At 33.2% G+C, this 71,691-nt stretch overlaps 6 protein-coding genes and 1 pseudogene across 10 annotated transcripts; 1 reads left to right on the forward strand and 6 right to left on the reverse strand.

Annotated features, from left to right (window-relative positions):
• Window positions 1-421: 421 nt before the first annotated feature.
• On the reverse strand, window positions 422-2,556 carry LOC107915695 (cytochrome P450 77A3). Its single transcript, XM_016844821.2, has one exon. The coding sequence runs from the start codon at window positions 2,170-2,172 to the stop codon at window positions 655-657; it is 1,518 nt and encodes a 505-aa protein (XP_016700310.1). The 5' UTR covers window positions 2,173-2,556; the 3' UTR covers window positions 422-654.
• A 16,595-nt stretch (window positions 2,557-19,151) lies between these two features.
• LOC107915694 (organelle RRM domain-containing protein 1, chloroplastic) lies at window positions 19,152-22,175 on the reverse strand. Of its 2 annotated transcripts, none has more exons than XM_041103451.1 (8): window positions 21,553-22,175; window positions 21,230-21,351; window positions 21,043-21,140; window positions 20,895-20,960; window positions 20,227-20,298; window positions 19,920-19,988; window positions 19,733-19,839; window positions 19,152-19,628 (listed from the first exon to the last, which is right to left on the reverse strand). In XM_041103451.1, the coding sequence occupies exons 1-8, from the start codon at window positions 21,679-21,681 to the stop codon at window positions 19,533-19,535; spliced, it is 759 nt and encodes a 252-aa protein (XP_040959385.1). In that variant the 5' UTR covers window positions 21,682-22,175; the 3' UTR covers window positions 19,152-19,532. The 2 variants fall into 2 exon arrangements, with proteins under 2 accessions (XP_040959385.1, XP_016700309.1); XM_016844820.2 differs by having other exon boundaries at window positions 21,230-21,458; window positions 21,553-22,143.
• Window positions 22,176-22,354: 179 nt separating this feature from the next.
• On the reverse strand, window positions 22,355-24,703 carry LOC107915693 (putative pentatricopeptide repeat-containing protein At3g08820; annotated as a pseudogene).
• Window positions 24,704-29,900: 5,197 nt separating this feature from the next.
• LOC107915691 (cAMP-regulated phosphoprotein 21) lies at window positions 29,901-35,957 on the forward strand. 2 transcript variants are annotated; one of them, XM_041103452.1, is made up of 6 exons: window positions 29,901-30,421; window positions 32,413-33,121; window positions 33,820-34,189; window positions 34,752-34,822; window positions 35,144-35,501; window positions 35,603-35,957. In XM_041103452.1, the coding sequence occupies exons 1-4, from the start codon at window positions 30,178-30,180 to the stop codon at window positions 34,776-34,778; spliced, it is 1,350 nt and encodes a 449-aa protein (XP_040959386.1). In that variant the 5' UTR covers window positions 29,901-30,177; the 3' UTR covers window positions 34,779-34,822; window positions 35,144-35,501; window positions 35,603-35,957. The 2 variants fall into 2 exon arrangements, with proteins under 2 accessions (XP_040959386.1, XP_016700308.1); XM_016844819.2 differs by lacking the exon at window positions 34,752-34,822.
• Window positions 35,958-39,325: 3,368 nt separating this feature from the next.
• LOC107915690 (40S ribosomal protein S15a-1) lies at window positions 39,326-41,217 on the reverse strand. Of its 3 annotated transcripts, none has more exons than XM_016844818.2 (4): window positions 41,049-41,217; window positions 39,919-40,078; window positions 39,685-39,845; window positions 39,326-39,598 (listed from the first exon to the last, which is right to left on the reverse strand). In XM_016844818.2, the coding sequence occupies exons 2-4, from the start codon at window positions 40,049-40,051 to the stop codon at window positions 39,500-39,502; spliced, it is 393 nt and encodes a 130-aa protein (XP_016700307.2). In that variant the 5' UTR covers window positions 40,052-40,078; window positions 41,049-41,217; the 3' UTR covers window positions 39,326-39,499. The 3 variants fall into 3 exon arrangements, with proteins under 3 accessions (XP_016700307.2, XP_040959387.1, XP_040959388.1); XM_041103453.1 differs by lacking the exon at window positions 41,049-41,217 and adding an exon at window positions 40,255-41,022; XM_041103454.1 differs by lacking the exon at window positions 41,049-41,217 and adding an exon at window positions 40,803-40,821.
• Window positions 41,218-42,832: 1,615 nt separating this feature from the next.
• LOC107915688 (uncharacterized) lies at window positions 42,833-45,724 on the reverse strand. Its single transcript, XM_016844816.2, has 3 exons — window positions 44,288-45,724; window positions 43,498-43,609; window positions 42,833-43,355 (listed from the first exon to the last, which is right to left on the reverse strand). Exons 1-3 carry the CDS (start codon window positions 45,722-45,724, stop codon window positions 43,099-43,101), a joined length of 1,806 nt encoding a protein of 601 aa, XP_016700305.1. The 3' UTR covers window positions 42,833-43,098.
• Window positions 45,725-47,117: 1,393 nt separating this feature from the next.
• LOC107915689 (copper transport protein ATX1) lies at window positions 47,118-49,377 on the reverse strand. Its single transcript, XM_016844817.2, has 3 exons — window positions 48,968-49,377; window positions 48,015-48,090; window positions 47,118-47,411 (listed from the first exon to the last, which is right to left on the reverse strand). The coding sequence occupies exons 1-3, from the start codon at window positions 48,974-48,976 to the stop codon at window positions 47,248-47,250; spliced, it is 249 nt and encodes an 82-aa protein (XP_016700306.1). The 5' UTR covers window positions 48,977-49,377; the 3' UTR covers window positions 47,118-47,247.
• Between the last annotated feature and the right edge of the window lie 22,314 nt (window positions 49,378-71,691).

Raw genomic sequence — 71,691 nt, forward strand, 5'->3', positions numbered from 1 at the left:
AATAAAAAAATTAAATTGTTCAAAACGAAAAAAAATATAAACCAATTGTATAATTTAACCTAAAATTTTCATTTGAAATGATGATTTAATGCTTACTATTACACCGTTAATAACAATTGACGTTCGGTAACTAAAATGTTACAACACAACAACATAAGTGATCAAACATAAATGACTAAAATGAAACCTGATGGAAACAAAAGTGACTATTTTGGTAGTTTACCCTTAAATATATAATATTATAATTATTCAAAATTAAAAAAAATAAATTTAATGAAAATATAGTATTCTTTTAGGATATAGAATATAACTAAATTTGTGTAAGCATGTGTGAGCTGAAGCAATCCGAATCCAGAAAATAAAAATTAAAAACAAAGGAAAATGGAATATTTGTTTAGATTAAACCTGGGATAAAGTAACGTTTTCAAAAGAAAATTATTTATTTTAGATTTAAATGATAATAAAATTTAAAGCAAATTTATGAAATAAAAATTAAATATTAAAAAAAATACAAATATCCAGCACAAGAATTGAGAACAGCCACTAAACTAGAAAGAGAAACCAAAACTATATGCTTACCATTACCAAATACCAAGTCCAAGAGGTAATTATTTCACTAAATCTCAACTCCAAATATATGAATATATGTATATATCACCCTGAATCCCTTGGCTTGATCGTTGCCTTCAAGGCGTTCTTCATTACCACCGTGAACTCCAATTTCCCAGTAAAATCCACCTTGCTATTTGCTGGATATGCACTCCATTCAAATTCCTGAACCATCCTCGCTAACATCAGGTGAACATGCACCGTCGCCATCCCTAAACCAGGGCAAATCCTCCTCCCTACCCCAAACGGCATCATCTTCACCCCTTTCACCCCCATTATATCACCATCCTCTTTCCCTAAGTAGAATCTATCGGGGTCGAACTTTTCTGGGTCGGACCATATTTTCGGATCGTCGCCGATTCCCGGCAGGTAAATCTCCAGGTTCGCATCCGTCGGGATGTCGTATCCCCCCAATGTTGCTGCCTCCTCAGTAGCTGCGTGTGTGAGCGAAAAGTACGTCGGTGGGTGCCTACGTAAGAGCTCTTTCACTACTGCTTGCAAGTACTTGAGCTTTTCGATATCTGTTTCGTCTACTCTTCGATCCCCGACCGTGGATTTGATTTCGTCCAACAGTTTGGATTGGATGTCTTGGTTTTCAATTAGCTGTGCGATGCCCCATTCGAGTGCGGTTGCGGTGGTATCGGTGCCGCCGTTGAGGAACTCAGAGCAGAGTGTGACCAGCTCGGAATTGGACGGTGCTGATTTTCTTCCTTCAACTTTGAGATCAAAAAGGGTGTCGAGGTATGAAAACGACATGGCGGATCGATCCGATCCCGGGTTTAAAAGAGCTTCTCGACGCTTTTCGATGAACGGGACGATGTAATCTATTTGATGTTTACGAACTTGGAGCGCTTGCTTGCGTTGCTTGGAGAAAAAAGGGCTTAAAATGGGGAGATAATCGTCGATTCTTGGATCAAGTGTGATCAAAACAGTTTTCATTACTTCATCCATTTTCTCCACTGTTTCTTCATCCATTTCAACCCCAAAACACATGGCTAAGAGTATACAAAAAACGGCGAAACGAGCGTTTTTCAGCACCGAGACAACACCGTCATTGGCGGCGGCTTCGGCTTTGAGACGGTCAATGAGTTTATCCATTGCATGCTCTCTAGCAGTGCGAAACTCTTTAAGCCTAGTCGAACTCAACATGTTTTGAACCATGTTTCGCCTCAGAGACCTCCACACAGGACCGTAAACGGCGGCGTTTACGGTGAACTTGTTGCAGCTAAAGATATTCCGAGTGGGGTTTTCCCTCGGCCGGCTAGCGAAAACAACACCTTTTTCGATAAACGCTTCATGGCAGAGTTTGGCGTCGCTAAGTATAATCATGGTTCGAGTCCCCATCTTGAGAGTGAAAATGGGTCCATATTGATGACGAAGTTCATCAACGTATTCAAAGAATGGTTTCCCAGAGCGAGCAACCTGGAAAAGATTACCAACAACAGGCCAACCAGGAGGCCCTGGAGGGAGATTGAAGCGTCGTTTGGCTTTTGATTTGCATGAAAAAAACAAAATCAAGCATGAAATGAAGAAAGCGAGGACATGGTAAAATGAAACAGCCATATCTGTGATAGAAAAAAAATTTAGCAGATAGATGATTATTTAGGGAAGTGGCGGTATAAAAATAAGCAGTGCATGAAATTACAGGTGGGCTGCCATTAAAGCTGATAAGGGAAGGTTTCTACTTTTTACTGCTGGGTGTTAAATGCCGAAAAACAAACCCATGGGCTACGAAGAAACCAGCTAAAAAGCAAAAGGAGTATAGATAAAGGGTATTTGTCAAAAACGAATTAATTGCATGCAACTACTCAGTCTCATGGAATCTAATATGAAGATCGGAAATGCAAGGGTGTTGGATGTCTACACCTGTTTGACTTCATTTATGTCTACTCGGTACTTAAACTGTGAGCCCACACGGGTTATTTTTGTTTTTCCCTTTGAACTGTCACTCTCAGCTGTTTCTATGGTGCAGTATTCAACCAGCTCTTTAAAACCTCACCTTCCTAGAACCAGTTTTACAATATTCTATCATATTTAATGAGCCAATTCATAAAAAGAGTGAAATGAATATAAATGAGTTTATTTAAGAATATAAATAATCTAACAAGATTAAACAACTCTTAAAATCTTATTTAAGCCAACATCTTTTAATCTATATTCGAAAAACCTAACACGATTCCATTAGGTTTGTAAAAAAACATTGTTTTGTTAGTTCATTTATAATTTAAGTTCAATTTATTATAAGGTCGTGCCGTTACAAAAAAATTTAGTTGATTCTGTCAATAAACCACTTAAAACCTCGTTTTACCGTTACGCAACGGAAAAGTGTTGCATTTGATTTTTGTATAAAAATTAGTATTTTAGATCATATTTGGCCGGTTATTAAATTTGTTCCGTTTTCATCTGCAAAATCCCAAATAAAAACACTCAACCACAATTCATGCTTAATAAAATTTGCAGCCCCAAAATAAATGAATTAAAATTTAAAAATACTTAATTATGAGAAAATCTGAGACGAGACCTTTATATGTCGAGTCCGAGCCTAATTCTAAGGGTTATTTGTAAAGAGTAAACTAGGGGGTGAACTTAAAAAGCTCAGTGTGGGTCCAAGCAAAAATAAGCAAACATTCAATCAATGAGACATTTAATTATTATAATAGTTCATACAATCATGGCATATCAAACTTATGTATATGGCATGCTCAATGATACAGTGTAACAGTTCGATTTTCAGTGGTGTCGAAAATAGTGGTTCGAGGCCACCAAATTCAGCAAGTAAGTTCATAAATATTATTATTTAATATTTACAAGTCAAATATGGTTTTTAAAAAGGTTTTTGAATTAGTAATTTGTGTATTATAATGATTTATTAAGTCAAGTGGTTTTAGAAAGTGAGGTATCGGGACCTCGTTTCTATAAACCGAGCCGTAGATATTTTTATAAATATTTACGGAGTGTTGTTAAGATGGTATTAAACTTTCGTTGAAAAATTTTAACGTTTCGATAGTTAATTAATTAAAAAGAACTAAATTGAAAAAGATACAAAACTTGCTAATTAAAATATTTAAGTGATTAAATGGCTTGATTAATAAATGAGGGAGGACTTAAATAGTAAATATACCTAAATGAATAGGATGAGGCGGCATAACAAGAAAAGAATAATAAAAAAAGGCCATTTAATGGCAAAATAGTAATTATTATGAAATTAAAAGTACAAATTGAATTTCTAAGAGATTTCTAGGCAATTCTTCTCCCATTTTTGGTTCAAACAGACATAGGGAGAGCTCCTTGAGCTAGTTTTGCACATTTGCTTCACGAGTGGAAAATCGAGAAAAATGAAAAATTTTCAAAATGCCCCTGAATATTGGTATTTCTATAATTTAATCAGGTAAGTTCGTATGAACTGATTCTGTATAATTTTGATTAAAGTGAATGTTAATTGGTGATTGGTAATATATATGTTCTATTGTTGGAATTGAATTATTGTTGGAAAAATATTATCAAATTTAATACTCAGTTTGGATTGAACGCGAGATTTAAGTACATTCGTGATTTGGTGAATTGACAGTATTGGAGAAAGATATTGGCAAATTACCCAAGTAAATTGGGGTTCAGCATTTGTTGCGAACCCTCGTGTTTTACTTTCTCTTTAGCTCTTGTGAGCTTCTGTTTAGCTCTTACGAGCTTCTGTTCAACTCTTATGAGTTTCCGTTCAGCTCTTACGAGCTTCTATTTAACTCTTGTGAGTTTCTGTTCAGCTCTTACGAGCTTTTGTTCAGCTCTTACAAGCTTCTGTTAACGATGTACTCAAATCTGTAAATCGTTCTTCAAATGGTAAAATATCAGGAGTTGTCTTGGATGATAAATGTATATGAAGAAATGGTAAGAGAATAATATGTATCATGATATGTATATATTCAATATCTTGATATGTTGATACATGGAAATTATGTAATTAGACACGAGTAATAAACTCAAGTGTAACATGTTGAGATGATAAGATTATCGATGTTGAAATTATATGAAATATGTTCAAGTACGCTAACAAGTGTTGTTGTTTGATGTTTAGGCAAGTGCCAAGCTATTGGTTGAATGGTAATGTGTTTAATTATAAGATGCATTGAAATGGTAAGTGCTCAAATGAAAATATACTTGTGCTCATGAAAGAGTGGTAAGTTTTAAGTTATACAATTTCTTATGAAATGACTTATTATGTGATTAGTTTGAAAATGGCTATGTTTGCATGCACTAGCTTGTGCTTATGGTGGTATGAGATGCTTATGACTTGTGTTATGCATATGGAATGGGTGTGATAAGTAAAGAAATGCAAATGAGAATAAAGAAATTTGAAAGAGTATGAAGTTGTTTAAAACTCTACTATACATGGGATAATATGTATAAGAGATGCTATGGATTTACTCATTTTGTGAATTGTTGAATATGGTTTCTTGAATCGTGTGACATCAATAAATGTTTATTGTTGATAAGTGTAAATTTCATAATGAAATGGATTGAGATGATTAAAGTTTATACGAGCTTATTAAGCATTCATTGCTTACGTATTTGTTTTTCTTTACTTTTCAAATTTCATAATGAAATTTTGGCTTGTTTTGGATGCCTAATTATGGCTTGTTGATATGTATAATGTTGATTGTAAGTTGACACAAAAAATGAGTGAGAAATATAGTTTGTAAAATGGCTTATTTTCGTCTACATAGGCAGAGACACGGGCGTGTGTCTCAACTGTGTGTGACACATGGCCAGATGACACGGCCATGTGTCCCTTTTATCTTAAATTTGCACAAAAAAAAATGCTCACATGGCCTAGCACACGGGCGTGTGACTTGGCCGTGTGACCCAAGTCAGTATACTCACACGGGTACGGGCACAGACACGAGCTGAGGCACGACCGTGTGTCCCTATTTCGAATGCCCACACAACTTAAGACACTGGCGTGTCTCCTAACCGTGTGAGTCACATGGCCTGGCCACACGGTCGTGTGATCCTTGTAGTGTTGAAAATTTTAAATATTTCTGAAAAACTTTTTGAGTTTTCGATTTAGTCCCGATTTGTTTCTGATGCGTAATTTGGGCCTCGAGGGCTCGTATTAAAGGACAATATGTATAATTTTGATTGGTTTTTGACATAAATGCTATATGATATGAAATGTTTGTACTTTCTGTCTATTTGATTTGTAAACTCTAGTAATGTTTCGTAACCTTGTTTCGGTGACGGATTCGGGTTAGGGGTGTTACATACAGTGCAATAGTCCCACCCATCCATACATTACATACCACAAGTTCCCCAGAACCCATCATCCAAACACCAAAACAATAAGAGTTGAAGTTCAATATGATTAAACCACTAGTAACAATATGCAGTTAAAAGTGCTAATAATATGCAAACAAGCTGTCAGTAAGTTGCAATAAGTCACTAGTACTCCACAATACTCTGGGGCGCAGATATACTGCTAAACAATAATTTTGCGGATAAACTGCCAGTACTCCACGGAACAATTCTGGCACCTAATCAATACTCAAGCCCATGTAATGCCATATCACCAATCAATAACATAGCATATCATGCTGATCAAGGACGGTATCAATAACAGTGACATGCTTAATTATGCATTCAATAATCAATATCATGTTATACCATACAGAAAACATACAATCAGTGGTTTCTTTACATATTTGCTTAATCACAATAGAGTCTGTAGACAATCAGCCATAACCATTAGTGCTTATCTTAATCGGCAACTTTGAATCCAACTCATGACCATTCGACCATGCACAAATCAACATATATAATTGATTAACATGCACATAACATTATTTTCAATAAACAATAAAACACCCAAAGGTAATACCCACACCTGATTACGCTAATCCGAACACTATTGCCTTTTCGCAACTCTTATGCTTTAGATTTAACTAGTTCCAACTCAGATCTGTACTCAACAGAGATCAAATGTTAAAAAAAAGCCCATTAACACCTATATAGGGTTCGGCTAAAGCAATGCTGCTAACCAAAAATTTCAGATTTGAAGTTAAAAATTAACACTTACTCTATTTGGCTTATGACAGAGCTGGGAATAGATTTCTCAATGTTATGGTTGATCCGTAAGGTTTGGATCTAGATCTTGAATCAATCAAACACAAAAATAAAAGAACTTGTGAGATTTGATCATGCCATGAATCATTCAACCATTGCAGAATATGAAAAATGATAAAAACACTTATATCTGTTAGGAATAAAATAAAAATTCTGCATTTACAGTACTTGCTTAGATCCGTGATGACAGAAAAACAAAGAGTAGAAGAAGTGAAACAAAAGGGCAACAGCAATGACAAAAAAAATAACAGCAAAAATTTGGCTATAAGGGTAAAAGATGAGATGAGAAGAAAATAAAATAGGAAACAATATAAGTTGATGATCAATGATGTGGCCTAATAGTAGAGTTTTGGGGTATTATGGGCAGTATAGAGGGGAAGAAAATAGAGAAAATTGAGAGAAATAGAGAGGAATAAGGGAGGGGGACAACAATAGGGAAAGAAAAATGAAAAAAGAAGAGGCTGAGTAGAAAATTTTAACATTTATACCTAGGTTACAATTAAGGGGGGCAACACTAACAATAGGAGTTGATGATCAATGAGGTGGCACAATAGTAGAGTTTTGGGGTATTATGGGCAGTATAGAGGGGAAGAAAATAGAGAAAATTGAGAGAAACAGAGAGGAAGAAGGGAGGGGGACAACAATAGGAAAAGAAAAAATGAGAAAAGAAGAGGCTGAGTAGAAAATTTTAACATTTATACCTAGGTTACAATTAAGGGGGGCAACACTAACAATAGGAGTTGATGATCAATGAAGTGGCACAATAGTAGAGTTTTGGGGTATTATGGGCGGTATAGAGGGGAAGAAAATAGAGAAAATTGAAGGAAACGGAGAGGAAGAATGGAGGGGGACAACAATAGGAAAAGAAAATGAGAAAAGAAGAGGCTGAGTAGAAAATTTTAACATTTATACCTAGGTTACAATTAAGGGGGGCAACACTACTAGGGTTTCTGGGCAAAAATTCAATAAACTATACAGGAGAGAGGAATCAAACTGGAGTCTCAATGACAACTTCATTAACTCTTAACCATCAAGCCAATTACTCAATCTTTGTTATAACTTTACAACATTATTAATTAGAAATTCAGGATGTGACACATCCAATTTGGTTAAAGTTAAGCTTTCATTCCCATCATCACATAATGTTTTAGGAATAGTTTATGAGTCAAATTAATTATTAATCTTTTAAATTAATGTGTCAAAAGTTAACAAAAAAAGTAATCTCAATGTAACAATTCAATGATGTTAGTGATTATTACATAATGTTAGAAAGTTAAGTGATTAAATAGTATTTTTAAATGAAGTTTAGGGATTGTTGGTATAGTTTACCCTAAATATTATTGTAGTTACATTTATTATTATAATATTGTTAAAAAATTATTTCTTAAAAATATGTATCAAGAACCAACAAATGGTTGGAAGAATTGGCAATGGATTTTTTTTTTCAAGCATTTGGACTAAATTTGAATCTTGAAGTCATCATTGTTAAGAGAGCTTTACCTGAATACAAAATGGACATGGACTAAGGAATATTTAGGTATTTCAATTCTCAAACTCTAATGAATATAAAAGATTTAAACATTTATGTATTATATCATTTACAATACTACATTATGCAAAATGGACATAAGTTAAAGAATAACCAACATCCTAAGACTATACTATGGAAATACTAGAAAGTATGGAGCACTAAGCTCAATGAGTACAAACATAACATGGAATACACAAAATTAAATTCTTCCCAGAATTCATCATATAGAAAAAGAAAAAACCAACATCCTTGAATTACATATCCTAAGAAAATTAAATAAGTATTTTGTGTACGAAGGAGATAACTAACATCCTAGAATTGATACACTAGATTTTCACACTCGATAAGCAATAAACATGAATACCATTAAAATGAAAAATAATATGGAAAACATTGTGATAGCTTTCAAGGCTAAATAGGTTGGGGCTATGTTACATATTGATTGGTCGAAGCATATTGCAAGAATTGCAAGCGATATTTGAGGAGCAGTCTATATCTGATTATGGGTCGGGCCAAAATGGGCAAAAATATAGGCCCAAAAATAGGCTTGAACAAAAAAAAAGACCCATTTTCTAAACAAGTCAGGTCTTAGGTAGGAATTTTTTACTCGGGCCCAGCCTGACCCGAATAGCCTAGACTTTCTTTGTTGTTGTTTTGCTATCATTTCGCTATTATATTGCTAGTATTTTATTGTTATTGTTTGGATATTATATAACTCTTCTTTTATTGTTAAATTTGCTACTAGTTTAAAGGCATTTGCTTTCCAAGTTGCAACTATCTTAGTGTCATTTAAGCATAAAGACTTTTTTAAATAAACTTTGAATTGGTTAGGAAACATTTATTTTAATGTTTTTAGTGTATTTGATGTTTTATATTTTTTAAAATTGTTTTTATATTAAAAAATTTAATACAAACGGTCGAGTCGAACTCGAGTTTAGCATTTTTAATTTAGACCAAGCTTGGGTAAAATTTTAGGCCTATTTTTGGGCTGGATCAGGCTCAAAGCCTAAAAAGTAAACCTAAAATTTTTCATTAGCCTAACCCGACCCATGATCTAGTCTAGTGCAGTCTTGAAACCACAGGGAAAAGATTTAAGGAGAGCTAGTGTTAGGAAAAATGCTACAAGGTATTAGGAAATGAAAGCATTGTTGCAACATAGTTGGTAATTCAGCAGAGTGACAGTTGAAGCAGTTGCAACTGGTAGCAGTTAGGTAATTATGTTATAGTCAGTTGTTAGTTAAGGTAGTTAATCAAGGTTAGTTTATTCAATGTAATTAGCTAGTATTCAACTAAGTTAGTTAGGAGTTGTTAAACTAATTCTTGTTGATTATTATAGTCAGTTTAATAAAACAAGTAGACTCATTTATGTTATTCTCTTTTTGTTCTTATTTTTTCTTTATGTTTCTTGTTGTTCATTGGTAGACTTCAACATGGTATTTGAGCCAAGGTTTTTCTTGGTGTGCGAGTTATTTTCGGTGTAAAGGTTTTGTTTTGTTTCTTTTTGGCACCTGAAGTTATCTTAGGGAACGAGGGCAGTCAACACTACTCTTCCAATGTTGATGAACAGATGAATTGTCCTCCTTTAGAGCCTGGATCAATCTCTTTTGCAGCTGGTAGGAAGATTCAATAGTTTCTAAAGCATGAAACCGTCAAACTAGGTGAGAACAATTTTCTCTTGTGGAAGCACCAGGTTATGCTAATTTTTGAAGGTTATGAATTGCAAGGTTTTTTCTTAGGCACTGTTAGTGTTCCTTCTTAGTTTGTAGTTGATTAGAATGGAAAGCTTGTTGATAATCCTGAGTTATTGTTGTATAGGCAGCAGGATAAGTTGTTGGCATCTTGGTTGTTGTCCACTGTCTGTGATGAAATCTTGACGTATCTCACCAATGTTCACACTAGTTTTGATGTTTGGGAAACTATTGAAAGAAGGTTTGCAACTAAGTCAAAATTTGAGGCATGCTTTGTATTCTCAAAAGAAAGGTCAGATGTAACACCCTTCATTCGACCCGATCACTGGGTCTGAGCTACAGTGTCGCAAATGTTGCCGAAGCAACTATGAATAAATTTCAACTAAATTATACAATTAATGTGACTAAAATCAAACAAATATAAACAAATATACATTCCTTAAACATACTTTAAAAATTTTTTTGTTTATATATGCAACTAATAACATACAACCGATCAACCATATATTTATATATATTAGTACTAGAATATAAAGATCAAAGTCTAATTGTAATGTTATTTAATACCGTGGAACCTAACTTACTAAGTACATGCCAACTATAATTAACGGTGGAATAATCAACATTTCTGAGACCGGGATTGTGAATGGGATGCTGAGGTCGATGCTCAGAAAATCACCAAGTAAACCTAACCTGCGCATAGATAAAACAAACCACACACTGAAAAAAGTACTCGGTGGTATTTCCAAACTTAAGCATGTAATATTAGTTTAACCAATATTATCCTTAGTAAAAAGGATATATCTACATAAATATATCTACCGCATACTTAATACTCGAAGTTACTACGCTATACATATTCAACTTGAACATTTTAAGCACCCAAAACTAATAACAATTCTTCCCCACTTCAATGCGAATTATATACGCATATCATTATATATATAATAGTAACATTCAATCATACGCTCATTTCTTTCTTTGACTACATGTCACTAGTACCCGGTAAAACTTAATAAGCATACGTTCACCTTCGCACGCACCTAAGCTATCTAGGACAACAATTAAAGTGACAGATGTATTTGCTTAATACCCTTATCAAACACACATGGATTTGTTCTAGGCTTGGGTAGCAATTCAATACAATTTCCACATGAAACAGCTTAAATCACTTGCTTATAACAACATCAAGCTCATCATTAGCAACATACAAATTACATTTCTAAAATAACATTTTATTCAGCAATTAAAAACTCAATTCATGCATTAACGTCAACCTCTTTTGTATCATTCCCAAAATTATACATTTTACTCATGACACCATAACAAAATAAATTATAGACATACTCTCCTCTCAAATCCACGCTTGAAGATATCAAATTTTCATTATTAATGCAATTCAATTTATAGTATTTAACCCACCTCAGATTATGTTTTAAGACAACAAAATTAATTACATTCTATTCTAATTAACAACAGTAAGACAACATAATTATAGTCATTAAATTCTTTTAATTTCAGCTTAAGACATCATAATCTTCAGCATTTAAATTAGCACAATATACATTATTATTTGGACAATATTAGTTAACTATGCTAACTCCCAACTTCAATACTTTAATGCCATTTTAATGAAAGATTAATTTGTTATTTTTAACTTAATCTCTGGACAGCCACGTCCCAAATATCTCAACTCATAACAATAAACTAGATTTGTACAACCTAAAAATGAACATTTAAAACCATTAAGACACTAATTCAGACAGCAGCCAAGCATGTAATTAGATTAACAATTAAACACATTAATTTGGTTGTTTCCTAGTGATGCACTTTCAAGCAACAACTTAATATTGATTCAATAATTAAACATGCAAATTTCGAACCACACTTTAATACATTTATTAGAACCATCCTATTATGCACAAAATGGTCATCCATGTTTATACATATTGGACAACATTATTATGTCCCAAGCAAACATCATTTCAAACAACCTTATTATGCACTAAATTTTCAGCCTTAAAATTTCCAATTTGATTTTATTACACACATCACATGATCAACATTAAACCTCATATAGACATCAAAAATTACACCAACAGACTGCATTCTTATGCTAATTCGGATAGCCTCATTACTCCCACAAATTGGACAACATTTGACACCATACGGGCAGTACAAAAATTGCATCAAACAACCTCATTGTTCGCACAATATAGACAACATATCACAACAAGAAATATATGACTTTTTTAACCATAGTAGTACATTCATTTTGTCCAAGATAGGACAACATAAATACAACAAATAAACCTTAAACAGCCTAATAGATTCAAATACACTTGGCATTTATGCTTGCTAGAGTTGTGTGACCCGAATTCTAAAAGATTACTTGCATGTCAAGTTAAAAAATCTAAAAGATTGCTTGCAAGTCAAGTTAAACAAAATATATTTTCTTTCTAGAATATTTAGTAGTATAATATAATTGGCATTTATTAGTATAATATATTTGACCTACGAATTTAACCAATAAATAGGTTTTTTTACAACCTTAGAAAATACACCCATTAGAGATTAGAACTCATAATACTTTTGGAGAATTTTGTGTTTACGTTTTGAGGGTTCTTTATTTTTTGGGTTTCAGGGTTTAGTTTTTGTCTCCATCTTTGTACTCTTCGTTATTTTTCCATTATAGTAAAATTATCTTTGCCTGTGGTTTTTTATTCTCTTTGGAAGGGTTTTTCCATGTTAAATTTGTATATTTAATTTCTTAATTTCTTCCGTTATTTTTATTTGTTCGTTGTTTAATCAATCAATTCCCCAACAAGTGGTATCAGAGCTAGTTCAATTTTTGCATATCAGCCCATTCAAAGATGGAAACAACGAGGTTTGACATTGAGAAATTTGATGGTGTCACAAATTTCAATTTGTGGCGAGTTTGGATGATGGCAATTCTAGTTCAGACTAGCCTGAAAATAGTTGTTATCGTGAAAAAGCCCGAGAATCTAGATCGGTCGAAATGGGAAAGGCTAGATGAAAAGACCCTGTCTGCAATCCAGTTGTACCTCGCTAATAGGGTATTGTAGGAGGTATTGATGGAGAAAACCTTATTCGACTTGTGGAAAAGGTTATAAACCCTTTATGCGACTAAGTCTCCGACTAACCATTTAGTGTTGAAATATCTATTTACGTTTCGCATGAATGAATGTGAGCTTCTTAGAGATCACATCAGTCAATTCATTACCCTTTAAATGATTTAAATAATGTTGAGGTTCAGATTGATAATGAAGATCAGGCTATGCTATTATTGTGTTCTTTAACCTCTTCATACAAATCTTTCAGGGAAACCCTAATTTATGGCAGAGACTAACTCTCGTTTGAGGATATAAATGGTCATTTTTTGAGTAAAGACAAACTCAAAAATGAGTTTGGTTCAGATAGCAAGGCAAATACGTAAGTTTCTATTTTGGTAGCATCAAAGAAGCAAGACAAAAGGTGTCGCTATTGTAAGAAGTTAGGTTACGTTAAAGTAGATTATTATAAACTGCAAAATAAAAGGGATGCTGAGAGTAATGAGGAAGATGTAGCTAGTGTTAATTTGACTGACGAAAGCGGTGATGATTTCTTATTAGTGTCAACAAGCGAATGCTCTGAGCTTACGTCTGAATGGATCCTAGATTTTGAATGTTCTTTCCACATGTGTCCCAATAGAGAATGGTTCTCCACATACAGTCTGGTTGAATGTGGAGTTGTGTGCATAGGAAACGATTCATCTAGTAAGGTAATTGGTATTGGTATTGTTAAAATTAGGATGCATGATGGGATGATTAGGGCACTCTCAGATATTAGGTATGTACTTGATTTACAAAAGAATCTCATCTCTTTGAGTATTTTAGACTCGAAAGGTTGTAGAATCAACATCGAGTTGAGCGGTATTAAGGTGTCTCATGGGGCTTTAGTTTTGTTAAAATGTGAAAGGATTGGCAACCTTTATATTCTGGAAGGTTCTACAATGACCAGTGAAATCGAACATCTCTAGTCCGTTACGGAGTTGAAGTCAACTCATTTGGAGCGAAGGCAACTTAGTCATAGGAGGAAAAATGTATGATCGTTTCGTTGAAGAAAGGTTATCTTTTGGATGCAAGTTTTGAAAAATGAGGGCACTGTGTTTGTAAAAATTAGACCTGAGTTAGTTTTGATTTGGAAGCGCAAAAGTCGAAGGCTAGAAGTCTTCTAGCTTCTAAGCACAGATTCACTCAGTTAATTCCCTGCATAGTTTAAGATAGGCTCGTCGCGAGCTTTGGCAAAGATGTCGTTTTGAGAATTCGTTTTAAGGTGGAGATTGTTAGTGTTATTATATGACACAAATTCTAAGAGATTGCTTGTAAGTCAAGTTAAATAAAATATATTTTCTTTCTAGAAGATTTAGTAGTATAATATATTTAACATTTATTAGCATAATATATTTGACCTACGAATTTATCCTATAAATAAGCTATTTTACAACCTTAGAAAATACACCTATTAGAGATTAAAACTCATAACACTTTTGGATAATTTTGTGTTTACGTTTTTTGGGTTCTTTGTTTTTCGGGTTTCAAGTGATGCGATCCTAGCGCGAAAAGTTACCACCGAACCCATTGAGCTGCCACAAGGACCTATAACTCGGTCACGAGCTAAGAGGTTTCAAGATGTGTTAGTAAGCTATGTTGATCGAGCTTGGGGAGAGCAAGTAGCCGAATCCATCAAACATGCTTAGACCAGCTCAATAGGCGTCCCTTGCAATTTATTGCAAGCTGAACTTTAATTTTAATAAACTCATTTTAGTTAATAATTGAGTTGTTGGACTATATTAAACTCATCTTAGTTAATAATTGAGTTGTTTGACTTTATTTTCATTAAACTAAGTTTTAGTTAATTAATTATTCGAATAAATGTTTATCTTAGTTTATTTAGTTGCTGGAATATCTTATTAAGTGTTAAATGTGTTTATTTACAGTTTATTAATTAAGCTTATTAAGTTTAATATGTGGTTTAATGTGTTTAATATGTTTTTAATGTGCTTTGATTGTAGGTGACTAATCAGCTGGAAACAATTATGAACAAAGGCTATTACAAAGTGTTAAATGTGACTAATCAGTTGGAATCGGTTACATATAAGGGGTTGTTACATCAATTAAATGAGAGCATTATACATCATTCAAAGGAGCTGTTACATTATTTAAAGGAAAGCATTATACATCCTTTAAATTCAGAAGTCTATTCTTCTTCTCCATAGTGTCTATTTGGCTGTCCAAGGGAGAATTTAAAGCTCTTCCTAAACTCTCTGGCTACTCAATAATGAAACCCAAGCATTCAAGATCATTTAATCAGCTGAATTGGAATATTAAAGTTGTTGTTACTTAGGCCTGGAATTTCAAGAGTTTGTGCTTAATGATTAAGTTAATTTCAGCTCATTATTAGCTCATTTAAGCTGAATAATTGTAACTTTTCAGCTAGGCCTTATTTAGCATTATAAATACTTGTAATCAGCTCATTGTAAGGGACTTTTTTCAGAATTTATGTTAAAATTGAAACTTGTGAGATTTTCAATTCTCCTTGTTCTTTTCGGGACTGAATTGACTTATCAAGTTATCTTGTGGCGTCATTCCTTCCTTTGCTAAACCGAACTTATCACTTTTGGTGTGGCGTTCATTATACATTTGGTTCCTATCACATTTGATAGCGGGTCAAGGTTCTTTGTTGGTTTCCCAAACCGACATTTACCTAAGAGCTACTTTGAGATTCGGGTCAACAATCTCAATTGTTGGTTCATTCTCTACCCTTAGCCGAACTTTCCATTCATTGTTAAACCTTCTTCCTTTTAAAACCTTTGTTTGGAGCCTTTCATCTATTCTGTTGAAACGAACTTTTGGACAATTTTGTGTTTACGTTTTTTGGGTTCTTTGTTTTTCGGGTTTCAGGGTTTAGTTTTTATCTCCATCTTTGTACTCTTCGTTATTTTTCCATTAAAGTAAAATTATCTTTGCCTGTGGTTTTTTATCCTCTTTGGAGGGTTTTTCCACGTTAAATTTGTTTGTTCAATTTCTCAATTTCTTTCACTGTTTTTCTTGTTCGTTGCTTAATCGGGTCAATCCCTAACAATGCCATAATTTGCACTTACAGTGGTTGTCTCGATCAGCAATGAAAGGCAGAAATTTAGAATACTCACAAGCAAATTTCACATTCAAATCGTTCCTAAACGGACAACACACAATGTTAAAAATCGGACAAAATAATAGTGCAAGTTTACATGTTCAGGGGTTGTTTCAAATAGCTATACCAAGACATTCAAAACTCCTGTAGCAATGCTATGTTTTAATATGTATAAGGTTGATCAGACAACAAGATTTTTACAAATTAAATATGAGATTCAATCATGCAACTTCCATTACAATTTGTCCAAATTGGACAACAATTCATCCTGGTAAAAATCCTGAAGTTTAACATGTAAATTCATCATCAATTTGGACAGTATAAATGCCTGTCACACACCACTGAATAACAACCATTTTAACAATAAAATTGTCAAATTTCAGACATGTTTGAATGCTCCCAAACGAAAATTTAACAGCAACCAATTTAACAATTAAATCATAAAAATTTAGACATCTTAAATGAGGTCAACAACTAGTTCAATTTAACTCGAAAATTAATTAAACAAGATAGAGTGTACAATTTAAGGGAAGTTTACCAAAATTTCCACTCCAATGGCCAGTTCCACCTACTCGGGATTTGCTTTCTCCTTCCCCATACACAATCCAAAATAATCAAGATGATAAACATTACATGCATGACAAAATTTAACATAAAGATGAATCTTTTGTTGAAAATTTAAAGAGAATATTTCTCTTCTCCAACTCACGGTTGGGGAACCACCACATTCGTCCACCCCCTTGCTTACTAACAATTTAAGCTACGGCAAAAGGGAAGAGGTTTAGAAAGTTTACCAATTACATCTCCCCCAATCCCTTAACATGCAACCAACCATCCCCACTCTGTTATCATTTTATGATTTTTAAATCAAATGACACTCCAACTTAATTCCATTCTCATCGAAATTCCTGGCTAGGCCCTAATGTAGTTAGCCACTAAGGTTTTGTTGTCCAATATTACAATTCTTTACAAATTAACACGAGAGTTGTCCACAAAGCTTACTACTCAGTAAGAGCTAAAATTTTCTAGGGCTTGGAGACACCCAATATTTGCGGGTCTAAAAGTTTGGATGTGACATACATTTTCACTCGTAGAAAATAGGGTTGCCAAACCACCGTTTTTTGACACTACTAAAAATCAGGTTGTTACAATTTTTCCCACCTTAAGAAATTTCGTCCACGAAATTTACCTAAAAAGTGATAAAGATATTGGGATTTCACTTCTGAATAAAAATAAATTCATTTTCTATCTTTCCTTATCGATCCTCAAACTCCTTTAATTGTACCTCATAATCTTTCGCATACCATCTATATTCATATATCGCAATTTATATTCGAATTATCAAATCATGATATCAATCCAATTCATATTTCTAATTTCATTATATGTTTAATTCACATCCTACCAATCTCAATCCTTCGTTAATTTACTATTCTAATACAGTACGTAATATATTAACACCCAGTACCACATAATACTCTCTATTTATCACATAGGTAATTGAAGTTAACAAGCGATAAAAAGACCCCCCCCCAAAAAAAAAAAGACAAAATGTATTTATTTGGTCTTGTTTTTTGAGGTTTCGCCATTACTGAATTTACTGTGGGTTCTTTTTTTGTTGTTGTTGTGAATGTTGTATATTTCTTATTTTATCCAAATGGTCGCTAGAGTGTAAACAACGAAGCCACCTAGATAAGAAAATAATATTTCATATTTTTTTTGTTAAATTAAAATTAGTGAAAAGCTTTATTTTAAGTCATTTTTACACTTTTCTAAAAAAAATTAAATAATTGGAATATCATTCTAGTATTTGTTACGTAAAACTGGTTTACTTTTCTTAAAACCTAACATTCTCTACAAAAAATCAATTTTTGATTAATGCTAATTGGTTTAAATTTATCATCTCCACTATTGTGGTTTTCTCACTACATAATTACTACAATTCTCACTATAAAGTTAAGTCTTTGAATTCTATTAAAATATCTAGTATTTTTGGCGTAAAATCAAATTTAGCTTTTAATGTTTACATATTTTTTAGTCAATTTAGCCTTTAATCTATTTTTTAGCTAAGTTTAGCTCTTAATCTTTTATAAAAGAGTCGGATTTGACTATTAACTTTTCGAAAGAGTCATTATTTTTTTAATAAAAATAATAACTAAAACGTTAAATTTTTAAACATGATAGTTTGCAAGGCAATCTATATGTACTTCCATACTTCCTTTTTTTTTTTGAACTTTTTATAATTTTTTTAAGTTTGAATTTTTTTAAAATATTTTTATAATTTGTAAAGTATTTTTTGATGTGATATATAAGACAACTAATGTCATGTCAGGATGAAGAACACTTGGCCCGTCATGCAAGTTGTCACGCCAACATCGTTAAAAAGTTAATATTTTTAATTAGCATTTTCATTAAAAAATTTTGACTAATTTTTAAAAGATTAATGATCATATTTAGTTAAAAAAATAAGAACTAAATTAAATATATATATATAAATGTTAGAAGCTTCTCAGCTGCATGAAGAACATTTGTAACCACATCAAGCAAATCCAATCCAAGATTAAATATTGTTGATTGTCACTCATGTTTTACAGCATTAAATCACATTGCAGCATTAAATCCAAGATTAAGTATGCTGCTTCAAGTTTACTACAAACTTCCGCTTACTTTTAGCTGTTATGTTCGTATGTACTTGTTCTTCGATTAGTCCAACTATGTACCACGTTTATATATATATATAAAGACGATTGTGAATGTCGTTTATATCAAGGTTGAGAAGTGCTTTGATCAACTGGTTTTAGTTGGCTAAATTTGTTTTATTCAAATTAAAAGAATGCCTTTGATATGGTTAATAGACAACATTTTGAACCAGCTGTCCACCAGCAGTATAAACTACTACTAAGTCACCTTGATAAGAAAATAATATGCCATGTTTATAAATCATACACTCTCTGCCGTAACTAAAATCCAATCAAAATCACATAAAACAAATGCTGAATAGAGGAAACAGGGACTAAGACCAGCATTATCTTTGATTATTTTTACTCCCAAGGGGTTGCAAATATACATTGTAACATTCTAACATTCCATGGCAATGAAATCAATTAACGAAAATCCAAAAATCTCCATCTTGATAATGCTTTTACTTGTATTTTTTTACCAGATATTTTAGACAGCCACGGCCGTGTCGGAAAGGATGGAAGAATTAGACTTAATTAGAAAATAATGGACGAATTACGGTAGCTAACAAGGTTGAACATGGATTTACCATTTACCAAGTCAATTATATATATACATATTGATCATTTCTAGTAATTTTAATGTACCAAATTTTGGTAGTCCTTTCTGCAAAATTGTTGCCGATTCCCAAAAGGGTATTTGCTTCAACTTCCTTCTCATTCTCGTTGGACTGTCGCTCTTGGCCGACTTCCGCTGAAGTTCTGCGGTTTAGTCTTGGCAACGTCAACAACTATCATCCACCCATTTATGATCTACAAAAGCAAACAAGAAAGCACTCAGCCTCAGTTTATATTTTCAGTCATAAGCCAGATATGAAAAAGTACATGAATAAAAAGGGGTATTCGCAATTATATACCTTGCCATTCATCTCCTTGAGTGCAGCACTGGCAGCCTCCTCTGTGGTGTATTCCACGAATGCATACCCTTTAGATCTTTTAGAGATCTTGTCCATTATGATTTTAACTGTTGAGAATAGAAGCACTATTAGCAACTAAATCTACATTTTTTGCATGAAACTTGTTTCATGGAACGTGCAAAGATACCTTCAACAAGCTCACCAAAACCTTCAAAATGTGAACGTAATGTTTTCTCAGAAGTGTAAAATGATAGGCCTGTTCGAGAAATACAACAGATCACCAGAGACCATCCATTAGCAAATAAGAAACAAAGGTATAAAATGAATCCACAATGCCTCAAAGTTTTGAATCCCATGAAAGAATATACAAAGACTAGTAGAGGCAATGATGCAACAAGACTTTTCCGGTTTACATGATCCAAAGATATCAAATCAACAAAGACAGTATTCATATAGGGGAAAGAGAATAAAATTAGATTAGCAGCAACAATTACCTGTTATGAAAAGTTTCTTAGTTCTTATGGAGGTCGTTTCACTAGCACTCGTAGAATTTTGTAGATTATTACCTAGAAATCAAGAATTGTTACTCTGTATTGGAAGGAAAGAGAGATAAAAATGAAAAAGACAGATACTTTGATAGCCATGTATGTTTGACCAAAATAAGAATGAAATGTTTGAATGTTAATATAGAGGGAAAAATAATTGTAAGCTAACAAAAGCTAAGAGGGGAAAGTAATACATATCAAAATTTTAAATCTTACAATGAAGATTATCTTACTTGCAGGCTAAACATGATAAGAAATTATATATCATCTCATATAAGAATATGAGCATTTCCTTCAAACTAAGAGATCATTTATCCATCTAGTCGCCCACACGAATTTTGTCCACATGAAACTAATCCTTCAAATTATTATATTTCCTTCTTGTAACCTTCGAATTCTTATACCCTTTCCAAATTCTCATCAAGCCAACAAATCCAAAACCGAAACTAATTTATTGGGATTTGGAAAACCATCTATATACAAGGATCTCCTCCTAGTTCTTATTATAAAATATTCCCACCCAGTGATGGTGAAGGATAGTCAATGAAGAGGTCTATATCAGAACAATGAAAAAAGTTTTTTAAATGAGAGAAAACGATGTGAGACGAGGGGAAAACCTCCATAGTCTTTATTCTCTGACTCAAAATTCTTATCTAGTTCAACAGATAAAACTCCAGGCACACCTGTGGTAAAAGGAAGCATTCAGTCCAAAACCGCAAATGCACTATAACCTTACAAATACAGATTACAAGAACACATACGGACCGGCTAATTCATTTGCACTTTCCTCATCAAGTTCACAACAGAAACCAAATTGGGATTGCCAAGATACATGATATATACACATTTGAGCATCCTTCTCACTGCAACAAACAATCATTTCACCCCAAAGTTAATAAACTCTATGATACAAAACCCAGATTTCTTTCGTGCTTAATGAGGAAATGCTTACTTTCCCAAAACTTTGGTCAGTATTTGAGTATAATAATCAACCATTTGTGCTTTTGTGACAACCCCAATTCCAGGCTTGTCCATTCGAACAAGCCAGTGTTTGGTGTTCCCAGCAGGAAACAACTGCAAATTCCCTATGTTAGCAATAAATTCAATGTTTGAAGCAGTGTAATCTTTTTGCTTAGAATTGTAATTTGGGTCTGGCTTAACCAATAAAACCTCAGGTAAACCTACAAATGTAGAGATGCAAAATAAGTAAGCACCCTTTTCAAAATAAGCAGAGATAAAGAAAACAAACTGGAGAATGAAGAAGAAAACACTAACGAGAAAGTTCACGGGAGGCTTGTTCATCAATATGGCAGCAGAAGCCAAAGTGGGTATCACAAGAGGCGTCGTATATACACATCTGAGCATCTTTTTCAGAGCCCAAAACTGTTCCCAAAGTATTGACATAGTAATCAATGATTTGGGGTTTGGAAGTGAACCCTTCTGGTGGCTTAGCCATTAGCACCACCCAGTAGTTGCCCTTAGCTGTTGAAGAAGAAACAAAGGAAGCTAAGGTTGCAATTTCAGTTTTAGATGAAGAAATACAATAATTGGATAAGGAAAGGTTGAAGTGGTTCTGAACAGCAATGGGAAATCTGATTTTAGTGTTTAGGGAAGCAAGATGGGGCAGTGATTTGTGAGAGTTGTTGATTCCAAAAGAAATGGTGGGCACTGCCAGTGAGGGACGAAGAGCTTCCATAGGCATAGCTGTTGCTTCTCCCGACCCTGCTGAATGCTTATGCTTCGCGCTTATCAACTTCTGGTACTCGGCTTCGGTTGGTTGGGTTGGGCCACGTTTGCCGTTCCCAGCCCATGTAAACAAATGTCCTGAGGATTTTGGAAATAGTCTAGTATACATCTTGTTAGGCTTCGAAAAGTCAGACTGGATTTTTATAATTTTAAGATAATATACCCTCTTAAAATAATAAAATTTTAATTTAGCCCTTCTAAAATCTATAAAGATGTTTGTTAATACAGTGAAATTACATTTTAATTTTTATAAAATTAAACTTAACTTCGACCACTCACTCACCAAAAAATTTCTAACTTCGCCTTACTTATAGTTCCTATCTAGGCAATATTACATATAAACAACATTCGATATTGAGATACTACAGCAAAACTGAGAAAGTTTCAAGTTGCTTTATCTCTCAGCTGTTATACATCTGCCTATAATTTCACCAATAGTCTCCACAGGAACATGACCCATTAATGAAATGATGAAATCTGTTATTATCCCTAACAACTATCTCTCTTCCTGTAATCCTTGAAATAAGCTTTATGGCTTCGTGACAATCACCACATACACGAAGGTTTTTAACAACTCGAATCACGTCTAACGGAGCGGTACTGATTAAACCAAAGGCAATAGCCAGCTTCTCACTGTGGCAACCAAGGAAATGCTCTTTTCTTCCTCTTCTATGTCAAACAACACATAATCCGTCGTTGGAATGTAACCAGCTGCTTTAAGTTCCTTGGCCAATCCACCAAGTTTTTTATATATCATTTCGGACATGGGGTGAGACTTGTCACCCACAAGGAATTCATGAACAGTCCCATTTACTTCAATCCAACTATACCCTGGTACTTTTTGTATTCCTCTTTCATTCATGATTGACCTAATTTTTGCAGCAGCATCCCACTTATGACTCGCTGAATATATATTTGATAGGAGAACATAATTTCCTGAATTCCATGGTTCTAATTCAATGAGTTTCTTTAGTACATATTCTGCTAACTGGGTATCCTTGTGCAGTCGACATCCACCCAACAAGGCCCCCCAAACAATACAATTGGCTTCCATTGGCATATTTTTTATCAATTGATGAGCGTCACCTAGTAAGCCAGCACGGGCTAGAAGATCCACCATGCACCCATAATGCTCAATAGTAGGAGTCAAAGAAAAGACACGATTCATGCTGTCAAAATACCGTCGACCGTCGTTAACCAGACCAACATGAGTACATCCACAAAGCAAGCCCATGAAAGTGTTCGCATTAGGTAGAATACCTGATTTTTCCATTTGGCCGAAAAGACCAAATGCGGGTTTAACATGTCCATTCATTGCAAGCCCAGATATTGCAGCATTCCAAACTACTACATCTTTCTCTTTCATCCTCTTGAAGATTTCCCAAGCTTGAGTCATACTCCCACATTTTGCATACATGTCAATCAATGCTGTACCTAGAACAGGGTTAGACAGAAACTCCTCTATGTCCATTAACTTACTAGCCCAGTCCCCTAGCTCTAGAGCTCCTAACCTGGCACAAGCGGAAAGCACGCCGACCATAGAGTAACGATCAGGTGCCAACTTCTCTTTCTGCATTTGGAAGAAGAGGTCTAGTGCTTCTTTTGGGAGTCCATTAGATGCATAGCCTTGAATCATAGTGCTCCAAGTAATTATGTCCTTCACAGGCACCCCATCAAAAGCGTAACGTGCTTTCTCCATGTTCCCACACTTGGCATACATATCAACCAAAGCGGTTGCCACAAACACATTTCTGCTCAACCCAAACTGTGTTATGCATCTGTCAATCCACTCCCCACGATTCAAATCCCCTAAGTGAGCACAAGCTGACAGAACTCTAACAACACTGAAACTATCAGGCCTCAAACCCATATCTATTAGCTTACGAAACAAATCAACCGCTTCTCTATACCGTTCAACATCTATGTACCCACTAATCATTGCTGTCCAAGAAATAACATTTTTATCAGGAATATCGTCAAACACCTTACGTGCATAATCCAAATATCCACATTTGGAATACAAATACAGCAAACTTGTCTTGATAAAGACATCACGATCGAATCCTAGTTTTATAACGAGGGCATGGATTCTTATTCCTAAATGGAAATCCAAAAGCCTGGAACAGGCCTTGAGAACGAAAGGGAAAGTGAAATTGTCGGGCCAGAAGCCTTGGGTACGCATTGAAGCGTAAAACTGGGTAGCATCGAGGAAACAATCGGTGGAAACAAGGCCCTGAATCATCGTGTTCCAGAGAAAAACGTTGGGATCTTTGGCTTGATGGAAGATGAAGCGAGTGTAGTTGGTTTGATCGAAATTGAAGGAAGCTTTCAAGACGACGTTCAGGAGATAGCTGTCTTGGTGAAGGCCAAAGCGGAAAAGCGCGGCGTGAACATGCTTGAGGTGTTTGATGGAGGTAAAGCCTTCGAGAATGCATTTCTTGATTTCAATGAATTTCGAAAATGATGAAGTTGCAGGGCTGAGGCTCGTGATCATGGCCATTGCCATGGATGTCTAGGCTTTGCCACACTGGTTCACACCAGTCAACCGCCAGACGTAATTGTAAATACAAGTTAAAATATGAGCGGAGATTTTGGTGGAAACCGGTAAGGTGCACTTACAGCCATAATAAACGCTATCAAAATTTTTAAAAAAAAAAATTCAGCGCTTCATTTCTTTACTGCTCTTGATATTGAAAACAAACAAAAAAAAGCATTTTTAGATTTTTTACCCTTTTTTTTAATTTTTATAATTGTTAAAATATTGTATATTATTTTCTTAATTTCTTAAAATTTAAGCAATTGTGCATTTTCATAGCTGCATTTGTTTTTTTCTTTTGACTAGATAGCTTTTAACATTGCTTCAATTGCATTTATTTGCTTCATTCATTTTAGTGCTGGACAGACTAAATTGTATGGTGGAAAAGTCTCTTCTGTAAATATATTGTAAAAATAAAGGTGAAAAAAAGTGATTGGAGATAAGAAGATAATATATTATTGATGGCTTCATCCTTGCTAACCACAAAATCTCACTCACATTATGGTGGAATTGGATTCTTTACCAATTACTGCTTTTGATCCTATCAGCTTAAATTTGATGAATTTTATATGTACTAGAGTATTGTATCGATGTATGTATAATTTTTTTTATTGATATTAGTCTATTCCAGTGTATCACTTTGGATCTATTGTTATTTTTAAAAAATAATAAAAATATTTATTAATATCAAATAATGAGATTAAATCAATCTCAAATATAAAATACTCATCAATCATATAAAATATTCTCTCTCTCTCTTTTGTAGAAAAACACAGCTTAAAGCGAAAAAACTCAAAATATTACACTAATTCCTCAAAGAAATCACATAATCCACCTCAATTAAACTTCTAGCTGATTGCGGGGGTTCTTCAAACCAATGAACTTCTGTGAAATTTATCGTCATACACTTGATCATATGATTAGCTATTGTATTTTGGAATCTCAGAATATAACGAATAAGAACCTTCCAGCTTCGACTCAATAAATAATGGATAAGACACATTTCAGTCAAATAACTATCTGCAACTCCGCTATAACTCAAAATAAACAAACTCAAAAAAAATTATTCCATAGATTAAATACTAAGACAATCTCATACTATACATATAAGAATGCATAATTAACAGATCTAAAATAAACAATAAAAATTTAAAATTTAAATTCGAATTTAAAAGTATATTTTGAAAAAAAAATTTCTTGTATCGGTTAGTACACTATATTTTAGTTGATACAAACAAAATCAATTTATATACATTAGTACAATCGGTATTAATTAAAATTTACACTGAAATAGAATCTAGATTTTATTATTCCGATAATAAAATCGGAATGAAGCATTCCCACTATTATGAATGGTACTAAAATAGAATCGGTTAACTTAGGGTGGGTTTGGATGAGCGATTGGGTGTGGTGCGTTTAGCTTACTTTTTGTCTCACGCTACAGTGTCGCTATAATATCTAATCTCACCGCCACTACTGTTTTTACACTAACCGTAAGTAAACGCACTGCTCATCCAAACTCACCCTTAAGCTGGATAAATAGATAAGGAAATCGCATTGTAAATACTCAAGAGAAGCGACTTAAATAAGCTTAGGAGTTTACATTTTATGAATTCTACTATATATGTAGATTTTAAAAAAAAAAAAAATATTTTCTGGTGTTTAAATGATTCTGCGTAAAATATTCTCTATTGTTTGACAAAAAAAACTTAAATCACTTTTCAAACTTATTTTAAGTGAACTAAACATATCATAAATTATATTTGTTATAAAATATTGTAGAAGGATTTTCCTTTGATAATCAAAATATGTTTTATTATAATATAATATTTTATATAGACTTAATAATAAAAAATATCTAATTAAAATTTAATTTGAAGTTAAGTATATATATGCCAGCTGAGTCTTAGCTCGATTGACATCGGCATTATTGCCAATGTAGGAGGACGTGGGTTCAAGTGCACTGAAGCATATTATCCTCTTATTTAAGGGTGGGGAGAGGTTATGGGTAGTTTAGACATTATATAAAAAAGAGCATATATGACAATAACCTATAATAATAAGATTAATGTTATCAGGTAGATGTTGCACCCTAAGCTAATTACTTTTAGAGTAAAAAAATGTATTCTGTTTTTATATATGTTGTAGATATGGCTCAAAAAGTCAATTATCCGATGTATCCTACTATTAATAAAGGTATGGAATGTTGTCTTTTTAACCAATAATATATTATTTATTAAAACATAAATGTATAAAATGGTTCTTCAATATCTACAACCATAAGTAGGGGTGTGTAAAATTTGGGTAAAACCGAAAAAATTCGATTAACCGACCGATTAATAATATATTATTTATTAAAACATAAATGTATAAAATGATTCTTCAATATCTACAGCCATAAGTAGGGTGTGCAAAATTCGGGTAAAACCGAAAAAATTTGGTTAACCGACTGAATTCGGTTAATCGATCTATTAATCGAATTTTTTCGGTCGGTGGTCGGTTAATTATTTTTTGATTTTTCGGTTAACGGTTAATTCGGTTCGAAATCGGTCAATTAACCGAATTTTTTCGATTTAACCAAAAAATTAATAAATAAAATTATAATATATAAATAAGCCCACTATTCACTTAAAACCAATCCAAACCCAAGTATTCAACCCAACCCAATTACCCAACTCAACCCAATCACAAAAATTACAAATAATTTAATAAATAAAAATAAAATTCTAAAACTAAAACTAAAACTAAAACTAAAACTAAAGTCTAAAAGTCTAAAAATAATTTAATTATGTAGTGATTCAATTTGGTTAATTCGGGTAATCCGGTTAATTCGGATAATTCGGTTAATTTTTAACCAAAAATAAAAACTATATAATTTTCGGTTAATTCGGTTAACCAACCGAATTAACCGAAAAAATTTCGGTTCGGTTAATTTTTTCTGAAAAAATTTCGGTTCGATTAACGGTTAAAAATTTTGAAAGGTCAGTTAATTCGGTTAATGTTATTTCGGGTTGATTAACCGAATGAACACCCCTAGCCATAAGATGTCTGATCTTAATGGACATCTATATATTTAATCAAAACCTACGTTATATCAATTGAAAATTTAGAGGGCAAAGGTAGAAAATTATGTTTATATATATATGGTAAAATTATAGTTTGATTCTTTAATAAATGATAATATTTTGTTTTAATTATTCTAAAAACTATAAAGATATATTAGAAATTCTATAGCGTACGCGTATGCATCACGTATTTAGAATACAAAGGTGTGTTTAAAAATAACATATAATAAATAATAATAATAGCACATTAAATATGTACGATATTAAAATGAGAAATATAGATTAAATTAGGAGTAAAATAAGATTTAAACACAAAACACATAAAATTAAGAATACTAAGTGAAAAAAATTATTTATCATTGTTTGTCATCAATCTTCAGTTAAATAGTTTCCCAAGAAATGATATTTAAGCTAGAGATGATGGCTAAACGTTAAACGGTCGTTGGTTTGTTTGAAGTCTTGAGAATTAAGATTCATAAACCGATTGGATGTAATTCATGTTCTTGCTAGTTAATTATAGGACTCCAAGGCGACATGATTGATGGGTGTGAGAATGATCATAGCAGTGGAAAAATATTTTCCAAGGTTTTAATACAAGACGCATGCATCATATTGCATTCTTGATATGTTGCTGAAATGAAAATATTTACTTAATACAAAGATAGTAATTAGTGAATCTTTATCTTTTGAGGTGCTGTGAGGGTGTCACACCTGTGATGGCACCACCAAACACGACAGTGCCTACGGTTGCGACAACGACAATCCGGTGGCCGGCGGATGGTCGGCCGCGACGGTTCTTTGATGGTTAAGTAGTGGAAGACTTACTGAAACTCTACCAGAGAATTTGATTTCGGATTAATTATTTCAAAATTATTATTATTTTCATATATTTAATATTTAATATTTAATTTAATACTTATCTTAAAAATATTTTATTAATTTAATATTAAAGTGATTATATTAATATTAAATTAAATTTAATATTTATCTTGTAGATAAATATTCTATTAATTTAATAAGATTTAATATTAAAATAATTAAGTTTAATCATAGTTGGACTATCTAAACTCTCTTATTATATAAACACCTCTTATATAAAACAGAGCACTAGGTCATTATTTTTCACACAATTAAATTCAAGAGAAAGTTGTAGAGAGAAAATTCTCTAAGGAAAATTATTTTAGAAAATTTTTAGAGATATTTTTCTTATTTACAACTTGATCCCAAAGTTTAGAGAAATTATAAAATTACCACATTAGTAATTTTGTGAAAATTTTATGTTTCGAAGTGAGTCCAAACTCGACAAACTTGAGCTTGAGGAAAGCAGAGAATACTACTTGATTGAAGCGTTCATCTTAGGTATTAATTATTTTAGATATCATAATCAAGTTCTAATTTTGGAAAAAAAATTAAAATTATAGTTTTTCCCTAAACTTATTTTTTGTTGTATTTAGAAACCTAATTTCCCAACATGAAGAAGATAACGAAGAGAGGAAAATGAAATAGAATGGAGTTGAATCCTCTGTGGGAAGTCATTTCTCATCTATTAATAGCCTTTTAAACGCGATCTTCCATTGTAACCAATCATCCATAATCATTTTGTTTTCCACTAAGAAAACTACTTGTTCTAATCCAATCAAACAAAATTTGGACATCAAACTTATCCAATTTTAGTTGCTATTTTTTCCTGATTTTCCGATAGAAGCCACCAACTTATGGTTTCTTTCAATTTAACCTCTAATTGTTCCAAATCATTGAGTTTCAAGAGAAACCAGGTGTGACATAAAATATGTTATTGATTCCTATACTTTGATCAAAATTGAGATTTAGTCCAGATAACTAAAAATTTAAAAATTAAGTATTTTACTTTTTTGATTTAAAAATATTAGTCTAGTCAATAAAATTGGGAATTGCCAAAATTTGTTAACATGACATATGATTAATCGAAAATAAACATGTTAAATTGATAAAATTTGACAGAAACTACTGACGACATAAATGATTGGACAAGTATTTTTAAATTGAAAAAGTAAAATGATTGAATTTTTAACTTTTAATGTACAGGGACCAAATATCAAAATTTATACAAGTACAGGGACTAATCTTAGAAATATATTTCCAATTAAAACTTAAAGGAGATATTGGTCTGTGCGGTGGGACACAATGTTTCACGCGTAACCTATCAAATCAAAGTCACAGTAATAAAATTCCAAACCCTATCCCCTATCCCCTCTTCCTCTTTTTATTATTATTGTCCACCATAATAATAAAGGAATAATAAATAATTATTTATTATATAAATATAGAAGTAATAATTGGGATATATGGCATCGGTTCCGTCCTTCTCTCCGACTTTTTCCCAATCCCAAAATCTCCAAACCCTAACCCTATCGAATCATTAATTTCTCATGAAATTTACTCTCCTTTTTTGCTTCCCTCTCTCCCTTTTAGATTCTCCTCTCCTCAAACCCTAGCTCCTATTTCCCCCCCTTCTTTCGATTGGTATAGCCCCCGCGAAAAGCAACTTCCGCTATTCTTTTTTTTTTTCCCACCATGGAAGGCTCTGTGGTGGAGGATCTCGGGGCGCCGGACTCGTGGGAGGTGGCCGATTTGGACGCTACAATGAGCCGCTTGATGCTCTCTTCTAACAAAGAATCCAAGCCGGAATTTCCCGATGCTACTTCTTCAGCTTCTGCTTCTGGTTCTCCGGACGAGAAGGTGGTTTCGGAGGATGCCATTAACGAGGTTGATCAGTTTCTCCGCGAGGCAATTCAAAACCCCCGTGAGCGCCTTTCCAGTAAGTCTCTCTCTCTCTCTCTCTCTCTCTCTCTCTCTCTCTCTTCTGTTTGCAGAAAATTCATTAGGGTTCTTGGATTTAGGGATTTCTGTTTGGAACAAGAATGGTAGATAATAGGATTATTGGACATTCAAGCTGTTTGTTAACCCTTTTTTTTTTATCTTTTGTTGTTTTCTCTCCCTATGTCTAACCAGTGTGTTTCTTCACTGGACCTTATCCTAGTAGCTTCTGAACACCTTTGATTGAAAAACAAAATTGGGTATTGAATTCTTCTTGGAACTAATCATGTCGTTGGTGCATATGCGGTATTTAATAATTAATATCCTAAATTGCAACATTCTAATCAGGCTTTATTTGTAATGTTCGATTACAAATGAGTACTTAACTTTGAATTTGTACATTTGATATGCTAAGGTTGTTAAATTGTAATAGTGAATTTGATATGCTAACATGGCTGGTGACCCTTGCATAACTCATTATGTTCCAATGACTAGAATGAAGCTCGTGAACTTAGTCAGGTAACAAAGATATGATGAAGGGTCTCTTAGAAGATTCTTAGCATTTTATAGTAGCACAAATAAATTGTCTGCCTTTCAAAATTTGGCTATTTAAGAATGCATTTGGAGGGGTAATAAAGAATGCGTTGATAGCACAAGTTGAAAGTGGATCATATTTGAAATTGGATCATCAAAAAAGAAAATTAGGATGCAAGGCTAGTTCACTATTCTGATGCGAAAAAAGATGAATATGGAAGGTCTCTAACGCATTGCTGGAATAAGAGTCATAAGTCTACGAGAGTTCCATGACTTCTGGGCTTTGTTATGCAGTTGTTTCTTTTTTTATCTGGAATTTGTTTTAATTAATTAAAACTGAGAGTTGGAAGTGATGAACATCATCTTGAAATCAAGGCGTTATAGATTATTTGCTAAATATTCCTTCTGTATAGTTGAGGGGAAATTATTTTAGTTCGTTTCCCACTTTTGTTCAAAAATACACAGCTTTATAGATTATTTGCTAAATATTCCTTCTGTATAGTTGAGGGGAAATTATTTTAGTTCGTTTCCCACTTTTGTTCAAAAATACACAGCTTTTGCTTCAGTTGGTAAGGCCAGTTTGATCATATACCTTCTCTGGAAGGAAAAGCCATTTTTTTTTGAAAGACTAGATTCTTGTTGATAAATCTAACTCCATTAAATACTTCTCTTGGGATTCGGTAAATCTGAATTGCCAGAAAGGGTAAAAATTGTAAAATTAATAACTAAAATCTGCTAAAAATTGTCTTATTACTGCAGCCTTCAATGATTTCTTTTGAGCTGCCTGGTACTATTTGTTTCAAAAGTACATTTTCATGAGCAAGGATTCTAGAAAATCATCCTTTAAAAGCTTCTCTTGCTGAAGCCTTCTGCAAGTTTTATCTTTTTAACTTCCATATAGGGACTTTTAGGTTGGCTAACAAGAGAGATATGTTAGGGCTGCATGATGCGAGAAAGTGTCTGAAGTCTTTTTTTTTGGGGGAAAGAAAAGAGTCTAAAGTTTGAATATGATTGATTGGGGATGATAACCAGTATAGTGGCTTTTAAGTAAGAATGACTCCTTTACTAGGTAGTTAATATCACATTGATACTTTAGCTATTCATTCCTTGATAAGCTTTAAGTTCTTCATCGAATCTGCTACATGCCTTCTGCAAAGGAAGCTTTTTGGTTTCTTTTATGTGCTTTTTCTAGCATTAAAAAGTATGCCCTTTTGATTTTAATATTCACTTGTGAACTTGATTATTATCATTTTTTGATTCATTCTTTTAAGAGGAAAATATAGTCTTTCTTTACAGCTGTGGCTTTCATTCTTTTTATTTTAAAGCATCATATTCTGGCACTTAATCTTTTGACTGCTATAGTATCTTTGAAGAATGAGTGTGCTGTCTGTTTCAATATTTGAGCAAGAGTGCTTTTCTCTACTTGTGAACTGAGAATTCTTAATTTCTTTTGTTCAGTCCTGAGGATGGAACAAGATGTTGAAAAATTTATCCGTGATCCTAATCAGCAGCAATTTGAGTTCCAGCAGCTGCCTACATCATATTTAAGGTTGGCTGCGCATCGTATCGCACAGCATTATTCATTGCAGTCGATGGTTTTATTAGACAATAATTTACCCGATGGTTCTGGTTCTAGAATCATTGTCTGCAAGACTTCTGAATGTAGGCTTCCTCGTATACGACTGGCTGACATCCCTGTAAATTTACCATCAGAAGACCCTGGTGTTGTTAAGGTGGCAATTAAACAGAGGCCACAGAAAAGGTCTCAGCTTGTAAGCAATTCAAATTCAAATTCTATGAAGTCAAACAGCTCCAAAAGTGTGGAAGAGAGAAAAGAGGAGTATAACCGAGCTCGAGCAAGAATATTTAACTCTAGTAGTTCTAGCAGTGGTTCTGGTGGAAAACCACCAAGTGAACCAAGGTTTCAGGATGTTAACTACTATGGTTCCTCAGGGATGCCAAATATGGAAGAGAAATCTGTTTCAGTGGTTGCTGATGTAAATTCTGGTAGTGGTTTGATTGAATACTCTTCAAGTAGTAGTAGGTCGGCTAGAAGTAGGACAGAGAAGGAGCCAATTGGTAGGAGCAAACCACATAATAGGGTGGCCATCTTTCGGGATCGCGAGACTGACCGCAAGGACCCTGATTATGACAGGAACTATGATAGGTATATCCCTCTGTTTAAGTATTTTGTTTCCTGCAGGGTATTATGTTTTCTGATTTATTGCAGGGGTTTCAAACTTAGCAAGATTTATTGAAGTTAATATTGAAAGTTATATTGTAACTTGAGAGGGAGTTTTGCTCTCATAGAACAAGGCTTTAGAACAATTTTTCTTTACTTTTGAATTATGAGTGAATGAGTCTTGATTGATGAGTCCCCATTTATATCTTTTGTTCTGTCTGATCTAATCTTATTATTGCCAATCTTTATTCTTTAAATATCTTCTTTTTTCCCTCTATCCTTTTATAAATTCTCTTTATATGTTCCATTTCAAAACATTAGCATCCTTATATTTTTCTGATACGATTTTATTTATGAATAGCAAGTTTGATAGAGCTACTGATAATTTAGGACCCTTAATAAGGTTTCTAACAATAAAAAGATCTGCGGTTTTTGTTTTCTGTTGTCTTGCATGGTGGGAATATTTTGTTCCATCTCAAATTGAGGGAGAAAAAGTGAGATTTGGATAAAAATCTTAATGATATCAAATATACATTTAAATTCACATGCTGCTAAGATCAATGCTGGATTGACCTATTTCATTTGTATTTCCTTTCTACTTCTTGTTGTATATGCTACTTAGGTATTGCAAAGCCCTTTTTTCCTTCATGAGACAATTTTATGTAGTGATTGTTTTTCTTCAGGTACATGCAAAGATTTGATCCTGGGTTTGGGTTCAATAGTGGTCCATACACAATGCAACCTATGTACACCCCTGCAATTAACTACAACACCGAATTTCCACAACTTGGATCCACTCATCGGCCTCAAATAGCTACTGAACACCAACCTCGGCCTCTCCCACAACATATACCTGGGCCCTGGGTGGCTCCACCAACTGCTACAGGAATCAGTTATGGTCATCCTGAAACAATGATGCCTCCTTTTAATCCAAATCATGTTGGAGCACGCTCCACATCTGCCATATATCTGCATTCTTCTCAGTATCCTCTTCAGCGTCCTGGAATGCCTTTTATCCACCCTCATGAGCATGTTCACCAGCCTTTTTCGCAGGTATAGCAACTTCACAACTCTCATTACCAATGTCAGTAAATACACCCCTTTGGTTCGTTCTGATGCATATTTTTAGTCGCTATTTGTTAGTTAACCCTTCATTTTAAGGGGTTCAAGCGACATTCAGTTTTTCATCATCACTTGCAGCATATGCAGTGAACATTGTTTCGTCCACTATTTTTAATTTGGATCTTGAAAGTTGAATAACTTAGGATAGGCAATAGGTCAGTCTATGTAGAATTTACAATCATGGTTAAGTATGAATAATCGTTGTTCTCCCACCTAGAGACCCCTTCTCTTTGTCATTTCTCTTCCTCATTTCCATTCTGTCTTCTATATCTTAATTGCACATTCATTGATTACTCAAGAGATATAAGGTAGACCAATTAAAGGAAACGGTAAAGTCTATCATAAGCCAGATGCTTTCTTTAATTATGTCTAGAGGAATTGGCGTTATGTATTTGAGGGTGTATCAGATATTATGGGGTAATTAGATCTATCCCTAGGTTTCTTTTGCTACTCTGGCTCTAAGATGCCACAAATTCCTGCATATAACAATCAGTTTTGGAGACAGCAAGAGCACCATTGAAAAAGCAGTGAAGATTAGAAGCACATGAAAGAGAAGGGGAATGAGTAAGACTTGTTTTCGATTAAAAACAGAATTTACACATTAGTGAAATGAAATAGTTGTCCCGACTTTAAATTGTTAACTTTTTAAAATGTAAATATGCAGTATAGGTTTTTACAGAGAATATAGTTGTAGTTAGATGCACAAAAATTAAGTTGTAATTCTCAAACTAGGGGGGCTTGTATTTATTTGGGTGGACTGGTTTCTTGCATTATGTCTTGTAAAAAGGTGGGCGGGAGGGATAGGAAGGGACAAAAATTGAAAACAAAGTTTGTCTCATTAGTTTGCAGTTCTGATTTTGGTATTTGAATCATTGAATTATACAGCCTCATCAACATCAGCCTGATGCTAGTTTTGGATTAGCCCGGCCCCAGTGAGGGGCTTGGGCCATGCCTGCACCCTGCCAGTGAAACAATGATTTGAAATGTGATGAAGCAATGCAGTCTCGAGTTATGTAAACTGGCAGGAGTGCAGGCATAGAGGACCGGGGTGAACTGGACCATAATAATGAAGGATACATGGATCGATCCACTCCCCCGCAGTCGGTTTATGTTGGAGCTTCTATAACTCTGGTGAAGGTTGGAGTGTTGGAGAAGCTCATTTGGTTTGGGCATATTCACTGCCGTTGATGATGATGATGAAAAATACAGGAGCTAAGAATGTAATCAGTCATCAATGATGAAGGTATTTCTCACCATACTCCAAAGCAAACATGATATTAGGCACAGCATTTATTTTCTTTTGTAGGTTATTGATCCATATAAAAGTATGTTTTTACCTTACAGCTATACGAGGAGCCAAAGAGAAATGGGAAGATCTTGTTTCGGAGTCGACAAATTGCTTGTGTCCTATTGCCTATGGGTAAAAGCGTTTTGCCGTGAAATAATATGCCTTTACTGGAATAATAAAGTGGACCACATTATGTACCATATTACTATTTGACCCAGGTGTATTTTGAACCTTTTGATTACCATCTCAGCTAGTCTATTGATTTACTTGCATACACACTTTTGTTTTCTGGATATTTAGCTGCACAAGCAATGATTGGCTTCTTGTGTATGACAGAATGCTATATGTTGCTCTGTTTGAGAGCACAATTTGGCAGCAGCTTGTGAAATGGCTTTCTGGCTTTTGACTTAATACCATCAACTGTGCCCATTAAATATTCTACAGCTTAAATACTCTTTACAACTTTGGACGATAAGTATAAAATTTTGAAGTTAAATTCCTTTGTTTAGATTATTCAGTAGAAAATAGATCTCAAAATTACATGCTATTTGTTCTTTGCTGCCGCCAACAATGGATGGAGCAGTGGGTCAATGTTCCCTGCTCGTAGCAACGGAAAAGAAAAACTAATGAAAAAGTTGTGTGGCTCCACGCTAACATATCTTAACTTCAATTTGACCAGTTGTCTGTCCTTACAACTCTTTCTAGTAGTAATTGAACATGGATGAGGTTTTCTTTAAAAAGAAATTTGTTTGGTTTATAGCATGGAGTAGGTTTTGCTGGTGGTGTTATACGTATTATTTTTTTCTAGTTGGTACTTGAACTTGTATTCCATCATTAGATTGGTACTTTGATATTAACATTGTTAGTTTGTGCTGATGTGGTATTTCTTATAGTGACACGTTGTAACTTCTTAGTATACCATGTGGCATATATTAATTTTAAAAAATAAAACATCTTTTTAAAATCTAAACCAATTTTAAGAAGTATAATTTTTTTGGACCAGTTTAGGGGGCAAATTGTATATTAAGCTTTAAAAGATTAATATTGTTAACAAATTAAGGGTAATATATGTGAGGAAAATACAAAATCAAGTACCAATATATTTGGACAAATGCACATATTAATCCTTTATTTTAGTCCATTATTGGAAGAAAGTAGATGTATTCTTGGGTACTTTCCTAATGTTTTTAAACCCTTGAATTGCTGCAAGTATATTTTGTGAAGAAAGCGAAAGGGTGTTGGGCATGCCAAGGTTCATCCACGTCGGAGGAGGACCTAACCTTTCAAGATCCTTTTTTTCCATATTTCCAATAGTATCTTATTTTGAAATTGTTGCCTTTATTGGTCCTTGGGAAATCTTTGTTTTGCTGTAGTTGTGTAACATGGACCAGCTTTTAGTGAGGAATTTTAATAATCCGAGAATAGTTAAACATAAATAGTTTGTACAAATTTGAAGAATTTCTTATAAAATATAAAACTTCTTCAAAATAAACAAAAAGAATTCTTTTTTCTTTTTCAAAACAATTAATGTGAGTAGCAAAAAGTTATTAATTAAAATTCATTTATATTAAACTATGCGTAAAAAATAATACTCCTACCAAGTATAGCATAAGTGAACTGTAAAGGGTTTCCAGTTGAGCTAATAGGACTAGAGGGGTTTAGTTTAACCACAAAAACTAAAGAGCTTTATAAAATACAAAGATTATAAATGTTACACATTGTCCAAAACGTATTTTATCATAAGAGTTAAAATGAAACCCAAAATAATAAGAGAAAATTTACGCAGTGTAAAAGTTTTATACATTTTCATCATTTTTGTACAATTAACATTTTGATAATTAAATCATTAAGTTTGTCAATATAATTGTATTTGTCATACATGTATTTTTTTAATAAATATGATATTTGTACATACCAATCTAAATTATTGTCTATATTTAAGATCAAATTCTATTATAAATTATTGTACTTTGCATAAGTTGTGAATTTAGTCTATATATTTTAATTTGGTTAATTTTAATCCTTTTAATTTTCAAAAATGGTCAGTTTTAGTTATTGTATATTTCAAATATTGAAATTTCAATACTGACCAGTTAAAGTTTGCTATTAGTATTGTACTATGCCTAAAGTCTTGCATTTTTCGAATTATAAAATTTCAGTCTTGACGCAATCAACGTTCTTTAAATTCATAATTGATTTTTTTGTGAGTAATATGTGAAAATAACAAATTGGCATGACATTATATATGTGATAATATGTTTGCCACATCAAGTATTAAAAATATAAAACTTAATAAATTTAATAGTTACGGTTTGATCAAGTTTGATTTTAAAATTCATAAAGTATATGGACTAAAAATGACTAAATCTACAACTTATACATAGTACATGAACTAAATGCAAAACTTAAACTATAGTTAATGTTGAATTTTTTTACATAAAACAAATATTTTTTCACTTTAGTAGTTGAATTATCATTTTTGTTTCGCACAACAAAAAATTACCAATATAATAAATTTTTATTTGAGGTTGATAATTATTAAGTATAATGATTTATGTAGTCCTCTAATTTTACAAAAAAAATAGCCTTCCATTTAATATTTTATCTCTTTTAGCCCTTAAACTTATATTGTTTGTCAAATTACTTCAAAATGGATAGAAAAATTAACATCTATTAACTTTGTTGGCATGACAATCTAGGTGTCTGCTATATTAGCAATTAATTTATTTTTAAAAAAATTTTAAAAAATATATTTTTAAATTTTTATACTTTTAAAATAATTTTAATGGCTTATAGATTTTTAGGGTAAACTACATAAATATTCACCAAATTATAAATAAAAAAAATCATTTTAGGCAACCAAATAAAGAAGCTTACAATTTAAGCACCTACATTACATATTTCGATCATTTTGATCGCTCCAGGATAGAGAAAAATCTGACATGAATTTCTAAAAAAATTAAATCTAATATTTAAATTTCCATGTCAGCTTTAGTTTTTAAACCAAAACCAACAAAATTTAAACACTTATCTTCGGGGTTTTTTCTTCATCACCATCCTTCTTCAGTTGAAACCACCACCATCGGCGTCTTCTTTTCCAACATCAGCCTCCAAGATCTCTCTGACAATTATGCTTCTCCAATCGTTTCTCTGCCGTCAACTGCCATCTTCACCGCTTGAATCTTCTCCAACTTCCTCTCTTTCTGCTTCTCCAGCGATGGCTGGCTTCATCTCCTATGAATCCTCCAAGTGTTGCGGCTTTGAAAACTGTCAGTCACTCTCGGTAGCGATTGGGAATGCTCTGTTTTCTCTTATTGTTCATCATTACGGCCCCAAATCCCTCCTAGTAATTCCGTCGAACAGCTTCAAGACCAACCCACCAATACCATGTTCTGGACTCTATAATCCTTTTCAGCTTCTCTCTCACTATATTCCTATCATTTAATTTCATTTTTCGTTAATTCTTTATTTCTCTTTTTTCTTTGGCGGGGATGTTTTAGAGCATTCTCATGAACCTTCCTCGGGACTCTGAACTTGTCAGGCATCTCAAAGGCATTATTAAGTTTAGTTAAAACAGTCTGTCTGAAGTATTATCTTCAATTCAATGCATTGAAACCACTAAGACTATCACAAGGACAATCGTTAACGAAAACCCACGAGCTTATACTCTTAACGACTCCTTTTAGTACTTGAAACTGTGCCTTGTATGCTTTGAAACAACTGGAGTCTCATATTATTATAAGAAAAAAGGGGGATTTTTTGGGGGAAAAGAGCAATGCTAATGGTATTGGAGTCTCATATTAGGATGAATATTCAGCAATTCAAAATCTCCAAACATCATAAGCAAAATACATATAGATGAGTACCAAAATTTAGAAAATAGGCATTGCTAACTAAGAGGTTTAAAGGAAAAAAACATAATTCATAAAAGTTTTAATTCTAATGAAATCCCCTCAATAGAAGAACCCAAGTACTTTCCCACCTACATTCTTTCTTCTGGCTTCTTCATGGTCCATTATTCCAGCTGATGTTGTCAGCACTATGTACCCAAACTGCAAATCCATTATACAACTCAGTAGAATAGGGTAAAACAATCTTATGAAAGCATAAAATTATGAAGTTCAGTTTTCCGGCTAACCTGTCTTGATGGAAGCAGCCTGGCAGTCCAACCCTCGATCTCCTTCACTCCTACGTCGAAGCGAGGACTGATCACCCCGCACTTGTTCAGCCTTCCGTTCAGTTCAACTACAATTTTACCAGATCTGTGATCATCAACGTACTCAAACTCTCCAATGTAACCTGCAAATCCCAATGTTAGCATATCGATGGAACAAATATAAAGGTAGAGATTAGATTGAATGTTGAAACAAACCGTGCTTCTGCATGACCAAAAGGAACTTGATGATCACTTTTGAGGATGGCCTGATCATGACCTGCCGTTTGCCCCTCTTTTCTGCATTGTACATGCTCTTCAGTGCATCGTTCAAAACGCTGACCCTCACCATCCTTCTAAATACAAGCTGCTGCTGATTCTGCATCAAATTAAGCAATTATTTATAGTTTCTTTTAGTCTTTAGAAACTCAGTAAAACAACTTGAACATATCATTCTTCTAAACATCATTCTCCTATAATAACAACAGTATTTCCAGTGATCCAATATCTTATTCAAATGAAGAACCAACAAACCATCTTCTAATCCGAGCTTACATAGTGATAGAGGCAAGTGGAGGAAAATAGGCAACAACCCTAAACCAACACGACCCAACTCGAAATGATCTGAGTAAGGGTGGGTTTAGATGGGCGATTGGGTGCGGTGCGGTACGTTTAGCTTACTTTTTGACGATTGGGTGCGGTGCGGTACGTTTAGCTTACTTTTTGTCTCACGCTACAGTATCGCTACAGTATCTAATCTCACCGCCACCATTGTTTTTACACTAACCGCAGGTAAACGTACCACCTATCCAAACTCAACCTAAGTAAACAGAAATGACCCTATCCTGAAGTGAACAGAACCCACATTGACCTCACCGGACCCAAAATCCCGAGAATCTTGAAACCCAAAACTACCTAAACCTAAAATGATCGATCCAAAATAAACCGAGAATTTTAAAACCCGACCCAAAACCAACCCGAGTCGCTCAGTTGAAAGTTTGACGGGTCTAGTTCCAACCAATAAACCCAACTTCTAATCTAAGCTTACGTCGTATTAGAAACAAGCGAAGTAAAATAGGTTAAGGGCACCAAAAACTTTGTACCAGACGAGACAATAGATTCTTAACTTGCCCAGAGAACCCAAAATCCTTTCAGTTTCATATTGTGTAAAAGGATTGAAACATTAATGACGTAAAAAGAACGAAGATAAGTAAGATCTAAACCCTAATCGAATAGGTAAAATAGATCTTGCTATCTATATTCCATGACAGAACTGATACTCAAGAGGATAAAAAACAGCCCCAAGATCTTAAATCATGGAAAGAAAAGAGTGTGAAAGTGCCGATTACCTGAAAACAAAACCCGGCGGCCGCGTTTGGGTTAGTTTGAAAGAGTGTGCCCAATGAAAATGGCAGAGAGGTCGGCTGAGTGCTAGGTTTTCGGCTTTAAATTGAATTTTCAGATTTATGGGCTTGGGATTTACGTCGGCCTTTGATATACAAAGGCCCAAAATATAGCACTAAATTCTACTGTTTTAGGGTGTATATATAATTTTGATTTAATTTAATTTTTTAAGATTATTAATAATATTAATGATATTGATATGAAAATAAATGTAGTAATTAAAATTGAATTCGAGGCATAAATATGGGCAAAATACTAATTTTTTTTTTTAATTTACCGAAATAGACCCAGTATTTTATTATTTATCAGAATGGGCCTTTTCCCCGAAAATGTGTCCCGATTAGTGTGATATCAGGGGACGTGTTAGCAAAGCGCGCCCCCAGGGACGCGTTTTTCTGCCACGTAGCGCGCCCCTGAGGACGCATTTTCTCCCCGCGTGAACAGTGCAACGGTCATTTTTTTGACCGTTGCCCCCCCAACGGTAAAAAAAAACCTATAAAACCCCCCACCTTTTTATTTTTTTCATAAACTAATCATCTCTCAATTATTTTCTCAATTTTCTCTCAATTTCCTTCGAAATTTCTCTCAAATCCATATTTAATTTTAATTTGCTCTCAATTTTCTCTTAAATTTCTCTTAAATCCCTATTTTTAATTATTTTTAAAAAAAATTAATTTTTTTTAAATTTTTTAAATCGTAAAAATTTATACGAACTTAGCAATGGCCAGAGAATTGATTCGTCTTGATAACCAGCACATATCCGTCGAACAAATGAAAATGGTAAGTGTTAAATTTATTTTTTAAATATTATTTAAGATTTTTTATTTATGCATTTTTAGATAATTATTAATTTATTATTTGTTATAAAAGTCAGTAGATCGGATATTGGAATGCTATATCCGAAATATGCATGGTCCTCCATTACCGTTGTTAGAGAATTACCTGCGGAAAGCGGGTTTTTGGCATGTGGCGACGGTAGGCTGGGGATGCTAGCTGGACTTGAAACTGATAAAGCATCCTGCTTGAAGCGTTTTTATACTATTCGCTCAGAAACATAAACTCGAAATTATTTTTTCAGAACCTATTGTAACAAAAGCGCGTCCACGTGGGCACGATTTCAGAAATTCTTCTGATAAAGCATCCTGCTTTAATTTTATCTTAAAAACCTATAAACACGAAACCTAATATAATTTAAAAAAAATTATAATTAATTTAATTAAGAAACCCTAATCCCTTATTTGTTTAATTATTTCTTTAGAACCCTAAAAACAACCCTAACCCTAAAAACCCAAAACCTAACATAGGAGAAACGGCAAAAACGCGTCCCTAGGGGCGCGCTACGTGGCAACAAAATACGTTCCTGGGGGCGCGCTTTGCTTACGTGGCAACAAAGCGCGTCCTCGTAAGCGCGCTTTGTGTCCATGTAAGCAAAGCGCGCCCCTAGGAACGCATTTTGCTGATACATCTCCTGACATCGCGCTGACGGAAACTCGTTTTCAAAAAAAAGAGACTATTCCGGTAAATAATAAAATACCGGCCTCATTTCAATAAATTTAAAAAAAAACAGACCTTTAATGGTATTTTTCCCCATAAATACGGCTTAATTTAACAATTTTTTTAAAATTCTAATATTTAAAAAAGAGAAACATTTATAGAATCATAAAAATTTGAACCAGTGGGTATCATTTATAAACTTGGCCACCAAGAAATCCGGAAGGACGTCATGATATGAAGTCAATCAAACCTAAATTAAAATCAATATTATATTTTAAGAAATTAAGAATAACTTAGTTCAAACCCCAAAGAGTAGTATGATCATACCAGAGGGCTCAAAATTTCCTGTAATTCCTCGCCTTTTTCAGATCTGGGCGAAAATTTTCTTTTTTGGGTATGATATCAAGTTATAATAATACACAATGTACATTCCAATTCAATTAAAAAAACCTTTACATTATTACACTACTCTTGTCCTCCCGATGATGCCAAAATCAACCATTAGCTGATTACCGGCATCTCATCCACAAAAAGTTCACCAACTGCACCTTCTGAGGATTCACCAATGCTAGCGGCTTCAGCAATTCTAAGTGCCATCACGGCTTTGTATGTAGCCATATCCGCATTTTGAAGTAGCATCTGTGCCTGTTCGCGTTTCAGGATGGCCGATTCAACCGCTCTGGTTGCTGCACCTCTAGCTTCTTCGACTCTAACCATCACAATCTCTTCTTCCACTGCATCATGTTGGGCTGCCATGGCTGCACGTATCACAAAACATGAAACAAGGTTCTATTAACACTTAAACATTCACACAAAACATGAAAAACCATTCACACATTAAAATCAGAACAGAGCCTGTATAGTTGAGCATGACTGATATGGTCAGAGAATATAATGTACCCTGCAACAAACTCGGTAGCTTGCCTCTCCCATGGCTAGCTTGACGCTTAAATGACCTCCTTTTACGTAGAAGAGGCTGTGGAACTACGGGAGCCTTCTTGACCTGATGACCCTGTTACAATCCAACATTCATTTTGATCATATATCTACCAAAACACCAGAAAGAAGAGGTAGGGGACTGAACAGTAATGACGGATGGGATGCATATTTCAAATTTCAAGATATGCCAGGGAACAAAAAGGTATATAGCATGATAAGTTGATGACAATACTTCGTTCCCAATCACTAAAACGATATCTTCCCATTGCAGCAGAACAGAAATTCCAAATTCTCAACAAATAGAAAACAGAATATAAAACAAAGTTCAGAGAAAGAATATTTGGGTGCTCTGTATTAATCCTATCTGCAATATGGTTGATTCACAATCTGTTATTTTTTCCCTCTAAATTGTGTCACTATAGCATGGCATCATTGCATGCAACTGTTATGGCAAAAGATCATTTGACCAATAAGATACAATTCTATGAACTCATTGCATGACAAATTGTGGGAATCAGAACAAGAAATAGGACAATAAACCCTTTCAAAAGAAGTGCACTTTTCCATGCTAAACTTCCCTGAAAATTTCAACAAACAAATACACATACTAGGGACACAAGCTAGAATTTTCTTCATTTACAAAATGACAGTATAGTACAATGATGATATGATACATCGAAGGAGAGTTCAGTTTCCCAAATGAATCTACAATTATATTTATGTCCATAGAAAAATTCTCCATAAAGATTACCTGGAAGACTCTAAGCAATGGTGACCGTCTTTGCTCCTTTTTTTTCAACCAGTAAGCATGAACAGCTTCCACCACTCCTTTAATACCCAGATCAACACACAAATGAGCAGCAGCAGCAGATATATCATTTGAGTGATCATCTGGACTACAAAAATAGGCCTTCTCAAAAGCATCAATCATCAACTCGAAACAATCCTCCGATAGATGCTGGAGATGCCCATTTCCACGAAAAAACTCATAATTGAACTTCTTTAACCACTCCTCATCTTCTAAATCCATGTCATAGTTTGCAATCCTCTTTGCCAAGGCTCTTGATACCTCGTCACCATCAATAGAGATATATGAATCCGGTCTTCGAAACTGCACACTGGGTTTACCTGCATACCCTGAAACTTCACGAACACCAGGCACAGGGATCACCCTACAAACTGAAGCAGGCACATTGCGCTCACAACATTCCTTGTAAAGATCCTTGAAAACAACCCAGTCTTGACGGTTCGGGAACTCGAGCTTCCAGTTATCATCCCCAGGCCAAATTACAGCACGAGTGAAACGGTTGACTGAGCTTGGCCTCATAAATTTATCTGCCTTGAGAGAATACTTGTTTGACCTTTTTGTTTTAATTACAACAAGCCATTCTTTTGATGGAGAGAGCTCTAAAGACACAACTGCTCCTTCTTCCCTGTAACATCTATCTGGTTCGATGATCAATACATTGGCAGAGCATTGCGATGAATCCGATTCTACCTTGGGCACTAAATCTGATACGGAAGAGCTCATGTCGCTTAAGCTCGACGCTGAACCGTTGCGGGTTGAACTCCTAAGCTTGTTTTTCGAAACTACTGAGGAAAAAGGAATCCCATTTCTCCTACTAGTAATCAAATCAGACATGAGAGCTCCATTAGAGAAAGTGTTTCTAGCCCTCATTCTCCTAAGCGAACTCCTCCTCTTCTGAATGCTGCTTCGAACTGACTTCGAAGCTTTAAAACATGGACTCGAAACAATTTTGCAGCTGACTTTATCGATTTCAAGTGCAGTGGACTTGATTGTAGTCTTTGACTCTGAATTTTCAGAAAGAAGGCACTTTTGGACCCCATTTCTCTTCTTTTTTCTAGTATAAACAATCCCAAACATCTTATCTACAGTGGTGCCATTGTTTAGAGCTTCAGCTTTCATTTTCTTGGCCCGTTTCTTTGGAGTCTCTTCGTGGCCTAATCTTTTAGGCTTCCCATTTAGCTCGGCGACAGAGGATTTATTTACTTCACTCTTTGGGTTTTTTTTCACCGAGTTGTTGAATTCAACGCCATCGTTACTGCGCCTCTTGGGCTTCACTTCGCCGGAATCAGGCCGGAGTTGCCGCCCGGAACGAAGAACCCGGGCTTCCGAGCTCTTCATCCTGCAAACCCTTGTGGTCCGTTTCATCCCCACCGAAGGCATCGCCGTCCAGTGCTGCTGCTTCTGCTTGTAACCGAACTCCTCGGACGATCTTTTCCTACACCAACTCCACGTGTTGACTCAGTAACCGACTCGACTCAGACGAGTCCCGAAAAAAAACAAAAGCCAACCCCGAAAAAGCCCCCACTCCACCAACCACCTCGTGAAACCCAACAGAACGTTAACACATATTCAGCCAACAGATGACCCCCCATTTACGAAACGGACCCATACCCATAACTCAACTAGTTCACACACAAAAAAAGAAAAGAAAAAACAAATCGACAACTCGGGGAAACTCAGATCGTTTTGACTCAGCTACAAGGGAAAAAAAAGCTTTCTTTTTTCTTACGAAAGAAGGAAACTAGTAAAAGATAACTACAACAGAGTAGTGAGTGACTAACAATACCATACTAACAGAGATCGTTCAACTCCAGATAAAAAATTTTAAAAAAAACCCATAAATTAGACAAAAGAAAAAAAAACCAAAGATCTTTGAAGAGAAAAAGGGAAAAACTTAAAAAAATAGTCTCTCTCACTAAAAATTGAAGAGAGAGAAAGAGGGAAGAGAGAGTTATGGAGTTTCACGTAAATCTTGTCTTTTTTTTTAGAAGAGAGAGATGGAGGCTGCTAGGGTTTATGATGAAATGATAAAAAAAACCACTGAAGAGGGAAAATCTAGAGTGTCCAAAGGGGAAAAAGAATAATTTGGAAATGGAAATTAATTTGCCGAGTGATGGGAACCCTTGAATTTATGAAATGGACGGTTGAGATTATTGGGTGGATTCAATGACTGGGCCGTTTTTAGCCCTTTACTTTCCTCTTTTTCTTTATTTTTTGTCTACTGGTATTAAAGGGATATTTCGCTTCGGGTTGAGTGATGTGAAACGACTAAAAGAGCCTTGGGTGTGGTAGGATGCGGAAGGGTTCTGGCACAGCAGCAAGTCGAGGGCAAAACGGGAAGTTAATAATAATATGGGAATGGTGCAGAAAGAACTGAATTCTCAACATCTGCCATTGATTTAACACTAAAACTGAAAAGCCTCGTAAAGTGTATGACCAGAAGTAGCTATGTTTCGTTAAGCTTAAATCCATTTTTTTTTTATAATATTTGTATCTTAAATTTATAATTTTACCATATATCCAATGTCTTAATTATTATTATTATTTGTTTACAGTTAAATTAGATAAAATATCAAAAAAAAATTATGGACAATGTATGTCGTTTTCCTGAATTGTTGTATCAAGTTTTGAAGACCATTCAATTCCATTACCGTCTACGGACAAACAAAATATCAAGTGGAATTTTCAGCTAATAATTCTTTAAAATCCACCATCTATTTCACCCTGATAACTCACACGGACCTTTGTTTGTTTAAAAAGTAGGGAAATATCATAAGAAATCATCTTCCGTTTTTAGTTACCAACACAGGAAGTAAATCACAATCATCCAAGAATTCTACAGTTCATAGGAATAGGATAGTTTGAAATGTTCAATCAATCAATCAATAAGGGCTTAAGACATTTTAAGCCGTGGCCGGCTTTGTCTCGGCTTCTGCCGGAGCTTCTCCTTCCCAGAAGGTAGTCTTCTTTCCGGTCTTTGACACAGTTTGTAGAACCGCATCGGGTTGGACGTTGCCCTTCACAGTCACTTTCTGCTCCTTCAAATCTACTTCATATGATTCCACACCTGAATATGAATATTAGTCATTATTATGATTCTAATTCTTCAGCCAATATATGTGTAACTATGCATGTCTGGTTTGAGAGAAGAATTTCCCACCTGAATGCAAGAAAGAAGCTAATCCTTCACAAATCTACTAAATAAACGGGGGTATAAATATTATAGTTTTCTACTATAAAAAGGGTCAATCCGTACACTTGAGAGATCAGTCTCTAGCTTCAATTCTTAGGAATCGGTCCCTATAAGTACATAAGAGATCAGTTCTTTTCTGTTTTGCTTCAAGAACAGGTTGGTAGGATCAATCTTTCGGAAAATGCAACGCTTTTCAAGGGTACAAGGCATTTTCAAAAAAATGGGTAAGTTTTTTGGGACCAAACTATTATTTGTGATGAAGAATGCAAGAAAACAAATTCAAAAGCCACTTTTCTGCAAAACAATCGGATCTTAAATTAACCGGCTCCTCTAGTCCGACATAATATGCTTGCCTAGGAAGTAATTCTCAGGGAGACCAGTGGAAAACCACGGCAGCAACAGTTGTTGAAATTGATTTCACATTATGATCAGCAGAAACGAACAAGACGTTAAACAAAAGCAAGATCTACAACACACCTTGCATTTTCCCCAAAACTCTCTTCACGGCTCCAACGCAGCCCTCACATGACATACCAACCTTGAGAACAACAGTCTGCAATCAACCAAAAACAATACACAGTTTATAACATTATCGGAAAGGGAACCTTACAAAGCTGTGTTCAACGACCATGAACCAAACAAAACCAGGCCAAAACATATGATTAGATGTTTTTGAAAATTGATATAGATTATGGAAGCCAATCATGACCACTTATATTCTTTCCCTCTTTTGGCTAAGTGTTCATAAGAATGTGGTCGTTCAACCAACACAAGCAGAATTTCCACAAAAACCACCCACTCCGCCAGGGGCTTAGCAAAGGGTAGGCAGGGCCTTGGTCCCATTGGCTAAATGGGAAATTTTCTTTTTAGCCGCTCTAAAAAATCAAAACATTTAATTAAGCTTTTTTAGTATTAGATTACATGGAAAACTTACATTTTTAGCCCTTTTTAACAAAAAGAAATTTAACTTTGGCTCTCCAAAATTTTATAATTTTATCTAAACAAAATTCCCTGTACACATCAATAGAAGGTCAACTCAACCCTAAACCAGAAAGAAAGCCCTAATTCAATGAACAAAGCTAACAGATACTAATTACCACCATTTAGAGATTTCTAAACGCAATAGCTTACCTTATTTTCTCCCAAAACCCTTGAAACCCCAAAAATACCAAATCTATCAAAATTTGATATAACGATCGGAACTTGAATTAGGGAGAACCCCAAAAGACGGCCTAAAGTTTTAGTCTTTCCTCTTCTATTTTCAATCCAAAAATCAAACAGATAAAGACCCAGAAACCAGAAAGCAAGGATAAAATTCTCCCAACATACAGAAAACCAATTACAGATTTCGAAAAATTCAGCCAAAAGGAACGAAAAGAAACATGAGATAATTTGAATAAGAAAAAACAAAAAAGAAAAAGAAAAGTTACCTGAGACATAGCTTTTTAAGTTTGGAAATTCAAAGAGCGGGAGAGAAAAGGAGAAGAAGATAATTGTTGAGAATAAGGTATGAAGAAGCGAATATGGAAAGGGTAGAAATTTATAGAAGAACCATTGGAGGGCGGTGGACCATTTCTTCCATATTCAACGTAGCGTGATGTTCAAAGCTCAAACCACCAGCTGTTCCAACCATTTTCTACTACTTTTTTTTTATTTTGCTTTAGTCGTTGTACATTTTCTTTCAAAAAATTATAAAATTATCATCAAATTTTGAATATGAAAATTTTTAAATATTTTAATAATTATTTAAAATTAAATAAATAAAATATGTGTAATTTATCTTAAATATAAACAAATAATTTAATGTGTAAGCTTATAAAATATTTTCTCAAATCAATCCACTTAGCACTGGATAAGATGCGAGGTAAAAAACTGCTTAAAACAAACTTTTCACTTCTATTGAATTTTATATTAATTTCCTAGTTATTTGTATTTTTTATATTTATAGTAATTTATCATAATAATTATTAAATATTTAAATAAATTTTAACTCGATCATAATTAATTTCTAACTCAAATACTTATTGCAATTTTAAATATTTGTATAAAATCTTAATAATTTCAATAATTTCTTATAATTCTTAAATAATTTTCTACAATTTTTTTTTATAATTTTTAGATACTTGCTAACATGACAGTATAAATACCATGTCAACATGAGGTACATGTGACAACTTGCTTTGTCTGCCACATCATCACTTAACAATAGAAATGGATAAAAATTTTAAGAAAATGACCAGTTTGCTCTTTGATCTAACATATAAGGGTTAATTTGCTCGTTTTTTAATAGATGTGGCAAAATACAATCCGACTTCTAGTACAAGAGCCTCCTTAATACTTTAACCTTTAATCTTTGTATTTCAAATTGACATAATTTAACCCTTTACTTTTATAATGATATTAGCTGGTCCAAATAATTATTATCCTCAACTATTTCGGTTAAAATGCCGGGCGGAATTTAAAAAAAAATACACATTTAAACTTACCATGTTCTTATAGATTTTTATGTTAAGAATGTAATTTTAAGGAAAAAAAATATGTACCTATACATAAAAGGAATACCTTATAAGATTACGGGTAGAATGTAAGATTACATTATTTGGTTCATTTGACTAGAATGTAAGATTTATGTGTTTGGTTGACGGAATGTAAGATTATATACAAACTCATTTTAGTCAATTGTCCTTGTTATAAAATTTATTTTTTTAACAAGTTTAGTTCATTGAATATTTTTTTGTCTCATTTTCCATAAAATTATGATAAATTATTATAACTTTCACTTTTTATTACAATTTATATATTAATAAGTAAATATATGATATTGAAATAAATTTACAAACCATAGTTATAATAATTTATAAAAAGTGATACAACACCAATCATAATTATAATTATAATTATAAAAATAATTAATATAATAATAAATAAATTATTAAATAAAGTATAATAATTATAATCGTAGTTAATGACATCTACTGATTCACTATTAAGAAAAAAATATTTTGTTTTTAATTAGTCTTAAACTTTATTTAAGAGAAAAGCCTAAATTGATTAAATAATAAAAACAAAGGGCAAATTGGTCCAAAATTTAAGATTATGCCCGTAATCTAAGATAACCTAATGAAGAGGCTGTAACGAGATTACATCCTATATTATAGCATCTTAACACTATTTCGTAATGTGAGGTTACAGATGACTAGAATGTTGACAATCAAAACACTAAAATCTCATTCTGGAATGTTACCCTATACAAATGGTCGTAATATTACATTTGAAGAACCAAACGCCCGTTAAGAGTTTCTTTGCATGACGCATGTACAACTATTATGTTTTTCTGTTTTATATATAATGGTCAAATTATGTTCATATTTGGAATTTAGTATTTATATTTTAATTTGACACAATTTAATTATCTACTTTTACAATGACATTAGTTGGTCCAAATTGTTAACATTTTTAATGATTCTAGTTAAAATGTTGATGTGATTTTTTTTTTAAAAAAAGAGCATATTTTAACACACACCAAAAATCTATTTCGGCATGATAAGTTGAAATGAGTATTTTTAAGAAAAAATTTGACATAAGCATTTTAACTGAAATAATTAAGAGCGTCAATTATTTAGACTAACTAATGATATTATAAAAGGACAATTATGTTAAATTAAAGTATAATACTAAATCCTAAAATTTAAATATAGTAGTGGGAACAATGCTTAGCACAATCATTTGTTATTTGATATTATAAAAAAGTTTGATATTTAAAAAAAAATAACTGTGTCAATAGCTAGTAATCTAAAAAGTATAGAGATTAAATTTCTGAAAAAAAGTATGAGGACCAAATTCCAAATATACTAAGAGTACTGAGATTTGAAACTTATTTAATATTTAAAATTTTACTCTATAGTTTGATCCAAAAAAATAAATAACCCAACTCAAATAAATATAGGGGTGAGCAAAACTTGATTTGATTAAAAAAATATTTTTTTTCTTCAAATTTCGAGTTAATTGAATTAAGTTATTCGGTTCTTTTGAATCAAAGTAATTCGGTTTTTTTTTTGAGTTTGAGTCTATTTGTACTTTGCAACTCAAATAAGTAATTGATATAAACACCCCTTGGGTCCTAGATAGTTTTGGAAACGTGCAAATTGAGATCTTAATATGCAAAAAAATATATAATATTGTAAAATTCAAAATATTTATAAAATATTTTTCTAAAAAATTATAAAACATATATTCAAAAAATTATTTTTAATATATTAAATAATAAATGTTAAATTATAATTTTTAAATATTCTAAGATGTTAAATTTGAGATCTTAAACAAATAAATTATCAAATCAAGTTTATCATACTAATTATATTGTTAAAAGAAAATCAGATACATATGGTACCTATGTTATTTAACTCAGAACTTAGACATATTGTCAAAAAGATTTCAATATGCCTGGTTTAATTTTTTTAATTTATCTCGAACAAATTTATTTGATTCTACTCAACTTAAATTTCATTTTACTCAACTTAATTAAAAAAAAGTTTCAAATCGAGTTAGAATAATAAAATAATACTCGTCAACTTAACTAACTTGAATATTTATATATAAAAAATAATATTATGTACGAATTTTCTTAATTTTTTTAGATTTTAATTTTGTGGGTTTGATTTTAGATATACTATAGTTCTCAATTCTACATTATTTTAATTTAGTTTTAATTATAATCATTTAAAATATCTATATTATATATAATACGCCGATGTTACAAGTTAATCGAATATCAAATCAGTTAAAAAATAGCTAAAATGATTCGTTTTACAAAATAATAAATATTATTTTAAAGACATTTTTTTTATATATGATATGAAATCAATAAAAATCAATTTAAATAGTATATTTGAACCTAAATCATCATAGTTTCTAAAACTTCAATTTTACCAATTCAACCAAAATTTTAATATAACTTATTATAAATAATTTTCACCCATAAACAAATATTATTTATTATTATATTTCTAATTGTTGGTGCTATTAAAAAAAGTGGTTATGGAGGGGCAGAAGTAGGTGAAAGGCTAAAATTAGAAATTTCAGTGTTAGTTATGTTGCAGTACAGAAGTTTCCATTCAAAGCATAGTACACATTAGTACTTCATATTGGTACACATTTAATTTTCATTTGTTATTAAATATATTCATAATTAAATTAAAAGTAATAATTGATCATTTTCATTTGCCTTTAAATGGTCCAAATATATATATTAGATCAATAGTAATGAATTTATGTCTAAGACTTCAACTGGGTCAAAGTTCTATAGCCTAACAATTTGTTTTGTTCACATATTTGTTTATGATAATATCAAAAAATTATTTCACCTTATCCAAATGGGGTTTTTTTTACATTGATATTATAAAATTTAATATTATTTATTAAAATAAGTTAAGAGAAAAAAGTTATTTTCTAAAATACGATTTTTTAGAAGTATTTCAGATGTCGAGATCCATATAATTTTTAGATAAAATGTGAAAAATTTACTGTCCACTTATTTCATAATGATAAAAAGACTATACAATGAAGTCGACATTGAGAAAAGATACAAAAGATTTCACTCAAGAATCTTGTAGGTGATAGTAAAGGAGGAATTGGACACTATTGACTTTTAGCTAAGTAATGACTTACCCTTTCCTATAAATTTTGAGATTTTATTTCAAAAGAAATGTAAAAGTAAAAATACTAAAATTCCACTGTCTTTAAAATATTTATCATATGTAATCTTATTACAAAATTTTCGATTTTGACAAGGTTCAACAACTCAGTTAATCAGTTAAATGCCATTTTCCATAATACATAAAATAGTTGTATTGTAAATGTGATTAGTTTTTGTTGCCAAACTTAGGTTAATATTGTGTTTATGAAACGTTGAAAGGAAAATTTTAAGTTGTGCTAATGGGAGTGTTATCTTATTAATGTTTTTAGACTTGTTGAATATGTCTTTACCAAAGATATAAGGAAGTTGTGTTTGTTATATATGGTCGTCGATGTAATAAGTTAGTGTTAATGTTATTCGAATTACTATTATTAAGAATTGTTGAAATTGTTAGAATTGTCGTAACATTTATTAAATATATTATTTGTAGGGTATAAAGTAGTTGTGTTATTGTATACAATTGTCATTGTAGGAAGTTAGCGGCAAGGATGCTGGATTTTTTGTTGTTGAGTTGTCCAAATTATTAGAATTTTTTTATAATAGTTATACAATTTGGCAGCACCAATATGGTGAGTCGATTCTTGACTCAAATGTACTTGAACGGAGAAATATATTCAACTGATGACTGTAACATCCCTAACACCCCCTAAGATGAGAATAATGTTATTTTGGAATTTGCACATGTTAGAATTTTCAAAATAATAAAATAGGAATCATGAGTATTAGTAGAGAAGGTAGTTACATACTATAGGGAATTAAATAGAATTTTGAATTGATAGAAATTAATTTAAGGTATTGATTAAATTGCAATAGTGTGAAAAGTGTTGGGGCAAAATAGTGCAAATTAAAAATATAAAAGATTGAATTAGATTGAGGAGAAAAAGAGAAAGGACTAGAATTGCAATTCAACCAAGAGAGTATTATGAATTGTGGATGAGATTGAAAATAATTGTGGGCTACAAGATGTATAAGGTGATGTTTAGATTTTTTTAGTTAAATATTTTTAATATTTTAAATACTAAATTAAATATATATTTGTTAAAGAAAGATGTAGAAAACACTTCCACCATCATCCATTCACGTCACCTCCATATCTCTTCTTAATCAATTTTCATTTTTTTTTCATTTTAGTCATTTCTACTATTCTCAACTTCTTCAAGCTTAAAAACTTCAAATTCTTCTATAGGTTCTTAGTGAAATCAATAGAGCAACCCTATAGCAAGCTTAGTTTCTTGTAAAGTTAACTAGTGTTTACATTGGAGAAGAGAGAAAACTGAAGTTAGGGATTTTAGTAAAAGTTTAAGGTAAAGATGATGAGATTTCTTTAAGGATTTCATGTTTATTTCATTAAAATTGCATGGAAATTATATGTGATTATTGTTTTGATATTAAATCTTGTATGTGTGTGATATGTTAATGAAGAGAAAAATAAGAAAGGTGGTCAATAAGGTCGTGATAAGGGGAAAGAAGTAACAAACGAGTGAAGAAAGAAGAAAGAACTCATCCAAGCATTTGATTGTAAGTACTTCGAGAATTTCACTTTACCTAACTTAACTTAAGAGTAAGTCATATTAAAATGGTTAGATGATTGAATTGTATGTGAATATATCAAGAATATATGTATAAAAGTTGATGAATGATTGGTGAAAATATGAATTGAATTTTAATTACAAAATGCGTAGATTTGAATGAAGAGACTAAATTGTAGTAAGAAGAGACTAAATAGTAACACCCTTCGCTCGATCCGGTTGTCAAATCCAAACTATAAGATGTTACATTTGTTGCCGGAGCAACTACATTTAAACCCAACATAATTTCTATTAATACAATAACTTGAATCCAATAGCTTTAGTGTCCAAATGTGACATCCTTTGCTCGTGATGTATCGATTCACTTTGAGTAATAGGTGCTACAATGACAAAGTTGTATTCCAATCAGACATGACATTCAACATGACCTTTAAAAGTGATGCTTCACTTGATAGCATAAAAAGGGGATCCTGAGGAAAACCCAAGCTAGTAGTACTAAGTGAATCTCTAACATGAATTATAAATTCCTAAGGCCAACCAAAAGGGGGTGTGAATTCATTATGGTAGATGTAATGACCTAATTCTTAGTGGTGTAAAAAAATGCTGTAGCGAAACTATTTTTCATAAACCGAGTCCGTAAATATTAAATAAAAATGTTTATGAAGTTATTATGAAATATATTGAAGTTCCATTAAGTAAATTAGCCGAAAAAATAGTTAATTAAAGCTCAGAGACTAAGTTATAAAATTCCAATTATTATAGAGTTTTAATTGACAAATCCTTAAGGACTAATATGGAAAATAACCAAAGGGCCAAAATGGTTATTTAACCATTGTGAAACATAGGATAGTGGCGATGATGATGTTCACCACTAATTGTGATTAATGGTAATTAAAGTAAAATAAATCCAAATTAAGTTAATTAAGTAAAGTAATTAAGGTTAAACATTAGTATAAAAACTAAAGAAAGTGAAGAAAGATGAAAAAGTCATCATCTTTCTCATTCATCGTCCATGGAGGAAGAAAAACCTCCCCAAATATTTTCAAGGTTAGGCAAGTAAATTAAGCATGAAATTCAAGTCCTTTTCTTGTAATTTTTATAGATTTCTTTTTTATCATGGGAGCTTGGTTTAGCTAGCCCATGTACCAATTTGATTAATTGTTTAAATTTTAGAAAGTTACCATAAATTGATGAATTAGACTTGAATTTGATAGATATTAAACTTAGATTATTAAAATGACTAGATTGCAAAGTTAATTAATCTTAATTGTTAGCTTTGTAACATTAGTGACCAAATTGAATAAATGTAAACCTTGTAATAAAATTTTGATATAAATAGAAAGTATAAGGTCTCTAATTGTAACACCCCGAACCCGAAACCGACACCGGAGTCGAACACGAGGTGTTAACTGGCTTTAACCTCTTACAAAATTTATTTTCCAGACACTGCCCAATCTGTGTACTAGTCGTTTTAAAAATCATATCTTGAGTTTCGTAACTCAAAAATCAGTTTCGTAATTTTTCCCAGAAACTAGACTCATGTGCCCATCTATGTATTTTTTTCTAGAATTTTTGGTTGGGCCAATTAGTACAGTTTATTAGTCAAAGTTCCCCAAGTTGCAGGGGTCGACTACACTGACCTTTTCCCATTACGACTTGGATATCTCCCTGCACGGGGCTTCAATACTGTTGCCGTTTGTTTCTATGAAAACTAGACTCAGAGAGGAATCTGTACATATATGGTACGACCCCTAATTATCTCTGGTTAATTTATAATGAATTTCCAAAGTTGGAGCAGGGAATCCAGAAACCGTTCTGGCCCTGTCCCACTAAAATCTGATTATCTCTTAATATACTGCCCATATGATCTTTTCGTTACTTCCTCATGAAAGCAGACTCATCGAGCTTCGATTACATAATTTATTCATCAATTAATTCCACTCCTACTATTTTTAGTGATTTTTCAATCTCATGACACTGCTGCTGCCAGCATCTGTTACGAAAGTAACTAGGTCCATTTCATGCCTACCCTTGATTCAATTCAATCGAACATTCGTGCCATTTTCGCATGGCTTAAAGTTTACATGCCATAATTCAAACACAACGTACTAGCTTATACATGCCAAAATGATCTTCTAAACACACTAAGAAGAAAGTACCAAAACTTGCTATCCGGTGTGATGACTTCGATGACGGCCCGACCCCGCAAAAATAGATGAGTCCAAGCAACCTATAATGGGTGACAAGGAAACATCGAGTGAGTTTATAACTCAGTAAGTCATAAGCAATGCACTACCACCTATCGACAACATTATCACAAGAGGAAACAAAATGGAACGAGACAATTTACTCCATCCATACCGAACCATACCATAGTTCCTCCAACCTCTCAATTCAATTTCATATCAATTCATGCATTCACATTCTATATACCCATCAATAGGACATTGAAGCAATTTCATAAATCAATTTATTTTCGTTACAATCAAACGACTATACGGCCTTTCACCCATCCTACGATAAATTTTATGTACGTGACTTCAAGTATATATGTCACATAGGTTCGAACTTACCGAGCTCAACACCAAGTATAAGCATAGCACCTATTAACCACGTACTCAAGACACTTACCCGACCCGCTGTCCGCGATCGACTCAATAGTGTCGCACACATAGTGTCCATAATGATTCACGAATGTATATTGAGCCCGCACACTCAGTGCTATATAATCAACTCGCACACTTAGTGCCACGTAATCGAATTGCACACTTAGTGCTACATAGTCAGACTCGCACACTTAGTGCCGCATGGTCAATTCGCACACTTAGTGCATCATATTCATTTCGCACACTTAGTGCAACATAGTCGAATTGCACACTTAGTGCTGTACAATTTAATCCCGCGCACTTAGCGCCAATCTCATGGTCATAAATGGTTATCCCGCACGTTTAGTGCCGAGATCAACAACTCAGTACATCTTACCTCTTTTCATTCATTCAACAATTTCATCATCACATACGTACATGCATATATATATGTATATTTATTCATTCCAATCAGCATCAATACATACACATTATGACCATTTGAAATAATACCCACTACATGCTTAATGACTTACTTTATGTTGGGTAAAATAATTCCGAGTCGGCTACTCGATGACCTTCGATTTCCCCTTGTTGGACGCCTCTCCTTTAGGTTCTTGAGCTTAAATAATACAAATAAGAGTATTCAATATTTAACCCAATAACATGAATTTATTTATCACATTCGGCAATCACACATCATTAAATTTTCAAACCAAGACGTCATTATATGACCACATATACACATATCCATATACTTAAGCTCAATAATTATAATGTAATATCATGTACCCACTTTAAGTATATTGCCGAATATACTTAATCATACATACACCTAACCAAAACAATTTCCTAAAATCTTCATATCATTTATACACTAGGCCGATTGCTCTCACCAAGTTCACCTATATTCTTCAACAATTCCTTCATTGATCAAGCACATATTCGGCTAAGAAATGGCAATTTTAGCAACCTTCGATTTAGTACTTAACTTTTACCACATATCAAATAACTCACTTCCTTACTCATGTGACCACGTATATTCGGTCATGCATACACACATAAAATCAATTTGAAGACTCTATCAATCCAACATACATTCGGCACCTTCATCCACCATTCTACCAAGCATGTAATATTCAAACACAACCAAACTCACATTCGGCCCTAGCTCATAGCAAGGTAGCCGATTCTTTTTTTTATAGTTCAAACACTCCTCTATCATCATTCACCTAACTTTAACATGAAACAACAAAACTCACCATTTCTCATCCAAATAACATGAGCAACAACCATTCCTTGAACACTTTCTCATGACCGATTGCTCATGTTATCAACAAGATTCAAGGTTTGAACATGGGCTATTTAAAACATGCATGCATCTCAAAGACAACATTAAACATACCTTGGTCTAAAGGACCACCTTGGCCGAATCTTGTTTCCCCTTCTTCCTCTAGTTAGAACAATTGCAAAAGAAAGAAAATATGAACACTCCTTCTTCCCTCCTTATTAAGCATTCAAACTCCCTCATTTTTCATGCCACAACATCAAACACTCTCCCTAAGCACAAACAATGGCCGAATTCCTTCCAAGTTCTTTTCTCTCCTTCTTTTTCTTGGTTTTTCGGCTAGGAGATGGCAAGTATGACACCCTTTTTTTTGTTCCCTTTTCTATTATTATCCCCATCATTTGTTCACCAAAGAATCATATTAAATTAGAATGAGTGGAGCATTATCACTCCTTGGCCGGCCACCATAAAATTTATGGGCAAATTGACATGCAAAACCATGTTTCCTCAACCTATTATTAATTAATCCTTATAATTCATCTATCATCTTTCCTAGCTTCGTCAACTAGGTCCTTTTTGAATGAATTCACAATCCTAATGCTAATATTAAGCATTTAATTTTTCATACATTCACTGTCACACAACAATTTATGCAATTAAAACACGAAAATAAATTTTTGGCTCGGTAATGTGGTCTCGAAACCACATTCCGACCAGGGTCTAATTTGGGTTGTCACACTAATGAAAGAATATAAAATCATATTTTAATCCAAAGCTAGGAATCGAAAGATATGCTTATCCCGAGTTTAGAGACTAAATTGAATAAAATGTAGAATGTGTGTGGCTTTGTATTTGGATGTGAATCCAATGAAATCTGATATTTTTTATTATTGGATTATCGGTGGTAGCGAAAGATGATTTCCAGGCCATCGAGAGGGAAAAGAAAAGAAACAGTTGTCGGCGAGTGATGCGAGATTTCGATTCGTACTTTTATGATGCGAGATTTCGAAGGTGAGTATATAATTGTTGTAAGAATTGATTGTCTTTGATTGATTTTTGAATATCGAGATAGTGGAATGAATTGAATAAAATGAAAAATAGTATGATTTAGTGGGACAATGTTTTAATATAAGAATGGACTGGAACATGCTATATGATATGAAATGTTGTGTGTTGATAATGAATTAAAATGTGATTCTGAAATTGAATGTGAAATTATATATATGTATGAATTGGATTGAATTGAAATGAAATGAAATGACAAATGATTGTTATATGATAGAATAGTGTACAAGATACGGAAATGCAAATGTGACCAAACAGAAGGTATGATAGGTAAATGTAATGATTGTTATATGATAGAATAGTGTACAAGATACGGAAATGCAAATGTGACCAAACACAAGGTATGATAGGTAAATGTAAATTATTACAGGTTATGGATATGCAAACAAGAGTAATTACAAGTATGACAATGCAAATATGAATATTGATGCCCATATGAACTTAGTAAAATGTTAGGATATGATTGACATGCCAATGGGTCATATGGGCGCTTGTACAAGATATGTGATTGTATGATGATTATTACAGGTTATATCGAGATTTAACATCTGTTGTGGATCATCGAGTATTATATGTCTCTACATAGACTTTGGTGTGGTGGAGGGATGTATTTAAACATATTTATGCATTTAATACCCATAGGCATTACACTTTGGTGCCTTGGTGTGGTGTAGTTTAAGCTCTTATGAGCTATTTGGTGTGGTGTAGCTCACCTGTGTATCTGAGTCCGTTTTACTAGGGTTCCATTGAACGAAACATTGAAATCAAAACTTGAAATTGAAAAATGAAATAAATTGAATTTTGGTAACTATTATAATGTATGATATGAATTGAAATAATATGAACTTGTTGTTGGAAAATTGGGTTTGAAAAACACGATGGAAAATAGGTTTAAGGAAAAACCAAAGTTTTTTTTTTCCAAAAACAAGAACGTGGTTGTGTTATCTAAAGTAATAAACACTTAACCAAAATTGTATCTTTATGATTCGTCTAGGATGAATGCCTTGACCGAGTAGTCTTCTTTGCTATCCTCAAGGTCATGTCTATCGAGTGTGGGCTCGCTTCGAATTAAAATTTTTTTCACAAAATTACCAGTGAGAAATTTTGTAATTTCTCTAAACTTTTGAGGTCAAGTTGTTTGTAACAAGAATATCTCTAGAAATTTTCTAAAATATATTTTTCACATAATTTTCTCTCTACAACTTTTCTTGAATTCAAGTGTATGAGAATAATGTTCGAGACTCTCTTTATATTGGGAGAGTTCAATTAGAATTAATCACATTAATATTAAATTAATAAAATACTATCTAGATAAATATTAAATTAAATATATCATATTAATATCTAGATAAATATTAAATTTATTAAAATAATATTATTTTTGGAAAAGTTAATTTAAAATCAAGTTACCTAGTAGAATCCCACTAGGAGTCTAAATTTTCCACTGCTTTACCACCGAAAAACCACTGCCACTGGCCATCCGTCAGTTGTCAAATATCTGCTGTTGTAGCTGTCGTGCCTGAAGGTGCCATAGTTGCCGTTTTGCCCAAATGGGCCTGGTTGGTTCGGTCTGAGCCAGTGACGACCCGATCTGTCCGGTCCTGCCATCGGTTGGACCGTTGGCCTAGTTTCATACATAGGGTCTGATTCAACCAGTTTTTGGGTTTTGGTCTCGGTTTTGGTTCTCTGGTTCAATTTTCAATCTCTGATTCAATTTTCAAGTTTAATTACCCATTTGACTAATTGTTTGACTTGAAAATTAATTTCCTAAAATATCATATTTATTTTTAATTAATTTGATTAAATTTCCCAAAAATCACTGAGATTTTCCAAATTATTTTTTCAAAAATTTTTTTAATCAAATTCTCTAATTGAAAAATTCACAAGACCACATAATTTAATTTCACATCGAATAAATCGACTTAATTAAATTATTTCCAAATTCGTAGAATTTTATTATGATACAAATGCAGTTTGATCGAGCTTTTGTTGAGTTAGTGGAGGGACCAATCAGACATATACAATTATGCTTGAGTAATTACAATTATGTCCAGAAGCATCGTTCCGATAATTCGTAATTTACTTAATCATGGAGTCAATCCACAAGAAGTACCATGATTGAAAACTCCTTATTGTATACTCTTTACGAAAGCAATTCATCCAACTGTTTTGTCTAATGACCTCACCATGTGTGTGTTACCCTTATATTATATCCTTGATTCCTTTGAGTTAAATTTGTTTACTCAATACAATCCTATTTTATATCATTGTCACTATTGTGTCTTTTTAATGATTAATATGACCACTGCCAGCTAATGACTGTGATAAATTGCTCGTTCTAGAACAAGCAACTTGTAACCATGTTTCATATTTATCAATCCACACAATGTCAATGAGAGAATATCGTTAACTCTTTAATTGAGATATGAATTCCATAGTTGCTAGTAAAGCCATGCTATACACAAGTTATGTACCCAACATATCAGCTATTGGTTTGTTCATCTTTAGAGCATAAGCCTCCACTTATATCAAAGCATATGACTTACATACGCATGGTCAGTGACTAACTTAAGATTTAGTTAAGTCACACCATGAACGTCACAAGTGCATCAATTCACAAACAAATTTAGAATTTATTAAACTTGGGTCAAGTCCAATGTATTATTCTTACAATGAGTACATCTATGTCTCTACCCATGGAGTTAATTATTTTGATAATCAGACTAGCCATCTCCCTAATTCGAGCTGTAGACGACATTATAATCCTCCTAAGTATTAAAAAAATGCTCACTTTGATTCTTTTACGAGATTATAAGCTCGTTTAGATTATCTACTAAAGCACGTTGTCTTTCTCGAAATGTAAACATTCTTACAATGCTACTTATCATCAGTATGAACTTAGACAATCAATAAACTGATATTTTTTGGTCACAATTTCGCTTTGTATGCAAAACATGAAAGACAAAACACAAAAGATATAATAGTGAAATGTGAAATTAATTTTATCTATTTATTCATCATTCAAATACATAGAAATAGTTACATGTTTACTACAATATGGACACATTTCCCAACACTTGTGAATTCATACTGGTATATGATATGATTTAATGATATGAAACTATATGTGTATATATGTAATTTGCGATAAAAATAGTATATAAAATATTATACTAATCGATTAAAATTGAGCCTTGGGGGGCAATTTGAGTATGAAAGAGCTATTAAGTTCGAAAGTGATTGAGTTGGTATACTGAGATTGAGTATTCAGTTTAATGAATAACTATGCATATGTTTATACTTATAGATGATGGTATGAATTGACTAATTAGCATATGAAATGAATGGAAAATGGTATGGTAAGTACTAAAAAGTATGGTATGACACAATCATATGAATTTTTCAATAAGAATATGTTTCAATTTGGTATGATATAAATGAAAGAAATGGTATCCTAATGTTGAATTTTATAACATTGTAAGTTATATGTGAATGAGTTAAACATAGATTTGAGTTTGACTGTATGTATTTGCTATTATAACTTTAACTTGAACCATAAAAGTACCACTTAGCTTTATCGCTCAGCATACGATTTGTTATTCCGAGCGCAGATTTAAGTCAACCTCGAATTTACGAGAAGTGATCCAACATCCCAAGCACAACACTTGACTCAACAATTTTTGTATAGTTTCTGTTGTTTTAATAAATTGTATGTACCTAGGGTTTTAGCTAGTTTTGTATCGAAATTAGTCATTTTGGAAGTTTGGTTATTTAACACTATCTTAAATCGAGTTTATGGTATCTTTAGGCATATATGGAATTGGTATGATATTTGAATTGGCTGAATTGAGGTTGTTACACAATTGTTCAGGTGTTTCAACTTGGTATCGTATGGTCCTTTTGGGAAATAAGCAGTCATGTCGTCACAACGTACTCTGAACGTTGCGATGAGATCAAGCAGTGAGTTATGTCATGACGAAGTATTCTCAATGTCGCGATAAGATTGAATTAGTGAGTTGTGTCATGATAGGGAACCCCTGTAGTAGCGACATCAACACGATATTTTGTAAATTTACAATTGTGTCCTTATTCAACCTTGAGTCATCTTAAGAGATTTTGTAAGCTCATATAAGACCCAAAAATATTTTTATAATATGTTGTAATTGTAACGCCCCAAAATTTCTAATTTCGTTATTGTGAAAATATGACACAAATATCTGCCAGCTTTAGTGGTTATGAGTTCTGGGAGTGTTTGGGAGGTCCCAAGTTCAAGCCTTCGCTTGGACAAATTTTGGTATTTTGAATGAATCAGGCCTTACTCTTGTTCAGTAGGCTTTTATTTGATTTTTGATAAAAATTTATTAGAATGGGCCTATTGGTTTGGTGGTTAAGTGGAGTGGTAGTGTGTAAGAGGTACTGTCCGCAGGGGAATTAATTTTTGTTTGAGGTGTGTGGCGTGGTGGAGTTCAAATTAAACTGGACTGCTGAGTAGTTGTGTTTTAGTGGGTTAATAGGGAGTGTTTTTAGGAGATAATTGGGGAGAAGTTATCAAAATAAGATTTTCTCCTTATCAGTTTTCTATTTTCTATTTTTTTTCTTTTCCCAACAAATTTTCTAACGTTAGACTTTTGTTTCTCTGCCGTGTTTTCTCCATTCTTGTTCACTTTTGGTTTTTGTTCCCCTTTGGCCAAATCTTTTTTCTTCTCTTTCCCCTTTCTTTTTGTTTCTGTATTTTTTTTGTGAGTCGTCTCTTTGGGTGCAACTTTCGACTTCATCTATTTCGGTAAGTGGAATTTCCCCCCTTAGTTATCGTATTTCGATTAGGCAGTTAACAAATGGTCCTTTTTACTCTCGTTTAGGCACTGTTCAAAGGTTTTAAATGGATATTCTAGTGTGTGGAGACGACTGATTGTCAGATTCATCACGGTAAGTTTTCGAATCATTGTTGGTTTAGTTTCTCGATTTTATGTTGGGGATATTTGGTTGATTGACGAATCAAGTGATTAATTAAGGGATATATTGGTCAAATATAGGTTTTTGAAGGCTCGAGTTACTATGCAGAGCGAATCGATACTAGGTGTGTACCCAAAATGTAGAAAATAGGATTCGGGGAAAATCTAAAATTGCTTGCTGCCGAGAAATAAGAGAATTAAGAGAAAATTATACGAAAAATTGTAGAGAAAGGAAATAAGGGTGTTATAAACTTGGAAATCAACATTTTACACTAAAATAGTTTTGGATAGCAGCAATAGTCTAATTTTGAAAGATCATCAAAAATAGTGGAAATTGAGTTAGAGGTTGAATAAAATATGAAATTAAAGTTTATTGAGTCTAGTTTTTCATGGAAGAAACAATGTAAGCAATGAAATTGTAAGTTAGGAGATATAATGAATTTTTTGAGACAAGGTCAGAATGGTTTCAGGTTCTCCTGTTCTGACTTTGGAAAATCATCAAAATTTGTAAAAAAATAATTAGGGGCTTAAATATATATGTTTAAGTCCTTAATGAGTCTACTTTCAAGAGAAAAAAATAGAAACATCATCCAAGTTTCGTACTAAGAGACAAATAATTTTTAATAAGGAAAGGTTGAAGCTGTCAAACAGCAGAATAGGGATAACTTTGAAGATTTTACTGTACTTATTTGGTAAGCTATAAATTCTAAAAATTTTATGGTAGAAATGTATTTGAGTCTAGTTTTGAAAACATCAAGCGGATCTTAATTTGGTATTCTGTAGCTCAAGTTATAAATAATTTAGTGATAATGACTCAAGTAGACAACTCTGAATGATCATATTAGTAAATAGTGGAAACATATATGAATATTTAGCTAGCATGGGTTACATTAAAAATGGATCACACGACCAATACAATTTGGGTCGAGTGGCCACGCGGACACATATGGGCGTATGAGCCTATTTTTACCGAAATGTTTCTAAGGTTGCACGGGTCGCCCAAGTCGACTGTGAACCTACTGTAAGGTCGGTAAGCGCTACTTAGACCCCTAAATGTGTGAAATTGACTGAATGATATTTGTTCTGAGCATGTTAATATCTGAACTGAATATATGTACTGAAATTGCATAATAGCATATCATCCATGGTATGTTGTATTGCATTGGGTTGGGGGTTGTTATTTGGAGGAAGTGTACTGAAAGGCTTTAAACCTAATTTACTGGCAGCTTAGCTGCAAACTACTGTTTTGTGCCGCATTCGGTACTATTTGGAGTGTAGGGATGGGTGAGTTGATTATATCCCCACATGAGGTGTAGGGCTGGACGAAGATGGTGTGTAGAGGCTGGTTGGGTAGGATTTTGCTATTGCTTAACTGTTACTACTACTGATACTGTGATGGACTAAGGCCCTACTGCATTTTTTGACACTGTCACTGATACTGAAAAGGGATTAGGCCCAAGACGGTTCAACTGTGCATTGTGAATACAGATTGTTTTTTTGTTTCCACGGGATTACACACTGAGTTTACGTAAACTCACCCTTTTTGTTTAATGTGCATAGGTAATCCCCAGGCTTAGACGGACCGGTGCGACGGAGGACTCAGCGGTGACCACAGTAATTTTTGGACTTCATGGTTTTCAATTATGATTTATGATTTGATTATCATTAATTATTTGGGTTGTAATTTAAGGACCCTCTGGGACTTTGGTTTTAAATTTTTGGTAGTTATTTATTTATTTTACTTTATGGATTTATACTTGCTGGTCGTAGGAAATTCGGTTTTTAAAAAGTTAAAGTATTTTCTAAATGCATTATCACTTAGACTATTTTATTAAAGCTTCTGCAACGAGGGATGTTTCAAAACAAATGTTTTAAATGAATAAAGACAACTTCCTAAGTTCTAACAAAGGTTTACTAAAGATAATAACATGAAATATTTTCATCGTAACAACAAGGTTTGAAAAACACTATCGTGTGACATTGCCAGATACGACCATAACGTCTAGGCTGAGTTTGGGGTGTTACAGTAATCATGTTTTGAACTTTATAATATGTCTTAAATGTTAAAATGTAATGTATTTGATCGTAATTGCTCTGACAACGAATGTGGCATCCTGTAGCTTAGACCCGACGATCGGGTCAAGTATGGGATGCTATAGTAAATCTCAACAATAATGAAGGTGTTGAAATGATGGTGCTTGGGGATTGGAAAAACAAAGATGTTGTTATTGAAGGTCAAAAGTATGTCTAATATTAGATACACGATTTTGAATTATTCAAGCACATAAACTATCTTAAAGCATAACATTCCATCATTGTCAGAAAGTTTGAGTCCATTCTAAGATTACATTGTCGTAGGCTTTATCCAAAGTATTGCACTTAGCTGTCCATGATGCTAAATATTCATATAACACCCAAAACCCGACCGAGAAGGTTCGACTCGAATCTGGCAAGCTACATTAGGAACCGAAATGACCCTCTGTTAACTCCTAACCTATTCTCCAACACACTACTTAATAACAACAAATAATGTGTTAAGTTAAAACACAACAGCGAAAATAATTCACACATGGAAGGTAAACATGCGAGCTTGCAAGGTAAACAAAGGAAAGGTTCGCATGTCAAACAATAGATAACTTAAGGGTTAGCATAAATCGTGCACTTAGAGTACATACAATCAAACATGATAATATAAATACTTAAAAGTTATTTTAACGTTTGCACTGTTATAGTATGCCTAAAGACCAATCATGAGATGATTGTAATTTCATACTTGTTTTACATTGTTTATTAATATAAGGCATTGCAATTATTATTTTAATTTCTTTTTCTGTATATAAATAAGCTAAATTGTAATAAAGTCCTAAGAAAAATATTATTATTCTTAAAAGGTCATTAGTCAGGTATTATTGTGGGCTTGGACAACAATAATGCATTAAGACTAATGTGTAGTTGATTGATGACAAAGTGTTGTCGTTGACATAAGGATATCAAAACCAATATATGAGTATGTGCCAGAGAACAACATATTGGACTGACCCGCCATGAGTATGTTTCTTGGATTATTATGTAATAGTCACCACATTACTCATAGTGATAACTATGTATTCGATTCTCAAACTAGAGATCATCATTATCCCAATATTGTGAGTCGTATATTTTGATACAGTCAAACGTCTTTCGTAACAGGTTTACTAAAAAGAATGATGTTGAATATGCCATAATCTATGTAGTGGGATATGGTTGATTAATATATGATTTGTCCTTCCTACATAATGGGAGCAATATCTTAAGTCACTTGATTGAGTAAGACTAGAAATGCATGACCATGCTCGAATAAGTTGATATGAGATATCATACTTATTTGTTTATTGTAATCTACTCGAGATATCAAGAAATATGAGATTGGATTATGCAAGTGTGACTATTCCATGATTTGTGTCCGATCTAGATATAAAGGACAAAATGATGTAATACATGAAAGGTTTATCAAGAAAGGTTATGTCAAATTACAACTTTTTGTAACTTAGGTAGCAATGATGCATTGCTAGATGCCACTCATTTCTTGTATTATTAGAAATGTTCTAGTATTACTACTAACGTTACAAGAACCTATAGGGTCACACCCTATGGTTAAAATGAACAAAATCGAAACACGATTGGTATTGTCTTTAGCTATCACATGAATTAAATTAATTATTGAATTAATCTAATACGACAGTTAAATATTAAACGAATTAAATGTACAAGCTTGTTGTACACAAATAGATAACGTAGTTAAAATTAATATATGAATTTGATTCATATAAATTTTTTACAGAATATAGTTTACTAAAATTATTATAATAAATTATTATAATTATGATCATGGTCAAACACTAAAACATGGTAGTTATAATTCTTTTTGGAAAGAATATAACATTTTTAATACTTTCCATATACCAAAATCCTAAATTAAGGTTAAGAGTGTTTTTAAAGAAAATAAGTGAAAAAGGTTTAACAGCTGTTTTGAGAGATTTTTCTCTGGAAAAGTTACATGAGAGTTTTTTCCGTTTGTTTTAATAGAGGGTGGACTACGTAGAGGCCGAAATGTTTTCGTTGTGGCTTGGAATCAACATCAAATCAGCTACATCCTTTTATCTTTTTAAGGTATATCTTGAACCTTGTTTCAACCCATTTCGTTCCTCGTACATGGATCCATGATTGAGGATCGTCGAAATAATTTTTCGCTACGCCACGGGGTGTACCAATGGTCCCAACACGCACACATCAAATAACCTAAGTTCGCATAACATATACAGTATGAGTTCGCATAAAATATGGGCTCGCAATCAATAAGAGTTTGCACTTTAAACACGTACAATAAGGTTCGCTTAACAGACTAGCATATGAGTTCGTAGTACAATCTAAAACATAAATTTGCATAAAACCTAAGCTCTCGTAATTATAACAGATTACATACAAACAGGCTTCGCTACTAACGATCGTTCATGCATGGGTTTCTTAAACAGAGAATTCATACAAGGGTTCACATACTTGTATTGAGTTCACTAAATTGTAAGATATTCCTACAGAAGGTTTCACATGCATATAAGCATCGCTAATATACAGGGGTCGCAGAGAAATAAGACTTTGCAAATAAACTGGTACACATTTGACTTCGGCAAAATTAAAAGAAAACAACATGGTACACATGCATAGAGAGAATAAACATCAAACTTCATTTATGCTAAAAAGAAATTAATAACAACGGTTTAACTGGATGGTTCACAAAATAAATTAGACTTTTAAAAAATTATTTCCAATAACAGAGTCAAATTATAATAAGACTAAACCCACATAAACAAAATGCCATCGCCTAATTTCTAGGTTCACCAATATCTATTTAGGGAAGAGCCTCGCCAAGTCATCTACCTCGCCACTGCCATCCGCGACCTATTTACCTGCGAAGTAAGAGAGGAGTTGGAGAGTTTATTACGAACTCAGTGAATAATCAGGAATCAACGAAGTATGCTTTTATAAACAAAGTTTTTAAACAGAAAGGAGACATATTAGTTTGAAAATTGTTTCACATGCTGAGTTTGCGGGTGAGGTGAGAGATCTAGTTTGTAGTTCTTATTAGAAACGATAAGTTTGTAAAAACAGTTTCGCATGTACTCACTGAAAATCACACTTAGAAACTTAGCCTGTGCTTGTTCGAAAACAAATATTATATAGCATAAAACATGCTCGCATAATTGTCTTATTAGATTAGCTGAGGAACATAAGATATGTTCTCGCACTTGTCCTAACACACTTATCTTATCTGTCTGTTGGGTATGTGGATCTCCTTACAACGCATTAGAATGACTCATAGAGTCTTTATAACATGTCCCATTATTGTAGCGTGGAGCTTTGCACTCTCTTGTACACCAATATATCCCAATGAATGAAGCTAAGCTCGACATTCCCTTATCTCTCTACATGTCCCAGGGCCTCAAAGCCCAAATCCACAGAACTTTTAGGTGAGTACTCACAATCCTTTGGTATATCAATATATGCAACATAAGGGCTTGCAAAGGAGCATGCATAGAAACTTATCATAGAGAGCTCGCATAGGGAGCTTACTCGAAAATACTTGTATAGAGCTTATGAAAACACAACTTGAAAACAAATTATTGAAAACACAATTTATAAAACCATACTTTAAAAATTCTTAAAAACATAGGCTCACATAAGAGCTCGCATAAAACATATATTTAAAAACACAACTTGAAAACAAATTATTGAAATTAAAAATAGGGTTTCATCGAATAAGCTTACTTTTGGAACTTAGTTTTGAAAACAAAGTTCTTGGAAAACATAACAGTTAGCACACTTAAGGCAATTCTTAACCACTCACTGAAAACTAAGAATTAAACAAGCTTGGCTTTGCCTTTATCCTTGCTGGTAGATAGTTTGGCTAGTTCACAACATACATAAACATACACATAAATTACTTAAACAGACAAAACTTACAGAATTTCACACATGCAAGTGAACCTAGCTTTTAGGACATTCATAACCGATAGGACAAAGACTTACCCTGGGAGCTGCGAACTTGATTCAGAATAAAGTCTTGACGACAAAATATCAATGAAAGAATTTCATGGAATTAAGGGTCGTATTTATAGACTTAAGTGTCATGGTAATATTAGGATACTCTACTTGACTTAGGAAAGACATTACTTGCACATAAAGTATTCCTAGATATACTATATATTTATTTCCTAATTTGAGTCTGACTCTATCTTTGACTGGTGAACCCTCAGTTCACAACTCAACTGGCAAACCCCAGTTTGCCAAATAAACAGATGAACACCAATTCACCAACACACTGGCGAACCTACCTTGCAATGAATCTGGCAAACCCTCTTACCGCCTCTTTTGGCGTACACTACTACTGGCGAACCTCTTGCTGATACTCTTTTGGTGAACCCTAGCTCGCCGAAGTACTGGTGAACCCACCTGATAATGTGAGATAATGTGTGATAGTTATATAAGGGGCACAGTCTAAGGGGTGTAGTCAGTATTGGACCTCAACCCAACTCATTCAATGACATCCCAAACCCAAAGCTTGTTAATGATAATGTTGGTGACTTCATTTAAGCCGAAGCCCAAGTCTAGAAAGAAGTAGATGCTGAAGGTGTAAGTGCTACTGAGCCCAAGCTTAAGGATGGATCGATTGTTCCTAGTTGAGGGAGTTATAGTAATCGTGCATACAAGCCCTTAAAATGTTATCAAACGTTAGGTGTCTGCATTTGTAGGCATGAATTTATGGAATATGCTTATGAACTGCTGGATTTGAATTACCCTTTATTCCATCACAATGTTAACCTCATACTTTGCCAACTCTTCCTGACGAAAGATGTTGTGTAGAGCCAAACCAAGGAGTACAACATTAGGGAGTCGATGGACTTCAAGGTCATGAAGTCCAATTGTTATGTTTGTGTGTGTAAATGCATAAATTATCAAAAGAATTTCATGTGATTGGTTCGGGTAGCCTATATCAAAAGCAAACA

This window comes from Gossypium hirsutum, chromosome D10 (genome assembly GCF_007990345.1).
Source record: "Gossypium hirsutum isolate 1008001.06 chromosome D10, Gossypium_hirsutum_v2.1, whole genome shotgun sequence".
NCBI lineage: Eukaryota > Viridiplantae > Streptophyta > Magnoliopsida > Malvales > Malvaceae > Gossypium > Gossypium hirsutum.

What these genes read in the sequence shown, in the direction of transcription:
- LOC107915695 (XM_016844821.2), bottom strand. Translation starts at nt 2,172, where the DNA reads ATGGCTGTTTCATTTTACCATGTCCTCGCTTTCTTCATTTCATGCTTG.
- LOC107915694 (XM_016844820.2), bottom strand. Translation starts at nt 22,132, where the DNA reads ATGTATACTAGACTATTTCCAAAATCCTCAGGACATTTGTTTACATGG. An exon ending in AAGTGCAAATGAATTAGCCG is followed by an intron (nt 20,961 to 21,042) that starts GTCCGTATGTGT and finishes CTTTTACCACAG; the next exon opens with GTGTGCCTGGAGTTTTATCT. An exon ending in AGAGAATAAAGACTATGGAG is followed by an intron (nt 20,299 to 20,894) that starts GTTTTCCCCTCG and finishes CTTGATTTCTAG; the next exon opens with GTAATAATCTACAAAATTCT.
- LOC107915691 (XM_016844819.2), top strand. Translation starts at nt 30,178, where the DNA reads ATGGAAGGCTCTGTGGTGGAGGATCTCGGGGCGCCGGACTCGTGGGAG. An exon ending in CCCCCGTGAGCGCCTTTCCA is followed by an intron (nt 30,422 to 32,412) that starts GTAAGTCTCTCT and finishes TCTTTTGTTCAG; the next exon opens with TCCTGAGGATGGAACAAGAT. An exon ending in TATGACAGGAACTATGATAG is followed by an intron (nt 33,122 to 33,819) that starts GTATATCCCTCT and finishes GTTTTTCTTCAG; the next exon opens with GTACATGCAAAGATTTGATC.
- LOC107915690 (XM_016844818.2), bottom strand. Translation starts at nt 40,051, where the DNA reads ATGGTGAGGGTCAGCGTTTTGAACGATGCACTGAAGAGCATGTACAAT. An exon ending in TTTGGTCATGCAGAAGCACG is followed by an intron (nt 39,846 to 39,918) that starts GTTTGTTTCAAC and finishes TGGGATTTGCAG; the next exon opens with GTTACATTGGAGAGTTTGAG. An exon ending in GGCTGCTTCCATCAAGACAG is followed by an intron (nt 39,599 to 39,684) that starts GTTAGCCGGAAA and finishes ATGGATTTGCAG; the next exon opens with TTTGGGTACATAGTGCTGAC.
- LOC107915688 (XM_016844816.2), bottom strand. Translation starts at nt 45,724, where the DNA reads ATGCCTTCGGTGGGGATGAAACGGACCACAAGGGTTTGCAGGATGAAG. An exon ending in CATTGCTTAGAGTCTTCCAG is followed by an intron (nt 43,610 to 44,287) that starts GTAATCTTTATG and finishes GGATTGTAACAG; the next exon opens with GGTCATCAGGTCAAGAAGGC. An exon ending in GCTACCGAGTTTGTTGCAGG is followed by an intron (nt 43,356 to 43,497) that starts GTACATTATATT and finishes TGATACGTGCAG; the next exon opens with CCATGGCAGCCCAACATGAT.
- LOC107915689 (XM_016844817.2), bottom strand. An exon ending in AGTTTTGGGGAAAATGCAAG is followed by an intron (nt 47,412 to 48,014) that starts GTGTGTTGTAGA and finishes ATTCATATTCAG; the next exon opens with GTGTGGAATCATATGAAGTA.